This window comes from Furipterus horrens, unplaced genomic scaffold, assembly GCF_987537825.1.
Source record: "Furipterus horrens unplaced genomic scaffold, mFurHor1.1.pri manual_scaffold_6, whole genome shotgun sequence".
Taxonomy (NCBI): domain Eukaryota; kingdom Metazoa; phylum Chordata; class Mammalia; order Chiroptera; family Furipteridae; genus Furipterus; species Furipterus horrens.
The window spans coordinates 188,722,254-188,783,201 of record NW_028327176.1 but is presented as its reverse complement, the minus strand read 5'-3'; the positions used below and the strand labels follow the sequence as shown (position 1 = coordinate 188,783,201).

The 60,948-nt window shown below is 45.7% G+C and overlaps 2 protein-coding genes across 4 annotated transcripts; one reads left to right on the top strand and one right to left on the bottom strand.

The window, feature by feature from the left end:
* Positions 1–1,799: 1,799 nt before the first annotated feature.
* Positions 1,800–27,317, bottom strand: WTAP (WT1 associated protein). Of its 3 annotated transcripts, none has more exons than XM_090280046.1 (8): positions 27,259–27,317; positions 19,700–19,737; positions 16,409–16,464; positions 13,517–13,575; positions 12,182–12,309; positions 9,191–9,369; positions 4,285–4,439; positions 1,800–3,029 (listed from the first exon to the last, which is right to left on the bottom strand). In XM_090280046.1, the coding sequence occupies exons 2-8, from the start codon at positions 19,727–19,729 to the stop codon at positions 2,446–2,448; spliced, it is 1,191 nt and encodes a 396-aa protein (XP_090136172.1). In that variant the 5' UTR covers positions 19,730–19,737; positions 27,259–27,317; the 3' UTR covers positions 1,800–2,445. The 3 variants fall into 3 exon arrangements, with proteins under 3 accessions (XP_090136172.1, XP_090136171.1, XP_090136173.1); XM_090280045.1 differs by lacking the exon at positions 27,259–27,317 and adding an exon at positions 26,969–27,139; XM_090280047.1 differs by lacking the exons at positions 1,800–3,029; positions 4,285–4,439; positions 27,259–27,317 and adding an exon at positions 26,969–27,139 and having other exon boundaries at positions 8,905–9,369.
* Positions 27,318–51,925: 24,608 nt separating this feature from the next.
* Positions 51,926–60,044, top strand: SOD2 (superoxide dismutase 2). The gene is made up of 5 exons (XM_090280044.1): positions 51,926–52,051; positions 52,455–52,657; positions 56,284–56,400; positions 57,946–58,125; positions 59,490–60,044. The coding sequence occupies exons 1-5, from the start codon at positions 52,029–52,031 to the stop codon at positions 59,633–59,635; spliced, it is 669 nt and encodes a 222-aa protein (XP_090136170.1). The 5' UTR covers positions 51,926–52,028; the 3' UTR covers positions 59,636–60,044.
* Positions 60,045–60,948: the final 904 nt, after the last annotated feature.

Genomic DNA, 60,948 nt, shown 5'->3' with positions numbered 1-60,948 from the left:
ACATTACCATTTCACTGGATCGTTTCCAACTAGTACGTAGGGGACACAGCAACCACCCACGCTGCTGTGCGATGTCGTCCTCAGCAGCTCAGGTGACATTTCTTGGCCTCATTCAAGAAGATGCATGATGACAGAGGCAAGTCTGGCTTCTCATCAGCCGTGGCTCAGCTGCTAGCTTTGAGGTGGTGTCCAGGGAGCTTTAATGACAGCACCCTAGAGCACCAACACTTAGCAGCCCTTTGGCGGTTGCTTAACCCTTTGAAGCCCAGTTCCTATTCTGTAAACGGAGATTCCAAGTGCCCGTTTCATGGGATAATGAAGGTCATAATGCATATAAAACACCTGTCAGTTTCTGGCATGTACATACTCAATAGCTGTCAAAAAGTGCTAAGGCATTTTTTATTTTACTACCTTCAACTCTCTCTGAAATAATGCTCAAACAGAAATGCTGAAACTTTCTTATTCTATCTTGGACTCCGGCTGCCCTTAAAGTCACCTTCTTGGCAGCACTCATCAAGTTTTTGCCAAATTCTGGGTTTCAACAGAGGAAGTAACCTTTTCTCTTTGACATCAAAGGTATCACAATCCATTTCATTAAAGCTGCTATCTTTTCTCTTCCAGTGGAAACTGGCCGAACAGTAATTTGTATCTGCAGTAGTTTGGCCAAGGGCTGGCACTTCACTCTGAGGCGAGGGAGATGGCTAGCACCCCCTGCGCAGGCACTCAGTGCCTGGCACTGTGGTAAGCGCTGCGGAAGGCTGAGCTGCCTCTGATCGCAGTCATGCCAGCACGTGACGCATCCAGCTCCAGAAGTGAAGAATGTCGCCTCTGCAGAACCTCAAGTTCTCTCCACCCAAGTTGCTCATCTGTTAATGCAGATTCAACAGAAGCGTGAAAACTGGTACTGACACATAATAGGTCTCTATTAAACTTAGTCATAAAATCATATTAACAGTTGAACAATTAATTTTCTACTGGCACCAATGATTACATAATACCAAAAGGAAAGAAAAATTTCATTTTCTGCTTAAATTGGGCAAGTTAAAAGAACATACACAACAAAAAACGAAACCAAGGAGCACAGTACTTTATAAAACAAGGAAACCGTGGTTAGTATTTTAGTACACACCAAAATGTTTATCGTCACCACATTCATTCAACACTGTATAGGCTTTTTAATTTACCTGAACACTGCACAAAAGGTTAAGACAGGAAGCTTCGTACTTTAAGTACACCATGTGAGACCAGATGTGCTCCTGTCAGTTAAACAAGCGAAAACACAGCAGTTTTCAATACGCTGTCAGTTTCAAGTATCATAACTACTTCTCAGGTACCTTGACGATATTAAAGTGCCTAAGACCCTGCAAGCTTACTATGTAATAGCAGACATGTGACTAGTATAAATCAGTAAGTAGTATTTGTTGAGTGTTTGAAAACCAACATCTCTGACAACAAACACCCTACTTACCTGAATTCATTTCACAAAACACGAAGTCTGCTTTTCAGCTAAAACCTAGCAAACGTTGACTATTTTCATGTTTTTGAGGATAACATTTACTTTCACAAGCCAGAGAAAAAGTGGAAAGTGTAGTCTGAAACTCCAAGTTTATTTTGCAAAACAAGGCATACATTTTTTAAAAAGCTAAGTGCACAACAAGAGCGCGGCACAGACGTGCCCCCACCTTTGTAGTGCGATACTGAAGGAAAATGAGTAGAAACTAAGCGATTCAATGAAAATAAATAACCAGTGCTACACACACACACACACACACACAAACCCAAGACGACGACGAATGCAGTTACAATAAAAATCTTTATTTAGGTTTGGTCAGTACAGAGACGATATACCGGAGCCACAGAGCAATATGCATTAACAGGGCACAACAGTTCATAAAAACTGAGCAACTATGCACACAATTTCTTAAACATTCAGGCACCTAAAGAGAAAATGCACAGATGTATGGTGGGAAAAACTGTATCTAACACTGAAACTACTAGAGGACTCCATCAACAAGTCCACCTTTGAGCGAGAAAACTACTGTACTGGGCCAGCCTGGCAGTCATAATCCCCGTCTACTCTAACAAGTCCGAATGGCGTCTAAGTGTCGTGACGGCATGAGTGAGGCCCGGACACAGCACAGGTGCGAGACAGACACAGATTTGTACAGACATCATCGTGTTCTACTTTAAGGGAAGATTTCCATTTACAACTTCACATTAACTCATATAAAAATAACCTGACCCTACACAAAATGTCCTTTTAGCAACAAAGTAATTAACTGTTACAATTTCCAAAGTGGCAGATATTGAAGCAAAGAGGGGAAAAAAAAAAAAATAATACACACCCACCTAAAAGGCAAATTGTGACAAAAGTATGCATTAATTTTCTCGATAGTATCCTCCCCCAAATTAAATGACACTGTATAAAAATTTGCTGGAAAAATATTACAAAACTGAACCCTGTACATTTACACTTGAGTCCAAGCCATTCTGAACGTGGCGGGAACCCGCAGTTCGGTTACCTTTCCCACTCACTGTCTTCTCCTCTTGAGGGTCATGATTGGAGTCTGTGTCATTGGACTGGTGTGTGAGAGAGTTTTCACTGCCTGTGGGAGAGTCTACACTTTCATACCCCGCACTGAGTTGGTTTGCGTAACCACTACCTCCTCTGCCAGTTCTCTCCTCCGAGCTGCTGGGGGCCTTATTACCACTCCCTGGAGAAGGAGGAAAGCCGTCCTCGGCGGTGTCCCCCTCCCTGTGAAAGCCAGACCCAGACGTCCTCTGGCGGGAGGAGCTGCCGTTACTCGGCCCGTTGGCCAGCCGACTGCAGTCTTTCGCCGGGGCCTCTGCCTGTCCTGCAGGCTCGGAAGCGGCGGTCCTGCTGGCGCCGGGGGCCGGGGCTTGAGGCTGCTGCTGCTGGTACTGGGCCAGCTGCTGGCGCGTCTCCTTCAGTTGCTGCTGGAGAACGAGGATGGTGCTCTGCATGCCCTCTACTTCCTCGTCGAGTTGGATGATGAAGTCATTCAGTTCTGTGCAAAGGACAGTCACACCTATTTTAATACCTCTTATACCATATTTTAAAATACTTACCACCTGTCACAAAGCCAGGCAGTCGATACGTATTTCAGTGAACAAATACACTTCTAGGACTGATTTTAAAGTAGCCGTTCAAGAATGAGTTTGTTTTGGGGGGGAAGGCAGATGTTTGAAATAAATATATTAAAGCAACCAAGTCTGAATGGATTCAGGCCATCTAGCCATAGACCACTGGTCACAGCCCACAAACCCTGCTTCCCGTTTGTTTAGCCCAGGGGCCCGCAGGGTGGGTCCTCTCGCTCACCCTGCTCGTCACAGCAGGTTCAGCCCTTGGGCACAGTGTGGTCCCCTACGCTAACACTCCAAAGAGGTCGAGGCTGTAGCCAAGGGACTGTTCTACACATACCCCCACCCCACCCCCCAAAAAAATCCCAGAGAAAACAACTTAAAAATTGATAGAATACAAATATCCATTAAGTTCTAAAAGCCTTTGCGGGAAAAAACAGAAGTCCTTACTACTTTACAAAATCTCCTTATATTTACAAGAGTAAGGGCGAAGAACTATCACCTTGAAAGGTAATTTTAAAGATATATTTGGCTATTGATCTTTGCAATTAACTGTCAGATGTACTAATTCACAACTTAATTTTCAGTTTATGTATTTTCCTTACCATTATCCTTCCTCATAAAGAGGAGAAACAGCTACACTTGTCCCCAGCCCCAAAAGGATGGTGGCTGACAAGTCTGATTTGTCTTAGCAAACTTAAATATTACCATATTATCATATCATTATCAAATAGGACCTTAACAGGTACAATCAATAATATACTTTTAGACCACTACAAACAGCCAAACTTCCAAAAAATACAATTAAGAGAAATTGGTTAAATGAAAAAATTCCCCCGTTTTAAGCACTGATTATAAACTGCTGTATCTACGTAATGCCTTAGTAATGTAGCAGCCTTCCTCTTTCACCAGACCCCACCCACGAAAAACAAAAGCTTCTCATGAAATTCACACAAGACACAATCAGGAGAGTGGGGGGGAAACACCAAAATTCAATGGCTTTGTTGGCTGGCTTAACTAGAAATGTTTCATTCATAATTTTATATAACCACTGACCAGAGATTAGCACGTGCAGAACCTAACCTGTAGTATCACACCTGGCAGTTTTTAAAAGCCAGCGCATTGCTTACCAACCCTTTCAAACAAAACAAAGTAGAACGGACCGGAACAAAGCGCCCTTACCATCCTGACTGCTTTTAAGCTCCTCACTGTATTTCTTCTGTAAAGCCAATTCTGCCTCAAGTTGTGCGATGCGTCCCTGGGACAGTTGCCTTCCAAGCTCTTGATTCTCCTGGATAAGCATTCGACACTTCGCCATTAACTTTTTGCCTGTTTGGCTGCAAAGGAAAGAGCCATCCATCACAAAAAAAGACAAAACTCTCTACAACCTTCTTTGCCTGCAATCATTACAGCGATACAGGTCCCAGGAGCAGGACACAACTATGTCACAGCAGACGCCTCCCTACGATCACCGTCTTCTTCTCTGGAACACATCCATCTTCTGCATTTCCGTATTCTGCCGATATAGCAGTAAAAATAAACCCTAAACCAAAAGTACCCAAACGGTCACTTTGTACTGCTATTCATTAATAATTATAAAATCTATTTTCATTCCAAATTCATTTGAAACAGAAACAGGCCAGTTAATTAACACACACCTCATACATGCCAATATTAACACTAAGGTATTTAGCTTTATGGAACAGCAAAGTTCTTGAAAAATTAAATGCAACATCACAAATGTACAATTCTTTAAAATGCCTTATATGTGAAAACCAGTACCTATAAACATAAATGAATGAGAGCACATTTATTCTTGCCAGAACAGCATTTAATAGGAAGCCTCCTGATAGACATTTCTCACAAGAATGTTTACTGCACTCATGGAGGTGTGTACAGTAGTTATTTTTAAAGAAGCTTCAAAAAATAAAACCTTGACACTATTTCTATTCATCAATCCCTCATTTAACTTCTTATAGGATATGCTTTAGAGCTATCTTAAAATATGACATTTAAAAAAAATTAACATTGCTATGTGGTTAAGATTTTATTCATGCTATAAAACATTATCCTTATAACACAAAAATAAGATTTAGGTTCCTTATCACAAATGGAAATATTTGCCAAATTAGGAGTTCCGTACTTTCACAGATCAGTTTCCCCGTGCTAGGGCAACATGCTACAGAACCCATGTGCGTATACACAGCAATTGCAAAAAACGCAGGCAAAGGCCCTAACAGCAGTCTCTCAATAAAACTGGACTGCTGTCCTTTAGTCTCAGCACTAACAGAAATAATGACTTTTAAAGGGATGTGACTTAAGCATATAATTGTGATGCTACCTTTGAGACTTGGATAGGAAGTTTGGTATTTTGATGGTGTTGAGTTCAGAATGACCTTATTGGTTAAAAAAATGTCTTTACTGATGTTTTCTATGTCTTTTTTTAGTGAGGTTTCCGCTTGCCCAATTTATTATTTCAGAATGCATCTGCTCCTACTTGTAGGCGATTCCCATTCTTCTGACTCAGCATTGCAAGGTTCTTTTACTGACAGCACTCGTTCCAACCCTAATATTATTCAAGCCAAGTTTGTCATTTAAGTTTCCTTATGCAAATCCGTGGCCAAGAACCACCTGCATTACTACTGCTCACAGGAGCCTCAGGTGAAAGCTGCGAGTCAGCGAGCCCCACTGCCTCCGTGGGGAGGGCAAGGGTTTGTTCTCCCCGCGGTAACTTTATCGGCTGCTGTTCCTGCCGCTGCAGGTATCTAGCTCCGCCCTCTCCCCGTGGCACCCTCAGACACTGCCTGCACTGAACAAGTTTAGAAATCAAATGAAGAATTAAGAAACAGGCAGGACACGCAGGTGTTTCTTCCTCCCACTCCACTGCTGTGTCCCACAATTTTATCTTACAAAGTATGTGCCATCAAGTGTTTTCCAACTAACCTGAAAAATCTTTTATATAAATTTAACGCTTAAAAAACCTAAAACCAATACATTAATTTGTGACCTGACTTAATCTCGGTAAGTAGCACAAATTCTAATGCAGCAGATGTTTCATTTATGACGGCATACCTTTTTATAGACAAATGCCTTGTCTAAGATAATCCTATTGTGTCTAAAATTAATGGTTATTGAAATAAGTCTTAACAAAGCGGCTGTTCTTTAAACATTCTGTAACTTTGTCCTTTTCCTAATTATGTCATGTAAACTCTGTGCTGTGTTCATTACACCACAAAAACATGAGTTTAATTATAAGTAACTGTCTCTGAAATAATTTATTTTTAACTACAAAAAAAAACTCCAATCCATTCCTAAAATCAAATAACCCAAAAAGGAAACATAATAGGGATTAATTTGAGAAAAATTTATACAAAAGGATGGGCACCACACGTTGCTTTCTTTATAAGGGAGCCAGGGTACCTTGGAGAGGTAGGTGTACGTATAGGTACCTAAATGTTGAAGCGTGAAGTGAAAATTGCCAGAATACTGAAACGGACCCCTCTAAATAAATACTCTAAAACATACGCATTGTCACATGCATAAAATATTTGAACTAAAGTGGACAAAGGAATTCAGCGAATCTCAAAATGAAAACAGAATAGGAAAAAAACAAACAAACCCCACAACCCAGTCTGTTTGAATTATTCCAGACGCTGTATGTACTATTTGTTTCAAATCAATGCTGTACTTACAGTATCTGGAATATCCCGGCTTACAGCCTACTTTAAAAAGAAAACAAAAATCTATTTATAGGTGATTAAAATACAGCAATAGAATGGGAGTATTACATAACCATTAAAAATTGAAGCTAAATGGGGGGGGGGGGGGAGTCCAACGGACAAAGTGGAAAACAAAAGCCAAAGCAGCAAATCGTCTGTATGCATCTTCACATTTGTTTAAAGCCAGTATATGCATGGACATTATCTGGATACCTAAAGAATTTTAACAGTGGTTACTGTTCCTGGAGAGTAACATGGGGAAAGGCAAGGTCACATACAGGGGTGACTCACTTTTTGTCTTCACCTTTCTTCACCCTGTTTCAATTTTATTCATGATCATGTATTATCTCATTAATTAGAAAAAATTTAACAGTAAGAAAAAAAAAACCCGCAGACCCCAAAGTGACTGTTACCTAAATGCAAAGAAAGGTCCTGGCTATATTGAAAGACATGTTAATTATACAGTTTATAAATTATTTCTCGAGGTACTAAAAATATTTAGGCCATTTCTACCGTGATCTTAAACGGCACAAATATGTATGTAATGGCCTTAATGCGGGCACAGTGAGCTGATTTCGTACACATTGGGTTACTTACCCTCCAACCCCCACAAAGAACGAGAACCTCAGAAGCGGGTTTCTCGCCGCAAAGTCACACAAAGCACTGCTTCAGCCCGCCCTCTGCCCCACAATCAGTTCCCTAAAGCACAAACATTCAGGATACTTACAATTGGTTTGAATGATTAAGAGAGAACTTAAGTCACCCTTGTTAAAAATGCACTTAAACGGTGGGGCAATCTGGAACATTTATCTTCCACTCATCTTAGATTCCATTATCACCAAGAGAAAGTTCCAATTGGTGACTTATAGAATGATCTGAAGAAAAAGTTCACCTCCAGGACTGGATGGAAGCATGAAGAAAATGCCTCATTTATCTAAATGATCAAATGAATTTGCTAGAAATGATCACTATACCTTTTTTTAAAGTCACAAAAGGTCTCACTTAGGCCAGCCCACAGTTCCAATACATTATCTCCCCAGTCTTCTGGCAGGCACCCTGTGAAGCTGTCCCACATTAATTTCTACTGCAATATCCTGGGACAGGCGTCAAAAAGTAACAAGTGTCAAGTGTCCTTGTCTTTTAGGATGCCAGCTGGGACACAGGCACAGCCTTTTCCTTTCCTTTGAAAAGCACAGCAACAATTTGTCCGAAATCAATCTGCTCTCCACAGCGCCCCCCAAATCAAAATGTTAGAGTACAACAAAATCGGCACAGTATTCCTTGAAATTAAAAAAAGAGGAAAAAAAAAAAAAAAAACCAGCTATTTCAAGGCACATTTAGTTTAATATCAAGCGTGTGATACAAAAGGCCCACATACAATGAAGGAACACATTCCCCCATTAACACCAATGACAATGCTCTTTCAACATGTGCCTGTTGAATGGAATGGGGGTTTAATAAATTTCACTACTAAAAAAATAACGCAGTGAGTCTCATCACAGCCAATATCCTTATACAATCTAGTTATGAAATGAATGTTTATAATGCTTCGAACAGTTTAAACCTGACGTTTGATACCACACCTTCACGTTTGTACAGTCCTCAGGAAGGTTATCTACAGTATTAGCAACCATTCAAAGAACAAACCATTAATTAAGACCACATTGATTTAAGGCTCATTCAAGTAACAGAGAGCCCCAACCGAAATGGTTAAATATATGAACTACTTGCAATGATAGCTATTATTTGATTCTCTTATAACTATTAAATTGTTTCTTAGTAAATAAACCCTTTAAAGGCAAAATTCACCTCGTTTGAGTTTTGACCAAGAAGTTCAACAACAGCACGAAGTCCACAGTCTTATTGGCAAAACTGACATACAGTCTCTACGTCACTATGCTCGAGGTTAAGAGCGATGCGTATTCCGTTTTTACATTTTACTGGAATTTTACATGTTCAATTCATGATTTTAAATCTCTAGGTTTTCATTCCTCCAAACTGTCTGAAGACACAGGGTGCCACAGACTTAACACTTCTGCTTCTCCCTCTATTTTCTTCAAACAGAAACACTTCTCAAGTGTCTACACGTCCTACGAGGGGAATTTTTCGAGGTGGCCACTTCTTCGGAATAGTCCGACGCCATCAGGCCTCTGAAGCAAGGGGAGGGGGCAGAGAAAAGAGCTGAAACACAAGGTTCATCTGGTAAGTTTTACATGAACCATTACAAGCTGGACAGAATAAGAATGTGGCTTTTTTTGGCTCAAAGAGTCTGCGTCTTGGTGTGGAAACGAGTACTTGGCTGTCCCACCACCGCTTTCTCGCAGTGGGACTGTCAGGGAAGTCTTGACTGGGGAGTATGATTTGTTTACCTATCAGGCGTAAACTTCCAGGCACTCAGTTCATTTTGGGCTTGTTCCAGTTTGTCTTTAGTCTGTTCCAGTTCCCCTTTCATTTTTAGGAAAAACAAGTTGATTGCGGGGTCCACCATGGTTGATCGCAGTTGGGCAACACTGGGCTGCTGGACTTGCTTGAGGTACTGGATCTGAGTCTGCGCAAAGCGGAAGGAACAATTACCGCCGTGTCAAAGGGGATGCACATCAGCAGGGGAGGTAAACATCCTTCTCATTCACTGGGTTTACTAGCTTGTTTATTAAAGCCCCCCACCCCAATCTTAAAATCCTCTAGAAGCAGTGAGAATTAAAAACACCTATTTAAGGTTACCCGGGTAGGAATTCAGGCCATCTGATTGCATTTCCATATTTGGAACCTTTAAATAAAGAGGCTGCATTTTACTCTGCAACCAAAAAGGTACAAAAAAAAAAATCTGTTACATTTATTGAAAATGCTAGCACCCAATGGAAAAGAGCGAAGTTTAAAATATTAATTATATAACACTACAGCACTTTACTCGTTCAAATCTGTGCCTATGGAAGTCATTCTGTGTACAAACAGGCCCCCTAAAAATACACCAGTCGCAAGATTATAATTTAGAACACATATTTGCATTTCTAGATTAAAAAACCATATAGTATTTATATTTACATGAGTTGGCATTGCTTTATAAACAGCACCTTAAGCCAAAATGAATTATACGTTTATGTTTTTCCCTTCAGAGTAGATGTGAACCATAGAATTGTAAACCTGGACGGTGGCTGGCGCTGCCTTAGCGGTCACTTTTGTTCAAGGACACAGTTCAGTGCCAGAACTGGGGCTGGAATTCTAGTTCTCAAGCCTCCTGCCTCCCAGTGTAGGGCTTTTCCCGCCATACCACAACCCCTCTACTTACATATGAAACCTTCAATTTCAACTTCAGTTGTACTATTTACTAGCACATTAAAAATAACTTTCTAAAACATGGAATACAGTTTAGTAGCATTAAATGCATCGCTTTCTTCACACCCAAAGAAAACACGGTTCAAGACCCTGCTTCACACTAAGCCTTAAGTAGGACTTGGTTAACATTTCATAAGTAGCTAATTTCTATCATAAATTTAGTAAAAGGTGAAAATATTCTGAATGGAATAAACTTATTCCACTGAGCAAACATACTAATTTTTACTTCGCTTAGGCCAATTTTTTAAAAGGTAACCCATTTTAAACAAAAAAGTATGACTGCTTATTCAATGTAAGACCAGTTGCTAAGACAGTTTCACAGGAATAGAGCATGTCATATAGTACACGTCACATACTACGATCAATGAGGAAAGCACTGCCTCCCCAACACTGACGGTCTCTCTGTGGCTGGACAAGGCTACGTTCCAGCTGAGATGGCCTTACAACCCGGGCTGAGAAGACACAGGGCGACGGGGCCCCAGCAGAGGCCTCGATCAGGCGCGCCCTGACCAAAGCCGCCACGTGTGCAAGAGAGCTGAGGCTCAGACGCGAGTCAGCGACACACGCCGCCTGGAGCGAGGACTTCGGAAGGGGGGCTCCGGGAGGGGGGGTCAGGATGCACCAGTGTGAGGGGGTGTTACCACAGAACCACCCATTCCCACGCTGTCTGCCACGTGTCAGCACTTGGAGGGTGAGATTCATCCTCTGCGCGTGCAAAGCATCTAGCACAGTGCCGTGCAAACAGGGAGACCTAAGACTTACATGAGCGAATGGTAGAATCTAGAAACCTACATACCAGAAAAAGGAGGAGAGAACAAAATGGTGTGGAGACTGGGCATCCAAGAGGCACCGCCCACCCCATAAGACATGACAACCACAGGAGAAGAAGCCTTCGCTGGAGGGGCGGGCGCTACGTAGAGAGGAAAAGTCATATTCAGGATGCTGGTCACACCTCTCGGGATCACTAGCCAGAGGTGAGGATGGTGACCAGTTCCGACACAGAAAGTGAAGACGTGTCAGTGCTTAGAAAAGAGAAATTTATCAATGCACTAATGACCTCAGAGGACAAGAAACCAGTGGCAGTGAAGATGGAAACAAAAGGAGAAGTGGTGGTGAGGGGGCAGGACAAAGGCTGCTGTTTTCTTAAGTAAAGCAACAAGTGAGTCATTTGGAAAGAGCGAAACAAGGACTAGAGAGCTTTGTGGAAATGTGGGTAATCTCTGCACAGGAAGTCAAAGGGTTACGGCTGAGCCCTGAAGAACATTTTGATGTGAGAAGAACTAGGAATAGCACGTGCCCATACATTAATCCCCAGGGACCAGAATACTGCCTTGTACGCAGGGACCAGAATACTGCCTTGTACGTTAGGTTGTAATAAATAAGTATCAAATGAATGGAGATTACACAAAAGAATTCAAGAAAAGTTCAGATTTAAAAACTAGGAACAGGGATAGAGCTTTCTCTATTTAGTGTTAACTTCTATATACAAACACTAATTTAAAAAAAAATGGCTAAAACTACCAAAGACAGCATAAAACTGATCTAAATTCAAACAGCTAAACTATCAAATATGTCACTACATTCTAGATCTATGCAGACATGGCAAATGGTACAAAGGAAAGGTGCACAGTAATCACAAAGGAAACGTGGAACAAGCTGCTGACACTAAGGAAAAGGTTGACCCCCTAAAGGGTAAAGAGCACAGAGACACGAGTCAGGTGGTTTTCCGAGCAAACAGCAAGTGCTCCCTGTACTCTCAGGTACCCCACCCTCATAAACCATGGAGCCTTCAGGGAACAGCCTAGCTTCTGACTTCTTGGTCACACAAAATATATTCTCAATCCAATGATGAGAGGCTACCTACTAAAGTGTCACATTTAGCTGTTTACAGCTCAAAGCACATGTACCTTAAGAAAATGTGCGTTTATAATTAGTATGAAGTATACAGAATTAGCTGAGTAATAACAGTACATGGAACGTGCACTAAAAATGACTTCAAGAAGAGGCACAATGCGCGAGACACTTACGGTACACTCCTGCATCTCCTGCTCCTTGGTGGCTAGTCGCATTACAAGGATGTTTTCCCTGCGAGCAGACTCTTGCTGTTGCTGCTTTAGTTTTTCTTCCGACTCCCTTAAGCCAGTTACATCATTAGCTGATTATTAAAAGAAAAAATTTCAGAACATTATAAAATATAATTTCAAAATCAAACAGAATTAACCAAAAGAAAGTTCGAATTGCCTTTGTAAAGGATAATAAAAACCAGGGTAAAAAATTCATCAAGTCTTAGTTTCCATTCTAGCTACGTTTAGAACAAGGAGAACTGTTCCCAAGTGTGAGTGTTCCTGTAGGAAGCAGTGGTGGCACAGGGGTGCCAACCACCCAGTTCACGCTAGATGGAATCACACGTCATCGTCTAATCTGTTCCAGTGGAACACAGGACACGTCACTATTTGTGCCTGTTTGTATTATACAGTATTCAGAGTCCTGGTTAGTATTGTTTATATATATGCCAATAACTGCACAATTATTACTTTAAGTTTTCATAATGTTCATAACTTCTATGGATTACAATATAGTTGTATAATAACTAAAATGTAAGATTTATGGGTTTGAAAAACTATATTGGCTTTTATACTTACAAATAGTTACTCTCATTGAAAAGTGAGACTAAAATGGTTTGAAATTAGCCCTGACTGGTGTGGCTCAGTGGGTTGAGCATCATCCCTCAAACTGAAAGGTCGCCGGTTCGATTCCTGGCCAGGGCACAGGCCGGGGTTGCGGGCCAGGTCTCCGGATGGGGGTGCGGGAGAGGCAACTGACCTGTTTCTCTCCCGCATCAATGTTTCCCTCCTTCTCTTCCTCCCTCCTTTCCCCTCTCTCTCAAAAGATTTGAAATTATAAACCTTATTGGTCTTTTTTAGCATTTTGAAAAATCTGTAAAAATATAGCCATATCCTATTGTTACAATTTAAATAAATTAATTACTCGTTGTTTCTACATAACTTCTAGCCTAGTCACTCCTGCTTTAATTCCAAGTCCTCTGTGAGGCAGATGGAGGAAAGTTACAAGCAGCTGTGAGTTGCCCTGTCTTTGCTGTCTCAGAACCTCGTACATAACTTTGCTGAAACAGCCATGCTATTACATAATTATTGCGTGTTAGTCTTCCCCGGTGACTGGGAACTCCCCGAGAGATCATGCCATGCCCCCTACATCTATTTCCTAGCCCCAGTAACTGAACAGAGTTCTTTAATATTTAAGTAAGAATTACATTTGCTTAGCAAAGCCAATTATCCTGCACATCTAGAACAATCTAAAAGGAGGTATTTACATCGTGTCTAGGAAGTAAAACGCAAACTTACAGTTCAGGTCTGTGTACTTGCCCTCCAAAGCTTGCACGTACGCCTCATACTGTTTCCATCTATAGTACGAAAACAAACTCATGTTGGTTGTTGAACCGAAACCGCTTCATTAACTAGAAAAATCACATCTATAAACATATGGACTTAATGCTGCGGATTCTGCTGCATGACTTCTGAGGTCTCTTCCACTTTGAGATCATTGTCAATCTAGTTTACCCAGTAATACATGAGCCGCTTCACTATGTCCTGTCAACTTCCAGTAGCTGTGTGACCAGAACACAGAGAAGCGGTCTCTCCTGAGAACACACCGACCGTGCTTGTCCAGCTCAGACCACACACCACGCGGGGCTCTGTACCATGCCGCGCGGTGCCTGGGTAACGGACGCTGAGTCCAAAGCCTCCTGCTGCTTTCACGCACGCTGTCCCCCTCAAACAACAGGCATCTAAAGAGACGCCTGATGATAAGGGACTGAAGGCCCTTTCTCTTGGCTCTCTTGTGAAAATTCCATGTGACTCTCTCAAAATACTTAATTTTGCCTGTAAAGAAAGGGAGAGGATACACTATTTTCAAGACGATTTTTAAAGCCGTATCTAATTGGCAAAAACATCTTGCACAAATGCCATATACTATTCTTCCTCAGAATATTCCTCTATCCACCAAATATAGGCTGTATTAGCTGCTCTTGCAATTACTGTATATGAACAACAGAGCTCTCATCAGCCACGTGTTTAATCAACTGCTAATGCAAGAGTGAACTGCCCTGAATGTCGCTCACTACTTCGCTTACTGAAGAGCTGTTTTTAAGCTGCTCTTCAGTTACAGCTAATCAAAACTTAATTTTAGAAAATCTTTTCCGAGTCTTAAAAACTTTGACAGGTCTGCTATAGGTTCCTATAACCCAACAACAGAAAGCACTTTATAATTCCAAGCTGATCTGCCCTCCACCTAAAGGCTGCTACTCAGCCTAAAGCATGCTTATGTTCACGGCCCCAATAACCTAGGACACAGAGTTCGTTCAGTGTTTGGGGATGAACAAAGGTCTTCTGCAGAAGTTATACACGAACCATTTGTTCTAGAGGGACAGAAAAATATAAAAGCTCAACAAGAACATCCTTATGAAAACGACGAAAAGCGCCCGGGCTGGTGTGGCTCAGTTGATTGAGCGCCAGCCTGCAAACCGAAGGGTCGCCGGTTTGATTCCCATCAGGGCACACGGCCGGGTTGCAGGTCAGGTCCCCAGTTGGGAGTGCATGAGAGACAACAACACACTGATGTTTCTCTTTCTCACTCCCTTCACCTCATTCTAAAAATAAATAAATAAAATCTTTAAAAAAAAGAAAGACAAAAAGCATAGACTAGTTAAATAAGCAGCCGTTGATTTTAAATCACCAAGAGAATTAATGACGGAAAACTCACTTAAAAATCATGAATGAGAATTCCCTAAAAAAAGAAGCTAAACTGCCCTCAAGAACATACACTGCAGACTGACAGCGACTGGGGGCAGGGGCGGGGCTCGTCAAGGAGCTGGTATAAATGACCGTGGATACGGCCAGCAGGGTGGGGACTGACTGTGGGTCAGGGGCGGGCGGTGTGAGGGGGAGCAATGGGGGGAAAAGTGGGACAATGGTAACAGAAAAACAATAAATAAAATTTAAAAAGGAAAGAATATATATTGCACATTATTTTAAAACCTTAAAGGTAACATTAAAAACTGCTACTATGATTTTTATTATTATAGTACTGATCACCCCCCACACACAGTTAAATCAAGAAAGACTGCACATAATAACCAGAGGCGTTATCTCAGAAAGAATAAAAGACAAGGACTATCCCCTATCAGAGGTTCAAAGAGAACAGGGGAGTGGCAGTAAATCATAAGAAAGTCTCCTTCAGCAAGACAGAAGTGTTTCAGAATATTAAGGACTCAAAAATTTACACGGAGGAGAATAAAAGGCGTGCCACGGAGAACTGTCCCATCCACGAGACACTGGCACAGGAAGATAAAGGCACGTCCACCGGGGAACGAGGTGGGAAACGGTCAGACTCCAGGCAACAGCAGAACAAGCTCCTCCCTCCCTCCCTTCCAGCCTCAAATTTACTTAGGACTTCAAGTAGAAATTCTGTTTCTAGAGGAAAAAAGTCCCATTCATTTTACTTTTACATAAAGATGTCATGCAAAAAAGTACCAACCACAGTAATAAAATGCAGAAAGAATATACTGACGTTACAAAGCACAAAACACGTGACCCCCTTTTTGGATTTCTTGCTTTTAGGAAATGAATATCGTAATGCTGCACTTGACAGTATGCTTTTGCAAGACATTTATCAGATAACCACAGAAATTCAGAGCTGCAAGTAACCATTAAAAGTAATTTAATCTAACTCCTTTAACTTGCAAATGAGCAAATGAAGGATATAGTTAAATGAGCTGACCGAGGTCAGTTATGAGAAAGAATAACTTGCCTTCATGAGCTAATTATGTATTTCTTCCATAACTAAAAATATAGCCTTTAGGACTAAAACTTTTTAACACAGCAAACAAAAAAGGAAGAAATAACTACATTGAACCAAGCCTATATAGTTGTTAAACTGAAAACAGGATCAGTCCTCACAGAAGTTACACTTTTCAATGTAAAATTCTGAGTATTTTCTCTTTGAAAAAAAGAAATTCAGGTTACCTATTAAAAACAATAATCAGCGTACCCGTTGTCTAGAAGTTCCCTAACCTGCTGCTTTTGATCTTTAAGGTGTTACGCTCGCCTCAATGTTTATATAAGAAACAGGCCATAAAGAGAAAAGAACCCGTGACATCAAGACTAAAGTTTTAGTACAGAAACACAATATAATGTTCTATAGAAAAATACTTGTATTTTGACAAAAGAACATTTTACCTTAAAATTAACTCATCTCGTGCCATCACTTTGAAGTCTGTCTCACTCAGTCGAACCTATAAAGAGAATTAAAATATGAACTTAATGCGCGTCCTAAAAATTTTAAATAACTATCAACTACCACTGGCACTTATGCTCTTCATATTTTGTGAAGGCAGGATCATAACTTCTGCTCTCTCAATTGTTAGTTTCCATCGGGAATTCCTTTATTACTGAAGACACACAAAGCCCCTCTCCACAGGAGCTCTGTACTGGAACGTCTGCGGAATCTGAGACTTAAATCGGTCAGTACACACTATAATTAAAAACAAAACAAAACAAAAAAAACAACTTATTTTATTGGAAAGAAGTTTTTTAAAAGGTGAACTACTTGTTATCTTTAAAACGAGTATCATTTATTAGGGAAATGCAAATTAAACCCCAACGGGCAACCGCTGCACACCTATTAGAATGGCTAAATAAGAAAGAGTGGTAACAATACCACCTGGGAAGTGAAGATGCAAAAAGAATTGAACTTTCATACATTGCTGGTGAGAATGTAAACGGTACAGCTGCTCTGGAAAATATTTTGATGGTTTCTTTTAAAAGTAAAAATGGATGTGCCAAACCAGCAGGTGCGTCCTTAAGCACATATCCCAAAGAAAGAAAAATTTATTTTCACACAGAAACTTGTACACGAATGTATAGCTTTATTTGTAACAGCCCGAACTTGGAAACTACCCAAACTTCAACAGCTGAAGAGTTAAACTGATACATCCACACCATGGGATACTAAGGGACAGACTACTGATATATTCAACAACTTCGATAAACCTCAAGGAAAATTATACAGATTGAAAAGAAGTCTCAAAAGGGTCCATATACGGCATGATTTCATTTTTATAACACCTGTAAAGTGGCGTCATTATAGAAATGGAAACTGATTAACGCCTGCCAGGTGCTGGGGACGGAGCGGGAGCAGACGTGGCTGTGAAGACACGACCCAGGGGCCGGGGCTGATGGGCCCGTTAACTGCTTAGGTGGCGGCGGCGGGCACACCCAGCAGAGAAGAAGCTGCAGAGACACAGAAACGCACACGCACTGCACGGCCAGCCAGCGGTGTCTGAATAAGCTCTGTGTCAGGTCCCAGGCTCTGCCGCCGTTATGCAAGAGGTCTGGGAAGTTATGCAAACTGTGAACGCTGAAGGAGGCCGGGGAAGAACGCACAGAGCGCCCCCACACATTTCTTTGCAGCTTTCTGTGACTCAGTGATCACTTCAAATTAAAGTTTTTCTGAAAATGGGCCTAATAGTCTAGCTAGCTGAAATGTCTTTGTAAACAGAGAAATACTAAGTGTTTTCTCTGTACCAGAAGAAGATGGTTAAGGTGGGGTACCTCTCTCAGTCCAGTACAAAAGTAGGGCTCTATCAGTTTCCCTTCTAAGGCACACGAGATCTCAACCAGTCACTGCAATATGCACTGGTTAGTAAACACCCTGCTTTCCCAATTGAGTAACAGATTCCCCTTAGAAACTATGTTACTACTTCTTTTAGGAAAAATAACTAAAACAAGTATGATTTAACGATTAGGCACACATCTGACTTTGTACCACGCAGGCCAGAATTTGAAGCCCCATCTCTACTACTACTGTTCCCGGCTTTTATTGAATTGATCAGGGTACACTAGTTAATAAAATTATACAGGTTTCAGGTGCACAGTTCCACAACACGTCATCTGTACAAAGTGTTGTTTTCACCCCACGTCAAGGCTCCTTCCACCACCATTTACCCGCTTATAGCCTCCCCCGACACCCGCCCCCGGCAATCACCACACTGTTACCCATGCCCTGGAGTTTTCTTTTTGGCTCTGACATACCACCTCCCCCAGGACCCCCCAACAGCTCCCAGCCTGCTCTCTATCTATGAGTCTCTGTTTTGCTCGTCAGTTCATTCTGTTCATTAGATTCCACATATAGGTGTAATTATACAGTATCTGTCTTTCTCTGAGGGCTTATTTCATTTAGCATAATGCTCTCCAGGTCCATCCATGCTGTCGCAAAGGGTAAGCTTTCCTTGCATTTTTTAACGGCCAAGTAGTATTCCATTGTGTAAATGTCCCATAGTTGTTTTATCCACTCATCTTCTGAGGGACACTGGGGCTGCTTTCACGACTTGGGTATCGTAAATGATGTTGCAGTGAACGCGAGGTACACGTATTCTTTAGAATCAGTGTTTCAGGATTCCTGGGATAAATTCCCAGAAGTGGAATTGCTGGTCATAAGGCAGTTCCATTTTTAGTTTTTTGAGGTAATTGCACACTGCTTTCCACGGTGGCTGCACCAGTCTGCATTCCCACCGACAGTGCAGACGAGTTCCCGTTTCTCCACACTCTCGTCAACACTTGTTGTTTGTTGATTTATTGATGGTAGCCATTTGGACAGGTGTGGGTGGGGTGATATCTCATTACTGTGGTTTTCATTTGCATCTCCGTGATTAGTGACGTTGAGCATCTTTTCATGTCTATTGGCATCTGTGTGTCCTCTTTGCATAAGTGTCTATTCAAGACTTTTGCCCACTTTTAAATTGGGCTGTTATTTTGGTGTTGAGTTTTGTAAGTTCTTTATAAATACTGGATATTAACCCCTTATCAGATGTATCGGCGAATATGTTCCCCCATTCAGTGGGTTTTCTTTCCATTTTGTTGATAGTTTCCTTTGCTGTGCAAAAACTTTTTAGTTTGATGTGGTCCCATTTGTTTATATGCCTCCTTTTGTTTCCCCTGCCCAAGGAGATATATCAGGAAAAATGTTGCTACAAGAAATCTGTGAGATTTTACTGCCTATATTACGTGTGTGTGTGTGTGTGTGTGTGTGTGTGTGTGTGTGTAATAGTGACTAAACTGAACTAAGGGATACAGAACAGGGCACTACAAGACAGGAGGAAAAGGCAGAATCTAGGAACTGAACAACTGTTACCTTTTCTTTTTTTACAAAATAGAAGTGGTTTTACATTACAAAGGAATTTAAATTAGGAAAAGACAAGTAATGTACAGGAACCTGTGAAATAATCTTTTCTGACATGACTTATATAGTTTTTGTATAAAGGCTAAGAGTAGAGGATGGGGAAAACGTAACAAAATTTCCCCGAAGGCCAAAAATATTCTAAGAATACACTGCATATAAGATATAATGCCCAGTACATTACACACCCACAATGCTATTATTGTCACAGGCAAGGGAGTGAACAATAAACAAACAATTCAGACAGGCTCTTAATAAAAAAAGGTGCTTAAAAACTGCTGGAAAAAACATACCTTTTTGGGAAGAGGTTCCTCGTTGGTCATCTTGAACCCTAGAAAAAGGGAGAGAGATGAGGTTCAGTTCATTTTTTTTCCATTGAAGATAGGAACAAGAAGAAATCGCCTTTCCAAACCAATATATTAGCAAACTCAATTATGATCAAATTGGGGTTTCTTTTTAATTTAAATGAATCTTTTATGTTAGAATAGTTTTAGATTTACTGAACAGTTGCAAAGATATTAGTTTCCCTATACTGTCTGTTAACATCTTACATCAATGTTACTACTACATTAAATTACTATTGTTATTATGTTACTTTTTAAATCCTTTTGTAAAAAACGTTGATCTTTTTGATGCTGCTATAAAGGGCTGAGAGAAATAATTTCTCAATGCACTCTGACACCTGCCCTGTGAAAGACGAAACCTTGCGTAAGTGACAGCTTTGGGCTGGTCAGATACTGACCTCAGGCAGCATCCCAGGCCCCTTGCTGAACTGATTCAGAAGGGGGGTACCAGTGGCCAGGCGTTACCTTTTATGGCATTAAGGTGTTGGAGTGAGGTAGAGTCTATCAGTCATAATTCACTCCTGTTCAGTGCTTATGTATAATGTATACATCTTAAAGGTATTTCTGCACTATTTAGAAAAGATTTTACTTTTATTGTTTAGAGAGGTGGTGAGGGAGAAAGAGAGGAAGATAAACGTTTATCGCTTCCCTCCCACACACCTCCAACCAGGGACATGGACCAGGCATGTATCCGACCGGGAATTGAACCAGCAACCTTTCCGTTTGCAGGCCGGCGCTCAACCCACTGAGTCACATCGGCCAGGGCTATTTCTACACTATTTAATTTCATGCCACAATAATTTGTATCTCAAAATTAGCTTCTTTATATAAGTTTATACAAAATTCCTGTTGCAAGACAAGTTAATGAAAAAACTATTCTCATTAATTTTATTTGCTTTCTAAAAACACCTGCTATTTCCCAATACTCAAATTTAGCAAGGAGACGGGCTAGTTTAAACTTATTCCTGGGTATCGTTTCTGACAGCATAGTCATGAGTGTTCCCTTGTAGTTCAAACTTTATAGTTTGTTTTACTGACACTCACTACAAGTTTCAGATTATTTAAAATTTAACCAGAGAGGTAAGTCACGGAGGAGTAAGGGACAGCAGCTTGGTAACTACAGTTAATAGCACAATAATATGTGAAAGTTGCTAGGAAAGTAAATCCTAAAAACCTTCATCACACACACAAAATTTTTTGTAACTCTGTGGTGATGGATGCTAAACTAGACTTATAGCGGTGATCACCTCACAATGTATACAAATATCAATTTATTTTGTACACCTGAAACTGATGTTGTCATTGTCAATTAGGCCTCAATAAAAAAATTAACCCAATAATTAATCGTGTAAAACAGATTTTAAAAGCTACTTGACTTCTTAGTGAATATTTGAGGTTTCTTTTAAGGAATTTCAAATATTCTAATACCATTTAAAAAAATCTTCACCTGAGGACATGCTTATTGACTTTAGAGAGGGAAAGGAAGAAACAGAGGCTGAAAAACATTAATCGGTTGCCTCTTGTATGCACCCTGACCAAGGATGGAAGCAGCGACCTTTCGGCTTACGGGGTGACGCTCCAAGTGAAACACACCGGCAGGGCCTGTACCATTTTTTTATACAGCCGTCCCTCTCTGTATCGCGCGCGGTTCACCTACCGTGGCCTCACTGTATCACGGGATTTTTAAAAATATTATATTTAATTATTTATCGCGGATTTTTCGCTCTATTGCGGGATTTTGCAGTACAGTATACGTATGCTATTACAGTTACGTAGCTTTAAGAGTGTAGAGTATGTTTAAGAACATAAGTGGTGTTTATAAAGTGTGGAAAAGGTTAATAAGGGAGTGGGAAAGATTAGTAAGGGGCTGGGAACGGTTTATAAGTGTGTGAGAAGGGTTTATAAAGCCTTAAAATATCTAAAATTACTAAAGTAAATGTAAGGTTCCCACTTCGCGGATTTTCACCTGTCGCGGGGGGTGGGGGGGCTGTGTGTGTCTGGAACGTAACACCCGCGGTAAGTGAGGGATACTGTATTACCACATCCAATCCCAACTCTGTAAGCCAAACGCTCTAAGCCCTGACTCTCAGATTAGGTACACTGTGAAGAAATCAGTACATTTTAGAAAATCATCGTAAATTGATCACATCATACATCACTGGCTTAATTCTTCCCTCTTTAATAGCCTTACCGTTGGATGTAGCTAGCAAAAAACCGACCTGAGCACGTCATTGTTTCTGAGCTGATGGCTGCTCAGTGACCTCCATGATACCAGGGACTCCCACCACATGGGAAACAAACCCTCACCACGGTCACGTCCACAGAGGCCCGGCTACTTCTGTTTTAGCACCGTGTTAATGTGCGTCCACTCCACGGGCCTATAACCTACTCAAACCCAGAAAGTGTGGGACTTACTTGGAAGTTCCCATTTGTCCAGAGCCAAATATAGTAGATGAACATCAATAATGTATTTATTTAAAAAAAAACCCCTACAAGACAATTTTAACCATTTGAAGTTTTAGCCATATTTAACTACTGTATAAATGTGTGTATCATTATTCTGGTTAAATCTCTCTAAAGGCTTTTAATCTCACTCAAAATAATGCATGCCAATTCCTTGCTATCCCCTCATATCAGGCTTTATTTTTCTTCATAGCTCTGATCACAATATGACATTTTATATACATATATGTTTTTCCTAGTTATGAAATAAGCTTCTTGAGAAAGAAACTGTTTCATTCATTGCTGATGCCTCAGTACATGGCAGGCATCCAATCACAGGCTAAATGAACAAATGAATTTGCTTGTTACTGTTAAATCATAAAAGTGAGCTAAATAAGCCAATCTAGTTTTTCCCCAAAAATCATCCAAGACAACCATCCTGTAAAATTCTGAGTATATATGTGAAACTTACTATTAACAGGTATTGTGGTAAGAATTCTATGAGCGACAGTTTGAAAACAGCTAAATTTCACACTGTAGATAAATAGTCTCTACCTGCTAACTAGTTACTGGGCACCATTGCTCTTCAAAATTTTAGTTATAAAACTTAGGTATTATGGATGCTATTTAATATGAATTAACTATTAAATTCCAGTTAATAAACTAGTGTGTGCTTCCATAATCTGACACTTTCCCTAGGTCTATTTGTTCATTCTTTTCTTATTACATAGCTATTAAGCTTCTTATTCCATTAAAATAAAATCAATCACAAGCTTAATTAGCAATAAATATGCTAAGTTATTTATAAAGGGCATTTAAAGGACCGAGAAACACACAAAGGAAGCTCTGATAGCGCTGCTTTTCTAGAAAAGGGTGACAAACTGAAAATATTGGGTTGGCCAAAAAGTCTGTTACCTTTTTTTTTTCATAAAATGGCTCTAGTAGCGCTGAGTTGTCTTTAACTTCATTCAAAACAATTTTTGTTAGATTGCATTGTGGCAGTGGTCATATCAGTGTACATTAAAAAAAATATCAAAATTTGTGAATTTTTGTGCAGTCATTTTAACACTGAAGATGGAAGGAGATACGCTGTATTTTTGGCATATTATGCTTTATTACTTCAAGAAAGGGAAAAGTACAACTGAAACACACACACAAAAAGGCTGCTGGGGGGAGAGTGGTACAAGGGGACTAAGTGGTAATGGAAAAAGTGGACTGAGTGCCGGCCTGCAAACTGAAAAGTTGCAGGTTCGATGCCCAGTCAGAGCACATGCCTACGTTGCAGGCCAGGTCCCCAGTTGTGGGCGTAAGCCAGAGGCAACTGATTGCTGTCTTTCTTGCACATTGATGTTCTCTCCTTCTCTTCTCTCTCTATTTTTTTAAAGATAAAATTAGAACACACACACACACACACACACACACAAAGATTTGTGGAGAAGGTGCTGAGACTGATCGAAGGTGCCAAAAGTGGTTTGCAAACTTTCTTGGTACTACTGACATTGTGGCCAAATAATTCTTTGCTGTGGGGCTGCCTTATGCATTGGAAGATGTTTAGCAGCACCGTTGGCCTCTGCCTACCAGAAGCCACTAGCGGGAGAAAACCAACATACTCAGAATATACAAATCAATCAAATTATTGGTGAAAATGAAAAATGTCTTTTATTTTATGGGGGAAAAAAAAAAACAACGCACTTCTTGGCCAACCCATAAAAAAGGCAGCATAATCTCAGAGCCTCAGCTTCCCCACCACAAACAGGACCACCATGACCACCACCACCAAGGCTCATCATTACTGTGTATTTCTGAAGACAAACATTACACTTCATGATGGTGACTGGCACAAAATAACCACTTATTCATTTCCTTCCCCCCCAACAAAAAAACAAAGACTCTCAATTACTATTTCTCCAAAAACCCAAGGGAGAATTGACAGGTTGAGGACAACAATCTTTAAGTGTAAAATTCTTGGTGATCTCCAATTTTTAGAATTCTAAACAGTGAATTATTTTAATTTCTAACACTGGCTTATATTCTCTTTCCTTTTAAAAATTTTGATAGTGGGTAGATTTTAATAACATACTGTTTAGAGAATATTTATATTTTCTTTATAATAGTAAAATTCTAGATTTGTAATATTAGTAAAGGATAAATACAGGTTTTGTGTAAATCTTTGCATTTCATATGTCAATTGTCACAGTCACAGATCATGCCACCTGTTATGGGATGTTTACCTTGGGAATTCAAAGCATAAGCATTTAGAAAGAAACTCCTCCCTTATCTTTAGCTGATTAAAAGTCAGTCTTTTCTTGGTCCATGATATTGCACAATAGTTAAGTGGGCAGCCTGGCAAAAGGTAAATTAGAACAGGTTTAAAATTTGATGGCGCCAACATCCAACTATTTAGTCAAAATAGAACCTGGTTCTCAATTTTGACTTTCACACTGCACACATGTGCTAAGAAATTTATTATTTCCCAAGGCAGTTTTTTTGGGGGGGCACAAATGACAGCACAATAACCACCTAAAGTCAATTCTAGAGTCATAAAGACAGTGACAGTCGAGGTTCTCAGTACAATCCATTCTCGTATCAGAAAACTGGAATGACCGAAATATCATTTGGAGTTGAACCTTGAAGGTAAAACCCGAATCTGTGCTCAGTGCTATGAGCCACGTCCACAGTCGGTCCGTTGTCCAGGCGACGAGATGACCACAGCTGGCAACTCACAAGCCGGCCGACGCTCCCCCCCCCCCAGGCTGACCGACCACGCCACGCCGCCCACAGCTAGCTCACACCGAGAATGCAGAAACGCAAAACAAACGAAATTCGAAATAGGCCTGTTTGGTTACCTTTGGGCACATTTAAGGAAACAGGCAAACGTGATTTTAAGATTATGTAATGGTTTCAGTTATTTATGCGGGCAACGCCAAGACAACCCATCTCAAGCTCAGGAGGTCGGGGGCACCGCGCACTCCCGAGGCCGCAGGACCGGAGGCTGCGCCCTCGCACCCCGGGCCCCAGCACCGCCCCGGCGCTGAGCCGCGATGCTAAGTTATGCAACTCCGCTCGCCCTCGACCGAGAGGCCAGCACCGGCCAGCGCCGCCCCGGAAGAACGCCTGGGCCCCGGGCGCAGCGCGGACCCAACACAACGACCTGCTGCTAATCTGGCGCCGCAGCAGAAGGGGTCCTGGTCAGCGGTGGGAAGACCCTCTCCTGACTGTCCTGTCCTGTCTCGGTCGTGTGACTGGTCAGGTCCCCTAACTCTGCTCCGCAGCCTCCAAAGCAGCACGCAGGGGTCCCCGTTTTGCCGCCACAAAAAGTGCTGCAAAGCTCAGTGCTTCGAGTGCAGTGCAAAAAAGGAAGGGCTTCCCCGTGCAGTGCTAACTAACAGTTAACACAGGACATTTTAATGTGCGTTTAGGAAACATTTCCGCCACCTACGTTTTCAAGAGAGGCGAACACATATTTATAATAATTGAGTTCTAGCCCGATGCACCACCTTAATAGCCGACATACTACTATGGGGATATTGACGATGCTCCCTGATAAACTTAGTGATGGAAAGTTTAGCCACAAAAATGGGAGATAATTTAATACTATCTCGCTCTTGTTTTGCTAAATGACCCACCAACATAAAATTTTTAAGAGAAAGAAAAAATTTTCAATGGTCACATAATATAGAATGAATAAAACTGACCAAGACTGCTCGCTACTACGTACAGGGCGGGGCAAAGCCTGCAGCCGAGTGCGCTAACGTGGTTATGTCTTCTTAGGTACTGATGGTTGCTTTTTTTTTTTTTTTTAATAAAAACAACTGTAAACCTTTTGCCCACCCCTGTTATTTTTACGGGGAGTCTATACAACGCGCAAGCAAGACTGTAAGGGCCTCTGAAACACTGTAGCGTGCTGTGTAAGTGTACTTATTATTATGTAATTATGACACCGCTCGTGGCCACGCCGGAGGGCTGTGGGGATCGGGCTGACGTCCACTGATCTCCCAGCAACGGAATTAGCGAGGTTCTGAGGGATGGACAGCTGGAGGGACAAGTCAAGACTATAACAGGTTCCCGTAAAGATCCTTCCACCTCGCGCAAAAGAATCGTTTTTTATTATGTAAACACGGCTCCTTAGGATTTTTAACACGGTCCTTTGGGATCAAACATACAACTGATTTGACCAAAACAAGAACTTGGACTCGTGTTCCCCACTACAAACACGAAAATAAAGGAACTCAACCAACAGCCTCGCAAGCATCCAAGATGAACTTTAAATCTCCACGAAAATCTGGAAGTAATTCCGGAGAGAATTACCTTCTAACTCAGAACGCACCAATCACGGAAAAATGGAAGCCTGCGGGAGAACGCGGCTGCGGTCACGGCCCGCCGCGCGAGGGGGGACTCGGCGGAGAACGCGGCGCCCCGGCCCTCGGCGCGCTCGTTGGCCCCGCTGGCCCCGGGGTCCGGCCCCGGGCGCTGGGAGGGGGCGACGCCGAGGCGGGGACGGGACGCACCACAGCGAGGGGGCGGACTCCCGCTCTCGCCGGTCCGCGGGAGCACCCACCTCGCCCCGGGCCCAGCGGACGGAGGAAGGAGGTAAAATGGCCTCGAGGCGGCGGAGCTGTCCCCGCAGGAGGGAAGGCGGCGCGGCTAACGGGAAGCCGGCGGGCCCGGAGTCGCCCTCCCGGCTCTGAGCGCCCCTTCCCGGGACAGGGCGGCCGCGCTTCAGCCCCCGGGACCCAGAGGTCCGCGCGGCTGCTCCCGCCGGCGGCTCGCACCTACCTCTCCAGACAGAGGTCGCGCCGGCGCCGCCCAGTCACATAGGCCAAGGCCGCGCTGTCCGATCGCCGCCGAGGCCGCTCGATCACGGTAGCGACGGCCCCCGCGCTCCCCTTTATTTGCGGGTTTCGCCGCCACAAAATGGCGCTGAGGGAGGAAGCGAGGCCTCGCCGCCCCACCCCCTTCCCGCTCCTCCCGCCGCCCCGCCCCGCCCCCCGCCCTTCCCCGGCCCCAACGCGCCGCAACCCGCTCACTCCCGCCCCGTCTCGTCCGCGTCCCGCCCACTCACCGACCTGTCGCCGGGCGACGCGGCTGCACCCACCCGGCCGCCGCCGGGCCCCGCCGGGGGGGAGGAAGGACGAAGGGACGGCGCCCGACACGGACACCCCGGGCGCAAGCGAGGAGCGGCGCTCGGGTGGCACCCGCCCCCCCCCCCGCGGGCGCGGGGAGAGATGCGGCCCGCGAGGTCGGGGGTCAGCCGCAAGGCATCACGGGAAGGGTGGCGGGGTCGTGATCCGCGGCGTGGGGTGGACGCGCTCGCCGGCCACCTGCGGCTGCGGCGCGGCTCCTGGCGGAGGAATCTGCGCTAAGGCGGCGCGTGATTGGCCGTCCTTCTGCGACGCGTATCTGCGATGCCTCCGCGCGCCGGCGGGCCGGGCAGGTTCCGGGGCGAGGCCGTGGGCAGCGTGGAGGGTCGGCTCAGCCTAGGCGCAAGCTCACGGCCCCACGCTTGGGGCGCCGAGAAACCGGTGCTTTCGCTTCTGTCGTGAAGTGCAGCCTCCTGGCCGCTGGGTTCAGCCCTGACGACATCGCGAGACGGAACGGAGGCGCTCTTGTCGAGCAGATGGACGTTGTGCCTTTGTCAGCAGCTCCGAGGGCACCTTCTCACTCAGAAACGAGAGGAAGGCGCAGCCCGTGGGGTTTTAATGACCCCGGTAAAATAGGTTGTAATTCGAACTTGCTCTCTTAAGAGCAGAACTTGGTGTCGTCCTGGACCATTGCGTAGGAATGATGGTGTCACCTGGTAGACGAGAAGCAGTCTCTCCTTACACTTATCCTGGGGTCAGGTAATTCTTTTAATTGGTCTGCCCTTATCCGGCTTTACCAAACCTGTTTGTCCCCGAAGGGGTCTCGGTGATAGGTGATTTGTAAGCGTAAGAGTAAAGTACACCCCAGATAGTCAAAGGGATCACGGTGTACGTAGCCCCAGGAAGTCAGATCGGTGTGGGGAAAATATTTGCAGCTTACATCACAGGACCCTTCAAAACTGAAAGAGACCAAAATCCGAAGAGAAAGATGGGCAAGAATGTGAACAGACAATTTACAGAAAAAAATAGCAACGGCCCTTAAACGTAGAAAGCTGTTCGCCCTCACTCAGGGCGGAGCACACGTGATTAGGACACATTATTGTGTGGCTTTGGGATGAGCCCCGGGTTACGTGGGAAGTGGAAGGAGGTCCTGGGAACAGCGAGAACGTTACCTATAGAGGGGGCGGGGAATAAACAGAAGCAAGACTAATCTGCCTTGGAATTTAAGCATTTACGTAGCCAAAAAGTAAATAAAAAGGGAAACAAAGTAGCCCCAAAGTTGAAAGCAAATAGAAACAAATGAACTGAAGTGTAAGTCACGTTGGCGGCATAACTGTTGTTAAACAGAGAAAAGAATGATTCCCCAGGTCTTGTAACCAGTACTCGGAGTATCTGTTCTAAGGATGAGAAGAGAACTGCAAAAGACTCTTCAGCTTCGCTCAGTGGTTTATAATTAATGGTAATATCGTTGCTTTATAGTTTCGGAACTAAGTCGTAGAATACAAATATTTTGTAATTACAAGATTTTCAGTCTAAGAGAAAATGAGATACACATATAAGATCAAGAAAGTTCAGAAAAAACCTGTAATATGTTTAAATGGGAAATATCAATTTGAGCACATGATTTTTAAAAATAAGTTTCCTAGTTCTGTGCACTGAAAGGACCTTAGGTAGAAGCAGTAGGTTGACCAGTTCCAGTTTGCCCGGGGTGGGGGGATTTCCTGGGCTGCTGAACTTCGTTGAAACCAGAACTGACCCGTCCTAGGCCAACCGTGGTGGCTGGTCACCCTACAGTAACAGTGACCACGCTCGCCAGTCGGGTCCTGGTGTATAATTCCATTTCCCACTAAACAGATCCAGGGCCTCTTGGGGAATTGACTGATTCCATTTCTGGGGCAGGACAAGTGCTGATGAGTCAGATGTCTTTCGTGCCTGAATGCAGGGGAAGCCCGTAGGCTAATGCAGACCCGGGACCAGGATTCAGGAGAAGAGGCAGAACTAATGTATGGTGGCAGAAGTCAACCCCGTGCTTGGCGGGGAGGGAAACGAGCAGGAACCGACTGGAAAGGAACACGAGGGAACTTTGGGGCTGATGAAAATATTCGGCATCATGATTAGGGTGGTGATTACCCAGGCAGATATGTTTGTCAAAATTCTTTAAACTACCACTAAAATGGGTGCATTTAATTGTAACATGTATATTTGACCTCATTTAAGTTCCACCTTCATGTGTATGCAAATTATACCTCAATCAAGTGTGGAAGTAAACGGAGACCAACCAACCAAAGACAAGCAATGGCTATTTAATTCAGAGGTTGCAGTAGCAGGAGAGTCAGCCACTGTCATTTGCGTTTGGCAGAGACTCCCAGGCAGGCAGAGGAGGGGGCGAGCTTCTTAGTGGAGGGAAGGGGGGCCCAACTGCGCCCCGTGGGGGCTGTGGGTGTGGGAGCGGGAGGGGCTGATGAGAGGCGGGGGCAGCCGTGGGATGGGTTGGGGGTGTGTGTGTGACTGGCTTCCGTTGCTTCCGAGTTGGAAGTGGGGACAGAAACCAGGGAAGCTGTCCGTTTTTCATCACGTCGGGCCATTTTGTGCAGATTGTTATAGGTTTGCTTAGCTTTCTGGGTTGTTGCAGAAAAGGGAGCCTGACTTTCTCAAAGTCGGACCTACAGCAGGCTGGCTTCCTGGGCTAGTTACCGGAGCTGACGGGGTTGGTTTCCTAGGCACTTGGCTGCCAGTTGTGGGTCAAAATTCTAATTTTACACATGGCCTGGCTATGTCTACTCGTATATATTTGGTCTTTAAAAGTAAATTTTAAAAAAGACAAACCAGCTTAAAAGATTGCCCACAGGCTCAATTTAGGGCAACTTCAGCAAATGACTACAATCGATTGTAAATAGTGAATAGATGAAAACCTGTACCCTGTGATTATACCTGATGAGAGAGAAGTGGGTAGGACGCTATATTTCCGTCACTGGGAATGACCGGTGTAGCAACTTCTTACTCTGAAAGTTGGTTACATGGTGCTAGCGAAGAAACGTGGAATAAATGAGGTTAGAGAATGGCTGGTACGCAGACCCTAGAGAAATCATTGACTTAGGCAAGGGTTATCAGTGGGCTTGCAAACCTTTAGAGGACAGATTGCTGCAAAGTGGCAGTGTTTATGTGGCGCCAAAATGTCACGCCACAGTTAGTGGATCTTAATTGCAGAGAACACACGTGTACTGGAGCCATCTGGTGGTCACCACCTGAATCAAATGATCAAATTTAAAACGTGTAATAGTGGGATAACCTCCAATTTGCAGAAAGTACAAGAGAGCGAGAGAGAGTTGTATTGCAAATTAATAGTACAGACAAAATTATTACCCCCAATAAAACTATGGTACTATCAACAATAAATATTTACTGAGCACCCGAGCTAAGCCTAGCATAGTCCTCATTATTCCTGCCACTTCAAGCAGCAATTTCAAATGAGATATCAAAGTCTGATGAAATCTGTTACATATTGCTGTTTTAAATAGTACAGTACATACTGCTGAGTTAGGGTGATGGTAAGTGAACTGGCACTTCTTTCCCCACCTGCCTGTACTTAGCCTATAACCTTTATTCCTCCTACTTTGATTTAGGAACCACCTAATAAAATGTTAATAGGGAAACCAGATTTAAAAAAAGAAGAATCCTGACTGGTGTGGCTCAGTGGATTGAGCATCGGCCTGTGAGCCAAGTGTCGCTGGTTCGATTCCCAGTCAGGGCACATGCCTGGGTTGCACGTCAGGTCCCCAGTTGGGGGCGCGAGTGAGAGGCAACCACACAGTGATGTTTCTCTCCCTCCCTTTCTCCTTTCCCCTCTCTCTAAAAATAAATAAATAAAACTAACAAATAAATAATTTAAAAATAAGTAAATAAATGAAAATTCTTTAAAAATAAAGCAATAAAAATAAAATAGAAGAAGGAAAAAAAGGCATTTGCAGTAAGTCTGGCCTGTGTCATTGGCACCCAGAAAGTAAGTCCAGGGACCCTTGACAGGGCAGGAGTGGGGGCTGAGGAGGTTGACAGTGCTTCAAGGACGCTGCCCTGAGCCCCGGAGCTGGTGTGTCCGGGACCCCGAGCATGAACATACCACGCTCTCCCATGAGCCAGTGCGCTGCTCAGCCCTTCCTGTCTCTTCCCACGCTGCCTCACCAGGTCATCTCCTGTTGCCCATTAGCAATTAGCTTCAGAGACATTCCTGATTCAGCTTATGTGTTGAACAGAGAGGTGTGTGGTTTTATAGAGATGAGAGCTAAACCAAGCTTTCTAGGCTTATTTTCTCTTTCTAAGCTAGTGTACTTCATACTGACTTTCTTGCAAAAATGTTCTTTGGGCAGCAATGCAATATGCCAACCTGACATAACCACTCTTTCAGATGGTTAACATACAAAATTTAAATGATAATTAAATGTAACAATGTTTAGTCTTCCTTTATTTTACTCCACTGGCACTCTAAAAGTATTTTTAAAATACTATAATTGGATTTCTGTTATACTTTTTACTACTACTATTTTTTAAAGTTTTTGTTGATTGATTTGAGAGAGATCAATTTGTTGTTCCTCTTATTTATGAATTCATTGACTCTTGTGTGTGTCTTTTTTAAAAAGTTGTATATATTAATTTTTTTAGAGAGAGGGGAAAGGAGGGAGAAAGAGAGGGAGAGAAACATCCGTGTGTGGTTGCCTCTCACATGCCCCCAACTGGAGACCTGGCACACAACCCAGACATGTGCCCTGACTGGGAATCGAACCCGCTACCTTTCAGTCCACAGGCTGGCACTCAATCCACTGAGCCACACCAGCCAGGGCATTATTATATGTGTCTTGACCAGAGATCAGACCTACAACCTTAGTGTATTCAGGACATTGCTCTGACCAACTGAGCTACCCAGTCAAGGCTACTACTACTATTTTTAAAATCCTATTCATTGTATCTATCTCCTTGAACATAATGCTGAACAATTTTCTAGACTTTGTTTCCTTTTATTGTTTAGAATCAATGTATTTGTCATACACCCAAGAAACATTTACTGAATACCTGCCACACGGACTAAGGACAGTGTCTTCAAAGGAGAGTTTTATCCCACAAATGTGGCTATGCTATTGGGTTTTTTGTTGTTGTTTTTGAAGATTTCATTTATTTTTAGAGAAAGGAGAAGAGAGAAATAGAGGGAGGGAAACATCAATGTGTGGTTGCTTCTTGCATGCACCCCATTGGGGACCCAGCCAGAAACCGAGGCATGCGCCCCGACTAGGAATTGAACCGGTGACCCTTTGGTTTGCAGGCCTGCACTGTTGTGTTTTAATTATTCTGAATCCTTTGTCAGGACAGGGAGCAGAGATACTAGAGGTGTAGGGAACTCAGTCATTTCTTGGAAACACACTTGTCCAGTTGCTGGGAATTCCCCTTCATTAAAGAAAATAAAATCAGCCCTTGAATACAGTTTTGGTTTCTGTAGTTTTTTTCTTTGCCACCCGTTCAGTGCAAAATAACAGGGCTTTCAGCAGAGGATTCAGTGTGCCAGCGTGACTAAGCATCTCTGAACTCCTTCCAGCTTCCGCCCGGGTGCATGGCACATGCTGCTGAGCCACGTTCCTCTTTTTGCTGATGGTCCCCTGATTGGGTTGGAGTCATTATATCTTCAGCCCAGGGGGTGAGTTACGGCTGGTCTAAGCCCATGTTTTTGTAACAGGCGTGGTATTGGTATATTGGGTAGGGTGAACCTTTGGTTGTGTGCAAAAGTGTTCTCTGCATTTCAGGACCTTGAGCGTCCCTAGACCAACCCACCAAATATCAGTAGCACCTCTATTTGTGTGACATTTCCAGTGCCTCTCGATGGGCAGGATGCCTGCCTCTGACGAGAACTCCTCGTCCATTGTGGGTGCTGTGGTCTTTTACCAAATAGTGCTGTTCAGTCTTCTTCCAGACGGAATTGGCCATTGACCAGTTCTGACCCAGACCAGAGGAAACCTAGGGTTTCCGAGAAAGATTATCGTCTGACGAGAGAGACCTGCAGGAGGAGAAAGTGCTCTGTCCCGCCCTCTTCCTCCTGCCTGTCTCCTGGGAGAGGCGGGAGGCTTGCATCTGTAGAAACTGTCTTCTGACCCAGAGCACCAAGTGGGAGCACAGAGGCCAGTCCGCCAAGGGTGCAGAGTAGAGGGTGGGAGTCCCCAGATCCTGGATGGCATTGTTAAGCTTCCAGAACAAAAACCCAGGGATGGCCAGTTGTGGGCTTTTTATGAAGTAAAATAGGACTGTCCTTATGCTCTAAACCACCGCCCATCAGGATTGCTGTTACCGATGGCCGAACACATTCTGACTTACACAGTTAGAGAAAAAGGGAATTTGTATGATAAACAAGTTAAAGGAAATGGGAAAGTACCAACAAACGTAGGTTTTTCTCAGGGGAAAAAAAAAAATGGAATAAAGCAATTCACCTGCAGAGCGCTGAATATTTAAAATCTCAAGATAGGAATTGATTTTCTTTACTGAACCCACGAATCAAACAACTCTTCTTCCTGTGGCGTTCCTCTTTGTTGTGGTTACAGCCCTCCTGTTCGGTGATGCGATAGAGCAGAAACTTAAGTGCCATTATTCACTTCTAGAAAACTATAAGACAGACCTAGCTACATTGAAAATGTAAGGGGCTTGGGCAATCTCACCAAAATACCCTTCGGTTTGCCTCTGCCGCTGGCTAACTGTTTAACGTGTGGGTGCGCCACGTAAGTTTTGTCGGACTGAGCACCTGGGAAGCTTCATAATTTTGAAGGACAGCTCTTTATCCCCAGTAAACGAAAGACCCACTTACTGCAGGGGATGGTGCATCCCAAAGCCACGTGTCTGTTGGACCCTGGACAAACCACGAAACTGTGCTTCCGCCAGAGGAGGGCTGACTACCTGCCTACAGACGCGGTTAGGAACAGCATGAGACTTTCGTCCGTGGCTCGTCCCTGCCTGTATGACCCTCCTGAATGTTCTCCTCTAGCCCGCACATCTGTGTCCAGGTCTTCATCTTTTCTCGTGCACTACTGCGCCAGCAGTTAGTGTCGCTGGTTCGATCTTCCAGTCAGGGCACATCAGAGAAGGAAAATTCTGACTCCAAAAAACCTCCGCTGCCTTGCGGCATACCTCTTCAGGGGAAAGGCTAAGGGAGTAAACCCCGACAGAAAATCCGGAGCCGGAGTCCCTAAGGCGGTTTGACATTGTAGTCAACACCGGCAACTCCTGCGGCGCACCTGAAGCCAAGCTGTATTGACTCCGTCTTTCCCTTGGACCCTTCAGCTGCGAAGAGAGGGGGGGGTCTGCTGCATGGGCAACAGCAGACCCTCCATATCACCCTGCCCAGGCTCTGTAGCTTCAGCTTCGCTGGAGAGGACACTCCAGCGTCATCGCAAGATGTCGATTCAACACGGGAGGAGACAGATACCGTGTCACTCCCGAGTCGGACTGCACAGCCATTCTCGGCGGTGCAGATAGACTCTTAAGAAGCTACACCATCGTCTCTCGAGACGGACGGCTGCCGACGACGACTGTGCCAGCCTTACAGTTGGCACCTTGACCCCCACAACAGCCCTCCCACACAGCAGGCAGTCCTGTTCCTGATGCAGTTCTGGGAGACGTCCGCCGCTGGGGCAGTGACGCGGGCACTCTCTCACGTTCCTCTCATTGGGCACAGCGGAGCACCTGGACGTTTTCTGTGACACAAGCGCAAGGCACACTGGCTGGGGAACGGGATGACACAGGGGTGAGTTCCTTGGGCTTTCTTTTTGCTTCATAAACCCTGGCAGCTGGCAACCTGGAAATACCAGTAAGTGCAGACAAAGCACGCGCCCCCAATGACTCGGCTTCCTCTAGCCAAGCACCAGGGAAGGGTCAGCCCAGCAAGACAGAACCATAGACGGCAACATGCTCCCCAGCCAACACCCCCATCTGCGCCCACACAGGCTTCTGCTGGAAGCACGGGTGGTTTGGGGTGCGGTGAATCGGGGTGACACCAGGGCAGGGCTATCTCACCACCTGGGCACCCTGCATCCCGCCTTGGCCTTGTCTGGCAACACCTTTCCAACAAATTGAGAGGTAGTGCTTTACGCATAGAGCTCTGGGAAAGAGCCCCACCTAGTGGGGGAACAAAAGCAGAACTAACTGCTGTGCTTCCAAGCCCTGAGTCAAAGCCAAGTCAATGTGGCCTCTTAGAAGAACGCACCGCAGACCCAGGCTGGGGAGAACGGCAGGGGCGTACAGTCAGGACAAGGGACTGATGAAGCCCAAATGGACTGTCCCACGTCAGAGCCGGGCTCATCCCTGTTGAAGGGGTTCGAGTCTGCATGAGATGGGAGACCCAGGGAAACCCGAGATCTCGCTGGGTTTCTGAAGAGGGAAAAAGAGTCTGGCGGAGGTGTAGACAGATGGGAACCGATGGCTGACACTTTGGGGGGTACTTAACTGCATCGTTTCATTTGTCCCCACAGAGAAGTTCAAGGGTAGCAGATAAGAGGTAAAACCTCAACTTCAAGTTCAGCTGATTTCAGAGTCCACTCTCCTACACATGCACAACAGGCTTCCCTTAGGGACCTAAGCAATACTAGAAACCTTTTGCCAAACAATGGTACAACCACTGCAGAGAATGTGACTTAAGTTATGTTTAATCCCATCAGACTGACGAGCCTGAGCATTTCCTATTTGGGACATCTGTACACTGTGTCCCTAGGCCCTTGAGTTGAATACCAAGTCTTCCTCTCGGTGGGAGGCAGCTGAGACACGGGAAAGTGGTCTTGTTCCCAGGAATGAAATGCTTCATAGAGCAAAATGATCCAGGACGTCTGAGTTGCTGAGTTGTGCGTCTGCCCAGAGAGAGGACGGGCCAAATGATAAGGCAGGCAGGTCTGGGTAGGAGGCAAGCTAAAAGGGTCTGCAGTGGCCAGTCTCTCTCTTTTTTTTTTTTAATTTAATTTTTATTTATTGAGTTGAGAGAAGAAGGAGGAGAGAGAGAGAGAGAGAGAGAGATTTGTTTTTCTACTTAGTCGTTCATTCATTGGTTGACCTTTGTATGTGCCCCGTCCCGGAATGGAACCGCAGTCTGGGCACATTGGGACAATGCTCTAACCAACTGAGCTCCCTGGCCAGGGCAAGTCTATCCTTAATAAGGAAAACCGGGCTGTCCAAGGCCATGTCCTGAAAGCATGTAAAACTTGTGTTTAGGCAAACAAAAGTTTCCAGTGGCCCATTCTCTGAGCACGGCTCAGCAGAGAGGGAGCCCTGGAGGTGGGGCCATGTAGTAGCATTCCAAGTAGGACCACAGAGAAGGGGACCCAGCCCCTAGAAGAAGGGACTTGAAAGGGCCGGGAAGTGTTCCAGGGGCTGAGACGTTGAGAACAAGGAATGAGCAGGATGTGCAGGGCAAATGCCAGCAGGTGGGTGTGCTTGTTGTGTGCAGGAGTCTTACTCGGAGGCATTAAAAAGACGATAAGTATTTATTACGTTTTTAAAGACTAAGCCATGGTATGACTCTGGCTTTGCTATTCTCCAAAATTCACTATGTGTGTGTCCTTAGCCTTGGCCTTTGGAGAAGCTGGAGGCACATTGTCATGAGGTTCAGCAATGACCTCAGTAATAATCTAGCAACCGGCATATTGGGAAATGATTATGACATCATGTTTAAAATTATATGATAATTTAAATTTAAATTGCTACCACTAAGTATTTTAATAAGAAGGATTTTATTTATTTGGAATAAAGCTTCAGACTTATTCTTGATTTTCTGAAGTTCATTCTGTGATGGTGCTATTTGTCTTTGACCAAATATTGATTATAACAATTGGCCATTAGGCATTCAGCTGAACTGTGCACTTATTGCGTTTCTAAATTCTTTGGAATGTAACTGAAGGAGAGCAGAATATGCCACCCCCAAATGTGTCACGTTGGCATGTAGATTACTTTGAGCAGAAGTCAGTCAAGACCCAGCAGACTCAAGAAAAATGTTTACCTCCCCCTTATTTACCTAGAAGAATTTACTAGGGGGCCAGGCCCAGACTGAGTGCTATTATCAGAGGTAACTGTTTACCTACAGAACCTATCTGCATGGCAGGGCAAACATCTAATTACCACGCAGCTCTTCCTCCTGTCCTGTGGATTCCCTACCTCTCCTTTGAAGACTCAGCCCCTCCTCCCATTCTGAGCCTCAGTTGCCTGCTTTGCCCTTTAGTACTGTGACTTTGGGGCTCCCGTACATATAAAATTAAATTAGTTTCCCCCCCTCCAGTTAATTTATGTCAATGTAATTATTAGAACAGTCAAAAAACCTAGAAGGTCAGAGGAAACATCCCCCCACCCCGATGAATATAATTATGTTATCACACTTCATGGTCTTCTGTGAACATTAGTTTACATCTTAACAATTGCCAGGCTTATGACTCTCCCACCCACCTCGCCTAGGCCCCTCCTCTTCCATGAGAACGTATCACTAATAACCTTTGCTTACATACTAACAGACTTGCTGGTCTGTCATTCTTCACTGTGTCGGCAAGAAGAACCGCGCCTCCCACAACATTTCTGGTGCTGTGACTAGGATGGCACCCTTTGTCTGCAGCCGTTTGGAACTCAGGGGTAGCTCAGAACGGAAGCTGCCCACCCCAGTCAGCCCCACCCCAAGAGGGGACTAATATTGGACTGGAGCCCAGGGTATGCATGGGTGTGGGAGAGGCTACAGAGCTACAAATGATCGTCATGAACACCTGTCGACCCCGGGAACCCCAGGCTCCAGAAACCTGTCACGGGCCAGTGGGTGGACCCTTCCCTCCACCTCCTCCAATGGATAGGCAACAAGCAGACGGAGCCCAAAGAAGTCTCAATGTCCCTTTGCTTACAGCAGGAAGTAGTCAGAGCCGTCGTCACCCCGAAGTCCCAGATTTGGGTTCCTAATGCTTGAGGGGGGTAAATATTAGGTAGAAGTTTAGGAGAAGGACGAGGGGTGTGAGGGGGTCCATAGCAGCTGCAGAAAAAGCTCATAAATAACTTGGATTAACTGCCTCCGGCCATGTATCTGTTTTTACAATGGATAACAAGAGGTGAGCTGGAACAAGATAAAAATCTGCGTTAACAGCCGCCCCCCCCCCCCCAAATTTCTGCTTAGGATGGCGCGCCCTCCCTTGGAAGAGTGCAGCACCTTCTCCCACCAAATCAGTATGTAATTCCCGCACCCCACCCCACAAATTACACACGTCCTCAGCACAAAGAGACTGGGCACCTCTGCCTCTCCCACCCCCCTCGGCTAGCCCCGCTCTCTCCCATGAGAACGTATCACTAATAAACTTTGCTTGCACACTAAAAGCAAACAAACAACGAGGACCAGTTATAGAAAAAAGTATATGTATACTGTACTTGTTAAAACCTCACCAACTCGCCAAGAGCATTTCCTCTTCTCCCTGGTTGTAGAGGTGAGCGACAGGGACCCTCTTCTCTTGCAGATGATGGGATGTGGGGGGTTGGGGGTGGATGGCCCCCAAGAAGCTTTCTCATTCTCTTCCCCATCTTCCAGCTGATGGAGAGGAAGGCAGGGAACACGCGTACTGGACTGGGATGGGGTTTGGATGTAGACAGTGCTGAGGCAGGAGTTCATCTGTCAGAGCAGCTAATGTTTGTTACTCTTACTACTCTTCTAAAAGAGTTTCAAGAAATGTTTGCAAAAAAAAACAAGGAAGACATGAAATGTCTAGAAGAATCCAAGTTGTAAATTTGCATACTGTTTCTAAAGTTCAAGGTCACTGTGGGGTGTTCCTGGGCAAGATGGTTGTGTAAGCTCTAAAATCCCCACTGAAATGATTCGTAGGGGAAAAAACCCACATTAGTGCTAGAAATCAGGGGTGACATTAAGTGCTAAAAATAAGGGAGGGTTCCTTCCAAGTAGACACTTTATTGATGTGTAGCTAGAACATTGGGTAACTATCCCGTTGAGTAACAGTGACTCATGGGGTGTGATCACAAGGTGGCTTCCTTTTTGGTCCCTCACTGTGTCTTTACATTGGTCTGATGGGCTTGTTTTTCTTTGTTCCTGGACTCATTGCTGATCACTTGATCTTGTTTTTAATTCTTAGGTAACAAAAGGTCATATGATCACTTTAAGTCAGAACACAGGCTCTGTCTTCGATGCCCAGTCCTGTGTGATAAGACTGTGACTCTGACTTAAAAAGTTGTAGCTTTCCCCCCTTTGGCAAGGTCTGTAGCAAGCCAGCAGCCCGCAGTGGGGGGACGAGGTGCGAGCTGGTTGGTGGCTCATCATTTCCTGCCTTGCTCTGCACCTCCTCTGTTGGTAGAGGTCTCCGACTTCTGGGAGGGACGAGGCGTGGGTTACCTCTTCGTGGCGGAGGCCTATGAGGGGCACTTCCTGGGGGGAATCTTACTTGACTGCTGTCGTCCTGCCTGGCATTGGCTCGAAGCGACTCTCTCTCTCCCAGGTTTGGAGACCAGCCCGTCACTGAGAATTGATCATCTAGAGCTTAATCCAAAGACTGAGAGACTATGTCGTGCCTAAGAAAAGAAAACCAAACCTCTCTTTTGGACCTCAAAATGTTCTGCTAAACCTAAAAGAAAAGGAGTTCAACGGAAAGTCAAATCTTAACAACAATAGATATTACGTCAAAGACCAGATGTTTATCATCACTATCTTATGATTTTATTTGTCAGTTATACCTCAATAAAGGTTGGGGCAGGAAGAAGAATGGAGTAGCCACAGTCTGCTAGTGAGCGCCATTGCCCAGGTGGAGAGACAGCTCAGACTGGTCTCGGACACCACGGGGCCCCAGAAGTCACATGGCCCAGAGCTCCGTGTGCCGGCGGAGAGCAGACATTGAAACGCAGCTTTCAGAGTGCGCTGTGGAGACATTTGTTCTTTCTTCAGTTACCGCTAAGCGATGAAGTATTTTTTTTTTTTTTTAAAGTTCATAGCCCTAACTGAAGGTAATTTTTTTTTTTAATATTGATATCTGACTATATTTTTTATTTGTTTGTTTTATTTTATTTTTTTTAGAGAGAGGGGAAAGGAGAAAGAGAGGGAGAGAAACATCACTGTGTGGTTGCCTCTCACTCATGCCCCTAACTGGGAACCTGACGTGCAACCTAGTAATGTGCCCTGACTGGGAATCGAACCAGCGACACTTGGCTCGCAGGCCGATGCTCAATCCATTGAGCCACAGCAGCCAGGGCTTGCGATGAAGTATTTTTTATTCCATGTGGTCAAAGTTGAAGTCAGAATAAAATGTCACAGACTTACCTTAACCCGTGCATTTTAACTTAACACATACAGATGCGTACCCATGCAGTACTTCTCAAATGAAGAGGCAGGAAGTTAATGGAGCTACTCGTCACCACCCTACTGCTGCATGGTCTGTGGCTTCCATTTTCAATGAAAGACACCTGCACAGCAAGCTCATCCTTTAGCTTTTTAACGATTTTCCCAATCATATGTATTTCTTTCACCCACATCTAATTGAAGAGCAATTATTCTTAGTAGCTCACCTGTATTGAGTCTTTACAGAGCATTCCATTTATTTTTCATTAAAATAACTTTTCCCTTTTCAGACTCATTTTTTAAATCAGTTTCCATAGTACTTAATGAAATTACATAATTTCAATAACTGGGAAATAAGGAAAACTACGCGTGAGTGTTCTGGGAACAAATACACCTGACTCTGGCGAAGCAGCCAGCTCAGCTGGCCATTTCAGGGCGGTGGCCATCTGTCAGTCCGCTCTCCAGAGGACCCAGAGGGTGTCCGCTCGTCTGGAAAGGTGTTGGAATGAGCTCTGTACTAAAAAGCTGTTACACAGGAGGGGGCAAAAGTAGGCTTACAGTTGTTGGTATGGCGAATAATGCAATAATTAATAATACCAGAATAAATTCTGCATTTCACAGACTCACAGCTGCAAGCCTATTTTTGCCCACCCCTGTATTTATTCTGCCTGCAACAGCGCGGGCCGTGGGGTCAAGCCAACCTAGGTTTAGATCCTGTGGTATTTGTTTCTGACTCAGGGACTTTGGGAAAACTACTTACTCTTTCTCAAGTTCTTTATTTGTAAAACTTGGTAAACTATTCACGATGATTTAACAACACCGATTAGTAAAGACTTTCACACGTAGGTATCCAGTGAATAATAGCTTTATTGTTATTTGTGTGTGTGGTTGTTTGGCTCAGTGGATTGAGCGTCGGCCTGCGAGCTAAGTGTCGCTGGTTCGATCTTCCAGTCAGGGCACATCAGAGAAGGAAAACTCTGACTCCAAAAAACCTCCGCTGCCTTGCGGCATACCTCTTCAGGGGAAAGGCTAAGGGAGTAAACCCCGACAGAAAATCCGGAGCCGGAGTCCCTAAGGCGGTTTGATGTTGTAGTCAACACCGGCAACTCCTGCGGCGCACCTGAAGCCAAGCTGTATTGACTCCGTCTTTCCCTTGGGCCCTTCAGCTGCGAAGAGAGGGGGGGTCTGCTGCATGGGCAACAGCAGACCCTCCATATCACCCTGCCCAGGCTCTGTAGCTTCAGCTTCACTGGAGAGGACACTCCAGCGTCATCGCAAGATGTCGATTCAACACGGGAGGAGACAGATACCGTGTCACTCCCGAGTCGGACTGCACAGCCATTCTCGGCGGTGCAGATAGACTCTTAAGAAGCTACACCATCGTCTCTCGAGACGGACGGCTGCCGACGACGACGGTTGTTATCCTGTCGGTCTTCCAGCAGCCGGAAATCTGGGTCACTGTCCTGGTCCCCCCCTTTGCCCAATACCCCGATGTTTCTCACAAACCTGTCCAAATAACGCCCGTCAATGGCATTTGTGATTGTTCACAACCGCATTTTACCTTTGATTCAGAAACATGTGGGTGATAGTGTACACATCCTTTCCTTTTTTTTGTGGGTACACAGTTCTTTCCCAGATGGTTGTCATTGTGAGAAACGCTCACAATAAAACACCAGGACACAGGACTTGAGCAGTAACCGAGGCAGTTGTTTATTCACAGATCTGCAGCTCTGGGCGCAGCTGAAAAGATGGAGCTGGCTGTTTTTATCCTAAGTAAAGCCCCCCCTCCTGCCCCTCTCCCTCCTTCTCCTTCCCTGTTTCTCCATGCTGGATACGCCAGAGTTATAATCTAACACCCAGAGTTACAATCTCAGGATTATCTAAATTAACTGAAGGTGAAAATTAATTCAGGGTGATCTGGTTCTAGGTCTGTCTCCAGCTCTTCTTTGGAATTTCCCTCACTTGTTCGCTGGGCTGTCTGGCTACATGTTCCCATTTCCCTGAGTTTGGTGATGACTATCCTCTCCCTTTGATCTCAGACAGCCTTTGTCCTCAGAAGCATTTGTGCTGAGCTGCGGGTTGCCCCTTTTCTGATTTGTAAATTTGGTAATACTGTTAACTCGGGCTCAGAGACCCTCTGATTACGTTTGCCCTTTGCTGCTAATTATTTTCTACTGGTTTGGGAGGCACCAGTTTCCTTACCCCTTACACCGTCATCATTCAGCCTACCTTGGTGCTAACATTTTGGTTTTTGCCAACTGCTTTTTCCTCCTAACAGGTTCTAAGATCTTCTTTATTCTTCCTTAGGGGGTTATTTGTCTTCCTACTAATTGTTAGCTTAAGCTTCAGGCCAGGACTGTGTGGAGGCTGAGTGGACTTGAACTTGGAGGAGCTGGAGTCCCATCAAACCCAGGCCGACGGTGCCCTGCGAATCGCCTTCCCGGTGCCTTAGGTGCAGTCAGACGCCGCTCATCTTCCTCTGCTCCCTTCTTGGTCCCTGCTCCTGCTCCTCATGTTTGTCATAGTTTTACTCCATGACAGAGGGTCCCTATGGGGTGGGGTTGGCCCCCAGGGGACATTTGGTAATGTTTGAGACAGTTTTGGTTGCTGCACCTGGAGGCGGGTGCGTGCTGCTGGCATCTGGTGGGTTGTGGCCAGGGACGTGCACAAATGCCCTGCCATACACAGGACAGCCCCTGCAACACAGACTTATTTGGTCCAAAATGCCAATAGCGCTGTGATTGAAAAACCCTGCTCTCAAGGTTGTGGCCTTTGACCCCAGACCCCTGTCTTTGCGTAGCTTCAGGTCTTCCTGTCAGTACTCCCGGACACCACTTCCTGGGTGACAGGCTCCTCAGGACCGATGGCAAAGCTCCTGAGGGGGGGACGAGGGCCGGTGTGACACCCACCTTAGCAGCCAGAGAACAGTCAGCGAACAACAGAACACAAAGGTTAGAGCACCAGCTGCAATCCTTCCCCGTCCCCCACCAAGGCCAGCTGAGGGAGTCACAGCTGCTCCAGGCAAGACGTATGGGTTCCCCCAATCCTGGCTCAAAGGCGGAAGGCTGTGTTCTGGACCAGCTGTGTAGGCACGGCAGCTTTCCTGTGACCCCGCTTGTCACAGCTGGGCTGGGGAGGAATGGGAGCTGTCTGAGGCTCTGTCCTTTCCCATTGTGTTCCCCTCTCGTGCCCTTGGAGAAAGGGGGCCACAGGACCTCTGCGCCCTGCACGTCAGGGTGAACTGGGACACTGGTATCCTCTTCTCCTCAGGACAGTTCTGAAGGGGAGGCATGAACTAGTCTCGGGGAAGAGCAAGGTGAGGAAGCGTTGTGGCAGAGCTGATCAAAGGCACGTTCCCCCAGCAAGGGGCGGGGGCACCACGCAGAGGCTCAGCCACACCTGGGCAGGTGCAGGGGCCCTACATGACAGAGAGCCAGCTGGGGTGAAGTTGACCCACACATGTCACCTATACAAAACCTCCCACAGATGGAGGGGTCATTAAAGTGAAGTCGAGCTCGACCAGGATGGGTCACACCCCTTCTTTCTCTCAGCCCCTGACTGTGGCTGGAGCTGGTGTCCCTCACTGATACCTGCGGCCAGATGACACCAAAGCAGAATCCAGCTGACAAGCGCTGTCCCTCCTGAATACAGACTCCCTTCCCCTCCCTGGAGGTGGGTGCCAGCAAGGCCTGGGAAGGAGCTGGGGGCTGGGAGGGGCGTGCAGTGGGGGAGGTCCCAGGTGGGAAGGAGACCCTGGGATTATGATTATGAACTCAACAGCAGCTGACATTTCGATAACCAGATTGGATTACAGAAATCATGGAACTGCTGTATCAGCTTGCTTGGGTTGCCATGACAAAACAGTGCAGGCTGGGTGGCTTAAGCAACAGAACTTTCTTTTCTCACTGGTCTGGAGGCGGGAGTCTGAGATGAAAGTGTTGGCAGGGCTGGTCTCTTCTTAGGCCTCCCTCCTGGGTCTCACCTGGCCGCCCCTTGGCCTGTGTGGGTTTTGTGTGCTTATCTTTTAAGGGCACCAGCCGGGGCCTACCCCAACACTCTCGTTTTCACGTGATTACCTTTTAAAGGCTCTGCCTGCAAATACAGCCACAGTCTGAGGTCCTGGGGGTTAGGACTTCAACTCAGGAATTCTGGGGGGCGTGAGTCAGCTCCTAGCAACTGGTTTAATTTCTGGACTGGTCTGGGACAAAAGTAAGATGCTGGGATGTTCAGGTTCAGTGTTGAGATTAGGAGAGTTTCTCGTCTGTACGTCACTGGTGGAACATAGAAATCAGTATTCACAGGGTGAAAACACAGGCTTACTGTACGTGATTTTATCCGATTTCCCACCAGAGAGCTAATGCAGATGTCAGCCAGCAGCAGCGCAGGGGGATAGGTAGTGTTCTGGGACGTGCCTGCGAGGGACCAACGTCCATGCCGCTCCCAGGGGACCAAGTTCCGGCATGAGCCGCCAGGGTAGCGCGGCCGCGCCTCCTGCATCCCGGCTCTGGTTCTTCAGCGTGGGCCCCGCGGGGTGGGGTGCAGACCCCAGCCCGTGCCGGCCAGGACAGGCAGGCCGCCTGAGATGCTCATGCTTGGTCCTTGCCCTCGGGTCATCTTAGCGGCTAGCCCGTGAGAGCTATTCTCCGCGTTGTGCCCACGAAAGCGCGCTCACGCCTGGATACGTCCTGGTGGCTAACTGGAATTGTGTGGTCCTAATGCCTGACAGAGTCCCCCACCCCTTACGGGTAAAGCACTGGCCGTGTTATTTTTTTTTACCTGGTGCGATTGTTAATTTTATGTGTCAGCTTGGAGGGTGTTTGGGGGTGAGGTTGACATTTGTATCAGTGACCCTTGGGTGAAGCTGGTGGCCCTCCCGTCCAATCAGTGAGGGCCTGACTGGAGCGACACTGGCCTCCCCGAGTGAGCGGGAGGGGCCTCCTCGTCTGATTGCCTTCGCCCTGGCACTGCGTCTCTGACTGTCCCGGGTCCCAGCCTGCCGGGTCACACTGCGGACTGGGGACGCGCCCGCCTCCACCACCGTGGGAGGTTACGCACCGCTCCTATCATACATCTCCTCCTCTCTTCCTCTTCACATCCCGCTGGCTTCGTTGCCCTGGACAACCCTGGCTAATACACCTGGCGGCGTGATGGCAGGGGCTGCCCGGGGCAGACGTTGCCGTCCGTGGGGAGGGGTCTTTCGGAGGAATCTGCTGGACCCTCTAAATAGCGGCCGACTTTCTCTCCTCCCTTCCTCCGTTCCCTTCTGGTTCCCAGGTCCCCGGCTTGCAGGTCTGCTTCCCTCCGCAGACACGGGCGGGAGTGGGCCAGTCGCGCAGTGGCAAGGGCGGCTCCCGGAGGCCGGGTCTTCCCTGAGGCTAAGAAGCAGGTGTGGTGTCACGGTCGTAACATTGGCTCTCTCCTCCCTTGTGGATATAAAGAACAAGACTACATGTCTTCTGCAATAAAACACTTCTGTCCTGAGCCAAGCCCCACCTTTCCTTTCTGGTAGTTAATGTGTTATTTGAGGGTGCAACCTAATTATAATCAGCCTGATGGTGTGTGTGGGGGTGGGGCGGGGAGCTCACTTGAACCCTTTTTTAGTGATACTACATCTCTATCGCCACTTTCACTTTTAGCCTGGATCACTGGTTTTATTTTAGAAATTTAAGTGATGCTCTTGGTCCTGTTAAGAAGCCCAGCTATGCAAAGGGAAAGCTGGTACAGCATTTTCACTTAGGTTCCTACCTGTGCAGCTGTGTGATACAAAGGCTGAAAAGGGGTTAGGGGAAGAGAGAGAGAGAGAGAGAGAGAGAGAGAGAGAGAGAGAGAGAGAGAGAGAGAGAGAGAGAGAAATGAGAATATAGCCAAGGCCAAGGTCATCCCATTAATGGTCACAGTTCACATCCAAGTACGTGGAGATACAGCCTCATAGAAGGCCACGTGGCAGAGGCTGTTTTTTGATCCATTACTCATTTTCCCTTCAGCTGCAGAATTCCACTTTTTTCAGACTGGAAATGTGCGCAGCTAAATGTCTATGTTTTCTAGCTTCTTGTGTAGCTGGGTGTAGCCTTGTACCCAAATTCTGAGTGGAATTTGTTAGGTGAACCTACCACAAAGGATCCTTAAAAGGGAGATAGCTGGGGCCCCAAGCTCTGTCCTTCCCTGTTCCTGGGAAGGAGGTGAGACAGCTGGCACTGAAGAAGCTGTTATGGATCACAGGGCAAGCTGAGGACAGGGAGCCCGAGTCCTCAAGGAAGCTGTCATCCCAGCCCTGGACCAGGTCTCTTCTATATGAGGGAAGACACGCCTCTGTGTTTGAGTCGCTGGCTGGATTTCTGTTGCTCGAATGTGAATGTGATTAACAACGGGCTCAAAGCAACTGCACCTCAGCCCAACCAGTAGCCTTAAGAAGTTTATTCAAGGGAAATCCACAGTCATGGGCCCTGGTATGGCGCACAGCATCCTGAGCTGGCTGGAGGGATTTGGGACAGACCCCAGTCAACTGTACTCTAACTCCTTGGCTCGTTGAATGAGTACTGTTCATAGTGGGCACACAAAAAGGAAAGAGGCCTGTTCATTGAGTGTGGAAGACAAAGAATATAAGAGATTTCCTTCTTACCCCAGCTAGGTAGCTTGGTTAGAGCATGGTCCTGATACACCAACGTTGTGGGTTCGATCCCCAGTCCGGGCACATACAAGAACCAACCAAAGAACACATATAATAAGTGGAACAACAAACTGATGTTTCTCCCTCCCTCCCTCCTCCGTCGCTCTCTAAAGCCAATAAATAACAATTAATTAAAAACAAGTTTCTTCTCATTACCTCCTATACCCCCAAACCCTTGGTCTCAATCTCAGGTACTCTTATAGTCAGGGCTGTTTTTCTGGAAGGATGTAGCTGATGACAGATATTATGTTAGAGACACTCCTACTTGATGATACTGTTACTTCTCTACTCCCCAATCTTTGCTGCTTGTCCAAAAGGGCATGTCCTTTGTAATAACTATCTATGGTGCCCGGTGGGGTGCTAGACCTATTGGGGGGAATCACTTCTTAAATTCTACAAATGTCTAACCACTATGCAGTACACCTGAAACGAATATAACATAGTATTGAATGTCAACTGTAATTGAAAAAAAAAAAAGTTAAATTGCATTTCTATTCCACCGCAACAGCATCTCCCACCCTCCTCCTAGAGGTGATCGATATTCTGTACTTGGAGATCATTATCGCCAGTGTATTTTCTTCTGTTTTACCAGCTCGCTCTCTCCTGTTCCAGTTTTAACAGTAGTTGAACACAGTAAGGCACATCTAAACTGTTGGTCTTACACTCTTCCCACTGCCCTTCATCCCCTTCATAGTTCACACCCCGTCTCACTGTAATTACCTGCCATCCACCCGACTCCTCTACCCCATTCTGGTCTCGTCATATCTCATCTGATACCCGAGCAGATCAGAACGTCCGGTTTGTAATTCCTTCTTCCCTGCCAACGAAATGACTGAAGAAAACTACCGAAGAGGAAGGGGAATACAATCAATAACACTGTGATAGTTACACGGTGACAGGTGATTACTAGAATCGGTGGGGTGATCCCATTGGAAAGTATAAAAATGTCGAATCACTAGATTGTACACCTGGAACTAATATAACCAATATAAGATTGTATGCCACCTATACTTAACAACAAAATGCATTAAAAAGGCATGTCCTGGGGGCCGTTTAAATCTCGAAGTAGCATCATCTGTACAAACGAGCAGCACATCGGTGCCGTCTGGTCTGACCGGGCTGGCTCCTGATACTGGTATTTTGTTCTCACTAGATCGAGCCCTTTTATCAGCGACTGATCTGTCCCTGAACTCTGTTGTTCCATCCTTCAGAATCCCTTTTCTTCCAGTTCGCACTGCTGGTACCTGAGAACTGGCCCCTGGTACCTCATGCTGGGGTGCGTGCAGCAGCTTCCTGACTAGCTGGCTTCTCGTGGCATCAATGATGGACGACTTGGCCTGAAAAACTACTTTTGATGTGTCTCAGGTCAGCGAAAAGGCTTCTCAACTTCCTGTTACCAACCATGTTTGTTTTAAGAACTTCCATCATCTGCTTCAGCCCAAATTTCCTCCCTTACCCAAACACACAGAATGTACCCTTGGGTACATCCTCCCTACTGCCAGCAAGCCCAACCCTCTTGCTGGGAAGTCATGCCAGGTGGTTTCCCTTGCTCGTCCCCTGATCCAAAGCCTAGTCATCATCCTTCGAGGGTTGTGCAAGAGGTGGAAGAAAATAAGTGAACTTCTTGTTCTTTTCATGTTCCAAAGGATAATTTCATTTGAACCAATTAATTTCTTTGCACTCATAATTGTGGAGGTAAAGCAGCATAAATATATGAGGCAAAGGGAAGCTGGTCTTCAAGAATTTGTTTCTTCCAGTTTTTACTGATATAACAATCCTTTCAGGCCTGGAGCTACTCAGACAAATGATGAAAATGAGAAGAAAAACTTTATTTCAGACAGGTTCGGTGGTACTGTGTTATAGGAAGCTGGTAGTAGTGAAGTTTCATTTCAAACCTGCCTTGATATAAATATTAGCCATTTTTGGGAATGTTTAATTTCTGATGGATTCAATCCAACATTATGCCAGGTTTTGCAGTTATTCTAGACCCTATTTTAAGTACTAGAGCTTAAGTACCAGGTCTGACTCCTCTCTCCTGGCCCATCTTTAACACTCCTTTGGAAGACTGCTACCTGCTACACTTCCCTTAAAGGCAACTTCACAGCCAGGATCAATATCAATATTGTAGTTCAGCTGCTCGGAAACTGGAATAATATGAACTCCTTCTGTTACAGTAGAATGAGTAGCAGAGGGGAAGTAAAGGCAGGGCCCTCACCATTGCAATCTAACAAAGAACTTCATAGAGGAGGCTAGAAGCAGAGGGAGACATTCTCACCTGCTAACTCAGCCATCCTGGGCCTGGGCTGATATAATATTGCCAGGTGTTCCAACATCACAAGAAACACTGTGTTAGCACGGGAGGAGGAAAGTCCTTGAAATTCTATGTATCCTTTCCACTATCTGGGAAAGAAAGCCTTTGAAACTGTGCTTTCATCCCCCCAGAAAGGTGGGGGAGGGCCCACAGGGCCCAAAGGGGAAAAAAAGCCCATAAAACAACTTTGGTTAATTGCCTACCTCTGGTCACTATCTATTTTACAGAGAGTCCCTCATGTTTACAGAAAGAGCCCATAAATAACTTTGGGTAACTGCCCCAACTTTAATTAACTGCCTCCTGTCAGGCATGCTAGATGAACAAATGGGGTCTGGAGCAAGATAAGGATTCAGGCTAAGAGACCAACACATACCTAAGTCTGGGGAGTTACGTGCCCCCGAGAAAAGCTGACTCCACCTTTATCCGTCAATCAATATGTAACTTCTTCACCCCTAGTCCCCCCCCCCCCACCCCGCCCCCGACTATGTAAGTCCTCAGGACAAAGGACTCGCTCTCTTGGTGCTCTTCGCCTTCTGGCCACAGGGCCTCTGTCCACCCTAGGGTGAGCCTGCCTCCCTGGCCTTTGGCCACCCTTGCTTTTGCTCTCCCAGTCACTAATAAACTTTGCATGCACGCTAATAGGCTCGCTGATCGGTAATTCTTTACTGTGTCAGCAAGAAGCACCAGGGTTTTTCTGATAACACTTCTGCTACTGTCCCTTGTATACAAACGCAAGGATCTGTTCACACTGTTCTGTAGCCAGGCTTTCACCCACCAAATCAGCTTTATGCTTCAGTGTCACGATTTCTGTAGCAGACAGGTGTTCCCAAGTCTGAGGCTGAGGACAAGACTCATCACCAGCTCTCAAGAGAAGAGCCGCCTTCATCGCCGATGCCTGTTCAGCAGGTAGCCATCAAAATATCCCGGCCAGGACAATGGACAGAGGAAACATGTCTGGCTAATTTGCAGTTCCCTTTGGTCCCTAGAATGTCTGTAGGAAACTCATCAGGTGACCTGCTTCCACAGGGTCTATAACATTCTGGCCGAGGATAACTTGGGTCATCAGGTTTATAAATCTTAGCATGAGTTTATCCAAGCTTGATTGTAATATTTCTTTCTAGTTCATTTTTGAACCCGACAGTGTGACCTCCAGAAACAGCTTTTACAACTGTGGATTTCCCATGAGCTACACGACCAATTTATCTATACTAATTGTGGCTTGTCTGCTGATAGCTTCGTGCCGGAGTGGAGTCAGTTTGGTAACATCCAAGGTGGGGAGAAGCATTCACTCCAGCAACCCCCTCCCCGCCCCCACCCTCTTCTGCTACCTTGCCCGAGAGAGCAGGAATTCTTTATTAAGCACCTACTATCTACTTCCTTTTATATTATCCTATTGGCCCAACTCAGACCAATAACAATGTAATGCTTTCCTAACTTCTATATAGGGAGGGCTCACACAACTCAGGATTTTTTTCTTTTAATTGTTGAGAAAGCCTTTGATACAGCTTATTACACTACAAGGCGCTGTAAGAAAGAAGAAAGAATCCTCTGCTGGATTTCTTTATATTCTCCCAGCGGTTAGTTCAAGGCAGTCACTCCTAACAAATACTCAAGACTTGACTGGTAGGTCTTAGTTCTCAAACAAGTATGAACTTTGAGTTCTAATCTTGGCTCTTTTCCGTATCAACCTGCCTAACGTCGGTGAGCTCTTCAGCTGTAGCCTGGGGCCGACGATGCCTACCCTCGGGGTGAAAGAAAGATAAATGTATGCAAACCCCGCAGCGCAGTCCCTGGCCTCGTAGGTGTTCAGTAACCGCCCTCGGCCTGGCTCAGGCCTGCAGGAGGTCCCAAGGTCAGCTCTCTCGGAAAGAAAGGCCACTCGCGGCAGTGTTTAGGGGGGGCGGGGGGCAGGCAATAGCCCTATAGCTTCCCAGCACCCAGGACCCGCCTTCCTCAGGGCCGCGCTGGAGCGCGCCAAGGCCGTTCGGGAAACAAGGCTTTCCTCCGGGAAAGTCACCCGACCCCGGGGCTGCCCCAGCGAGGGCGCCGGGGAAGGGGCCGGGACGCACTCGCAACCGCGGCGATCGCGTCTCCTCCTCCCGGACTCGCCCCGCAGCGCCGACGCCGGCGGAGCTGCGGGCCGTACCATCTGACACCGGGGGTGCGGTGGCCTTCCCTCGGGCGACACGGCGGGGAGCACGGCAGGTGGGCACCGCGGCTGCCCCGGCCCACCGGAGAAGGTCTCTGCGACCTCCCTCCGCGCGTCCCCTGGGCCCGGGGCGGATGCCTGGTAGGGGCGGGGCGGCACCGGGGCCGAAGCCCCCCCCGCCGGTGGGAGCGGCGAGCAGGGGGCGGAGCCTGCAGCCGGCAGCGGTGTCCTTGTGGCGCAGCCCGGGTCGCCGGTTCACTCCGAGCGGTCAGCGCGGCGCGGCGGCTCGAACTCGGAGTACCCTGCGGTCGGCGTCAGCATGTTGTCCCGGGCGGCGTGCAGGTTAGGCGCCCCGGCCGTGCCGCTCAGCGGGGATACGGTCCCTGCCCCAAGTGCGCAGGGCGCGGGCGGCGGGCGGGCGGCGGGGGCCTCGGCGCGGACGCCTCCACGGTCCCCTCTCTCCCTCCGCGCTCAGCCGCAGCCTGGCTGGGTCCCGCCGGGGTCGCGGGTACCCTCTGGACCCAGGTGTCGCGGGGCGCGGCAGGCGGGCCTGCCTAAACGCAGGTGCGCGTGGAGCGCGTCCAGGTGCCGCCGAGGCGCAGGGCAGCAGCGTTAGTTTAATGCTTAAAAGACGGTGGCGCGGGAGAGGGCGCGCAAAGGACGGCAAGGCCCAGGGGCGCGGACGGGCGCGCGGGCAGCGGGCAGCCGGCCTCAGCGGGCCGGTCTGTGTTTGTCGTCCTCGCAGCGCGAGCCGGAAGCTGGTGCCCGCGCTGGGGGCTCTGGGCTCCAGGCAGAAGCACAACCTCCCGGACCTGCCGTACGACTACGGCGCGCTGGAGCCGCACATCAGCGCGCAGATCATGCAGCTGCACCACAGCAAGCACCACGCGGCCTATGTGAACAACCTGAACGTCACCGAGGACAAGTACCAGGAGGCGCTGCAGAAGGGTAGGTGCGGGCTGCCCGCGCGGGGAAGCGCCGGAAGGAGCCGCTCCTCCGTTCGGGAGGGCGCTCCGCGTGTTCTTGAAATCCACAAGCAAAAGACCCATTTGGGGCAAGCTGAAACATGCTCGTATTTATTTACTAATATTTAGAATTCAATGAAAACATCATATGGAGTTACTTTTTTTTTTAAGAGCCCAGTTGACAAAATCAGTAACGTGTGGACTTTCTGTGTTTTGCGTCTGGGGATGTGTATGGGAATACTATGTTTTAATGTTTCCATACAAAAATTATTACGCTTTTCAACCTACTAGTTTAAACAGTGGTTTGCAGAGGAAATAATTGACCGGCGTGTTTCCAGACTACAGGTATGGCTTCATGAGCTAGACAGACAAAAAAACGTGTTTGTTTGTTTGTTTCCTTAAATATACGTATTTTTAATCGAATTTCAGTCCTGTGAAATTGGTGGAGTAAAATTTCGACGGCGAAATCTGGTTGACTGGGGGCATCTAGTGGAAAAATGGAGTATTTCATCCTGATTGTGGATGAGGTAAACGTCTAAACAAAAACAAGAGGAAGTTGCCCCATTCTGGAGGGTTTACTTCTGACGCTCAGGAACTTCAAATATGGCAAAAGGTTCTGAATACGGGAGAAGTTTCGGTGATTTAGAACATAGCAGATGTGGGAAGGATGTGGCAATAGAGACCCTGGGGGATATCCCAGTTGTGAAAGTACTTGCAACATGACAACATCTGACACTTAGGAGCCTCTCTCTTCAGTGTTTTAAAAACAGCTTACTTTCACACCTTTTCTTGTGCAATCGAAGCTTGACTTGTTTAATGAAAGCCACTGGAAAAAAACTTCACATTATATTCTGTATTGCCCATTCATCAATAAGTACCTGCAGAACTTTCTTTAATCTAAAGAGTAATATTTTTTAAATTGTTAAAGAGCTAAATTTTCATGTTTGAAATTTGAGATGAAAGGAATATAAGTAAAATTACATCACCAGTTTCGGCATACGTAAGTAACAAACTTATTTAACTTGTGTTTAACAGAAACCAAACCAAACCAATGAAACTCCAAAAATGCTGAACTTCAGAAAAGTTTTGGTGTGTGGGATGATGCTTCAGCCAGTTGAGCTCCCTGGCCAGGGCAACAGAAAAGCATTCTTAAAGAAGAGACTCAGCCCCCCAAATTTCTATTACAATTTAAAAATGACTAACTAAACTTGAAGAGATTGAAATTATTAAACTAACTTTTAATAAGTGTGTTTCTTTCTCATTAGAAAAATGTAGTTGCTGTTGACATCTTAAAACACAATTGAATAAACTTAAGTTTATTTTTAGGGTGACTTTCCAAGAAAAATTAATAAAGGGAGACACAGATCTGTGAGAAAATTATGTTATAAACATAACAGCGAAAAGTTGGCATCTTAAAAAGACCTCTCAAAGATCAGCTGTGTATTCAGATATCACGTGGTCCTCTCCTCCTCTCTGACTTGCTAACCAGCTGGAGGTCAGACCTTGTGTAAGAAAACAATAGTGTTGTTCACATACGTTCTTGGTGTGTGCCCTGAGACCACAGTCTAAAGCTTTATTTATTACATAAGCTCTGAGCAGCGCCTCTGGTTGTGTTCTTCACTTGGCCTCTTGCTATTCTGTGAATAAAAGACACTTGATATTTATTTAACAAGGGAATTCCCTCTTTTTTTCTTTTTGATAGTTCAGTTCTTATGTAGCTTCTGGAAGGCATATAAAAGTATTTTGCCTGCTTGTTAAGCAACGTAGAAAAAAATGTCTTCAAATGTGACATTTTCTTTTAAGTGCTATAGATATCAGAGAATTTTTTTACGTGGAAACTACATTAAATATATTTAGTTATCTAGTCAAGCAACAAACATTCATTGAGTGCCTGCTGTGTACAAGATAATATATTATGCCCTGGGACACGGCGGTGCATGAAAGTCCTTGTCTTCACTGGGGCTTTTATTTTAGTGGGGAGACAGGTGAGCAAGTAAACATGTAGTATGGCAGGGGCTGTAAGTCTTAGGGAGAAAAAGCAGGGTAACCGCCCATTCCTTACTGGGGTTAGAGAAGGCTTCACGGATGGGGTTGGCAGTTCAGTAGAGACTTGAAGGAGAAACGAGGGGATGGATCATGAGGTCCTGCACAGGAAGCCACGGAGGCCCTAAGTTCTAGCATGCTCCGCCTATGGCTGGGCCAGCTAGCAGCTGCAGAGGGTCCTGCCCTGTGCATTTCTGTAGCACCTTGTAAGGGTCACGCTGAGAAGAGCAGTGACCCGTGTGGGGTCTAGAGGAGCCCTCGGGGCCACTGTGTTGAGAATAGACTGTCGGGGGCAGATGTGGAAGCAGGAGATGAGCACCCAAGGGCGGCAGGGATGCTGGTGGGGGGCAGACCCTGCTGGTCTGCCCCAGGCTTCGTGGGGAGAAGGGGTTGGATCCTGAGTGTGTTTGAAAGGGAGAGCTGGCCCTGCTTGTGGGTATGCTGGTAGGTTATGTGGGGCATGAGAGGGAGGGCATCAAAGGTGACCTGGTTATCAAAATGTCCTGGGGAGACGTCTGGCACTTCCTGAGGTGGGGGAGCCCACAAGAGGAGTACGTTCGGGGTTGAAAACCCAGATTTCAGTTTTGACTGTTGGGTTTCTTATTAATGCAACATTGAGATATTTCCCAGTGAATATTTCTCTACCTAGAAAATGAGAGGTGAAAATTTCCTATATAGTCTCTATATGGAACCATACATTTTAGTATTCCACTATTTTGTGTCTTTGTCCCAAGGAACCTGAGTTCTCTGGAGCTCAGCAGTGACTTTTCTGCTAGCTTTCCCACCGTTGTGGACCTCTCGTTAGGAATGAGTTGTTCCACACATGGCTAAATCACCCGAAAATTCTCTGGGACCAATAGTTTCGCAAAGGCCTTTTTTTGTAGAATCCTGAAATTGTGACATTTTAGGGTCCATAGGATGCTATCGGCAGCCGTCCGTCTCGAGAGACGATGGTGTAGCTTCTTAAGAGTCTATCTGCACCGCCGAGAATGGCTGTGCAGTCCGACTCGGGAGTGACACGGTATCTGTCTCCTCCCGTGTTGAATCGACATCTTGCGATGACGCTGGAGTGTCCTCTCCAGTGAAGCTGAAGCTACAGAGCCTGGGCAGGGTGATATGGAGGGTCTGCTGTTGCCCATGCAGCAGACCCCCCCTCTCTTCGCAGCTGAAGGGTCCAAGGGAAAGACGGAGTCAATACAGCTTGGCTTCAGGTGCGCCGCAGGAGTTGCCGGTGTTGACTACAACGTCAAACCGCCTTAGGGACTCCGGCTCCGGATTTTCTGTCGGGGTTTACTCCCTTAGCCTTTCCCCTGAAGAGGTATGCCACAAGGCAGCGGAGGTTTTTTGGAGTCAGAGTTTTCCTTCTCTGATGTGCCCTGACTGGAAGATCGAACCAGCGACACTTAGCTCGCAGGCCGATGCTCAATCCACTGAGCCAAACCAGCCAGGGATATAGGATGCTATAAACTGATCCAATTATCTGACATTTTACAAAGAATAAAATAGTGTACAGAATGGCTGAAAAAATAAAATTTTAAAAAATGTATTTGCATTTTAACGTTTCAGGTGACGTTACAACGCAGATAGCTCTTCAGCCTGCGCTGAAGTTCAACGGCGGAGGCCATCTCAACCACAGCATTTTCTGGACAAACCTGAGCCCCAATGGTGGTGGAGAGCCCAAAGGTTGGTCTCTTTTGGGGCATGCTCAGCTACAACTTCTGATGATAGGAATGACTGTGGGTTTTTATATGTTCCCCTAATTCTCTCCAAGGTATCATCATGGCATAGTCTTCATAGCAAAGGCACAATCAAGTCATGACTTTCACAGGGACATATGTCAAAATAGTGCATGCAGGGAGATGTGATACCAGATACTATTGATACACACATGGAGTATCACGGTGTCACCTTTGGGTTGAAATGTACTGTACTGTACATTAGGGAAGGACTGGGACTAGTTTTCAGAAAAGACAGGGTTCCTGGCTGTAGCACCTGGGGAGAGATTTTAAACTGTTGTATTCAATACCTTTCTTCCCCTGTATAATATGGGGATAATAATAGGGCCGTTTGAGAATTAAATAAGTTATTATATGTCAAGTGCTTAGACTAGCGTCTTCTGCTATTATTTCACCACTCTTCCTAAGTGATACGAAGTTAGTTGTCCTAGAAAATTAGGTTCTGCAGGGGACCCTTCTGCGACCTGCAGGTGACCGGGGGAAGCGCAGCGCTGACCGTCTGGCCACGGCCCCCATTCGCACTGCTTCCGTGTGGTATGCGAAGTCTTTCTGTGCGCCACCCCCCCCCCCCCCCCCCCCGCCCCCGGGAGCTGTGGGGCGAATGTTTAGCTCCCTGCCTTGTTTCAGGGCTCCTGGGATGGGCCTCAAATGTGTGGTTTTTAATTGTGTCCTAGCAGGCACTTTTTGTGCTTGAAATAGCCATTTCATTAGGAAGTAAAGACAAATGGAGGAGTCAGTATGGGAAGAGGGACCATTTATTTTTCGTGAGTTAGGTCTTCAGACCATGATTTCCTGCTCCTGGTTTGGTGAGTTACCGGAGCATCAGATCCACCCCGTTGAACCAACAGGTGTGGGTCCTCTGCCATTTGTGTCTCCTGTACCCCGTCATTTGTGCTGTAACAGGTGACTACTTTAACAGAGAAGTGATATTTTTGGCTTAGTAGATTTAGTTGATGTCCTCAGTCTAGAATTATATTCTATATTACGACCGAATAAAAGGGCTATAGCCCTTAAAATGTAGCCTTAGTTCAGTAATAGAGAAGATCGCTCTTTAAAATGATATCACTGAGATAGGCGAGATCGAGGCTGCCTTGGAGAAGAACCAGCTAACAGCTGTAACGTCTTATTCCCAAATTGAGACTGAGTAGATAGGGTAGAAGCCAAAGTAAAACTTTCTGTTGAGTGGGAAGAAGAAGGCTACTGGGACCTATTCTTTCGTTCCCAGTGGCTGTGGTGCAGTGTGGGAAGAACTTGCCCTGCATGCTTGAGTAACGAATGTGCAAGTGGAAATTGGGAGCCTGGGCGTGGGGCAGAGTCGTACGGGGTCACGGAGGCTCACAGGGCTTTGTCGCGTGTTCCATATGGTGGTGCTGGGTCGCTTCTCTGACTGGCCGTATGACAAGAATACTTTCGTATATGTAACAAACTATTGTAATTGTTACCCTCTGCTCATTTGTGGGAGTTCTTTGGATTTTTTTTTTTTCCTGAATAGGGGAGTTAATGGAAGCCATCAAACGTGACTTTGGTTCCTTCGCCAAATTTAAGGAGAAGCTGACTGCTGTTTCTGCTGGCGTTCAAGGCTCTGGTTGGGGCTGGCTTGGTTTTAATAAGGAACAAGGACGCTTACAGATCGCTGCTTGTCCTAACCAGGATCCCCTGCAAGGAACAACAGGTTAGATTGGAAAAGTGTTACACATGCATTCAGGGGAGATGGTTCACTAGAAAGCATTTAACTCAAAATAGGAAAACCTAGCCGTGTTGAAGCCTGTCATGAGCATGTACTTATTTGAGCAAATCTTAACAGATGATCCCCAGATTCTGTGTCAGTAAAGGTGCTTTAACAGTTCTTGATATTTTGAAATGTTAAATCTTATAAAAAAAATAAGTGCCTGTAATTTTAGATACATTAATAAAAAAAGTCTTAAACATAAACAGCTTCATTTGACAGTGTGTATCAGTTATATAATTATAGGCACTAAAATAAAAACACTATCAAGTTAGATAAACAACAAGAGCTCGGAAAAGACCTCCATTTTCAGACCTTGGACTCCTGTTCTCTCTACTGAGCACTTGTGGTTGAACTGGGAGGAGAGCCTTTTTGGGGGTTTTGGAATCTGACAACACGTGGCATAGAAGCGCCAGGCTGGGCTCCCACAGTCCTTTTTTATGTTGAGTCAGATTGGACTAGACAGTCTTCAGGAAAAAGACTCTTAAGTCATCCCGCAGTTACCTGAACTGTGACCTTTGATGTAAAGAAGCCAAAGGGATTCTTTAATGTCAAACAGCAGTGTTCTCAGCCACCTCTTCTGCCTGTACACATGTCAGGAGACTTGGTTATGTGACTGACTCTTCCCTGGACATACTCAGATTTTTCTAGAACCTAAGCAGCTCTTTTGGGAAAGCAAGGTGCCACAGAATTTGTAAAGGCAGCTAAAACTTTGTGAGCAGTGAGTTCTGCAGGGAGTCCGGTGTACCTCTGCAGGTACCTACCTGGGGAGGCTCTGGTTTCCAGGTGAATCCTGGCTGCACCTCCTGTGAATCTCTTTCTTCAGTCCTACTCGGTTTTCCTTGTTCACTTGTTCTTTCTATTAGTGTCTCATAAATGCCTTTATTCTCCAAGACTAACATTGGCCTTGAGGAGCAGGGCAGGTTTCTTATAACCTCCCTGAGGACTCAGGATCTTTGGGGGATTCTCAGTCACCCCCACATCTTAACTGGGACCCCCAGTGAGGATGACTAAGAACTGGCTCTTGGGTAAATCTGTTGGTGTTTTTGGAGCAACTATTAAAATCCTAGAGTTAATTGATTTTCCCAGGTTTATTTTTAGTACCAATCATATTTTTTTCCAAAGAGTCACGTTTAAAATCTTTTTATAGGAATATTCTTAAGCACATTTCCTGTTGATATGAGAGACTGAAAAGTGGATGAGAATGTTGTAAAGGGGAACTGTGGATGCGTAGGGGAAAGGTTACGTCGAGAAGACCCAGTGTTTCCCTTGGAATTTATGGTTTTTTCTTTTTTTCTTCTTTCCGACAGGCCTTACTCCACTGCTGGGGATCGATGTGTGGGAGCATGCTTATTACCTTCAGTACAAGAATGTCAGACCCGATTATCTGAAAGCTATTTGGAATGTAGTCAACTGGGAGAACGTCGCTGAGAGATACATGGCTTGCAGGAAGTGAAACGTCCGCCTTACACCGAGTACATAAAGCTCTTCCCGGCTCGTCTGTATGTGTGCACCGTACCTCACTACACCTGAGCTGCTCTGTCGTAGCGTTTCTGAATGTAGCTTCCGCCAGTATTGGATGAATACAATTTAGTGCAATGAATAATTTCTCATTTTAAAATTTTGTTACTGGACATCTGTTCGAAAATACTGCTTTGTATGATTTCGTCTTTTGATTGAACCCTTTCTTCAGAGAGGTAAAAATACCAGGAGGTTGTAAATGCCACCATAAAGCCGTCAAAACTGTCACCTCCCTATACTGTTGGGGACTCCTGGGAAGCCTTTCCGATCCTGTTCTACTCCACTTATAGAAAATCTAGTCTTTTAACCCAGTTTAACAATAAAATACTAAATTTTTTTCCCAAGTCCAGTTTTTAGCTTTCTATTGTAAATTGCTTGTTTTGTAAGTAATCCTGTGTCTAGTATTCCTTCTGGTAGCCATCACCCAGTGGTCTTTAATTATTTACAGCCACGTGTTGCACAGCGTTCACACCACTTTGTCATTAAAGAAATGATTGCTAATTGAGAATTGCTTTATTATGAGAAGGAGGGAGCCGTGCATGTCAGTTTTTCTCTAGGGGGAAATGTAAAGACTTGGATGAGAAATTTTGTTCTCAAGCGTAGAAATGTGTGTTGTAAAAGTGCTCCAAAGGGACAAATTCGGGCGTAGTTGATAAGATCAATGATAAGGATGGGCCCCCATCCCTGTGGCCCGGTGCGGGTCCCTCCCTGCGGGCCTGCTGTGCGCAGGGCGGTGGGAGCACCCGCCGGGCCGGGCGCTGCGCTCCTGTTCCCGGGGTGAGCGGCGGAGTGCCTCCCCGGTGCGGCAGCAGCGCGCCTCCGGGGGGACGTGCCTTCTCGGAGCCATGCTGTTGAGTCATTCTGTCCATCCTGACGTTCTTTTCAGAAAACGTGCAGTCACTATGGAAACTTTCTCTTGTTGAGTTTTTTCAAGAAAGTGAAAACTACGCACACGATACAGCCACACAGCCTATCACGTTACGTTCCTGCTTTGTTGTTGCAAAAGCTGCTGGCACGTCGCGCGGCGCCGGGGTGTATTGGGCCCGATGCTGTGCGTCCCGTGTTTGCGCGTCTTCCTCCTTGTCTTTGGGGGCTGTAGAGTATTTCATCAATTGGACATTTCCTAGTTTATCTTATCGTTCTGTTACTGAATATTTCATTTGTTTCTGATGACCGATTACAAATAATGCTGTGTTGAGCAACCCACGTAGGTTTTTACCTTCTATTGGCACATTGTCTCTACAGAGG

What these genes read in the sequence shown, in the direction of transcription:
- WTAP (XM_090280046.1), bottom strand. Translation starts at nt 19,729, where the DNA reads ATGACCAACGAGGAACCTCTTCCCAAAAAG. An exon ending in CGAGATGAGTTAATTTTAAG is followed by an intron (nt 13,576 to 16,408) that starts GTAAAATGTTCT and finishes TTCGTACTATAG; the next exon opens with ATGGAAACAGTATGAGGCGT. An exon ending in GCTTAAAAGCAGTCAGGATG is followed by an intron (nt 3,030 to 4,284) that starts GTAAGGGCGCTT and finishes TCCTTTGCACAG; the next exon opens with AACTGAATGACTTCATCATC.
- SOD2 (XM_090280044.1), top strand. Translation starts at nt 52,029, where the DNA reads ATGTTGTCCCGGGCGGCGTGCAG. An exon ending in CCAGGAGGCGCTGCAGAAGG is followed by an intron (nt 52,658 to 56,283) that starts GTAGGTGCGGGC and finishes TTAACGTTTCAG; the next exon opens with GTGACGTTACAACGCAGATA. An exon ending in TCCCCTGCAAGGAACAACAG is followed by an intron (nt 58,126 to 59,489) that starts GTTAGATTGGAA and finishes TCTTTCCGACAG; the next exon opens with GCCTTACTCCACTGCTGGGG.